The sequence below is a fragment of the Amphiprion ocellaris genome, chromosome 13 (assembly GCF_022539595.1).
Source record: "Amphiprion ocellaris isolate individual 3 ecotype Okinawa chromosome 13, ASM2253959v1, whole genome shotgun sequence".
Classification (NCBI taxonomy): Eukaryota; Metazoa; Chordata; class Actinopteri; family Pomacentridae; genus Amphiprion; species Amphiprion ocellaris.
Genome location: NC_072778.1, coordinates 6,459,139 through 6,531,227, shown reverse-complemented (window position 1 = coordinate 6,531,227; position 72,089 = coordinate 6,459,139). Strand labels below are relative to the sequence as shown.

At 40.4% G+C, this 72,089-nt stretch overlaps 1 protein-coding gene across 2 annotated transcripts; it reads right to left on the bottom strand.

Moving 5' to 3' along the window:
- Positions 1-26,118: 26,118 nt before the first annotated feature.
- On the bottom strand, positions 26,119-66,581 carry ankrd50 (ankyrin repeat domain 50). Of its 2 annotated transcripts, none has more exons than XM_023272594.3 (5): positions 66,322-66,581; positions 64,044-65,136; positions 47,717-47,949; positions 28,186-31,730; positions 26,119-27,879 (listed from the first exon to the last, which is right to left on the bottom strand). In XM_023272594.3, the coding sequence occupies exons 2-4, from the start codon at positions 64,547-64,549 to the stop codon at positions 28,189-28,191; spliced, it is 4,281 nt and encodes a 1,426-aa protein (XP_023128362.1). In that variant the 5' UTR covers positions 64,550-65,136; positions 66,322-66,581; the 3' UTR covers positions 26,119-27,879; positions 28,186-28,188. The 2 variants fall into 2 exon arrangements, with proteins under 2 accessions (XP_023128362.1, XP_035805138.1); XM_035949245.2 differs by lacking the exon at positions 66,322-66,581 and adding an exon at positions 65,272-66,305.
- Between the last annotated feature and the right edge of the window lie 5,508 nt (positions 66,582-72,089).

Genomic DNA, 72,089 nt, shown 5'->3' with positions numbered 1-72,089 from the left:
TGAAATGCAATCCAGTCTGTTTAACTACTACAGTGAAAGTTTCATGAATTGTGCAGATGCTTTAGTATGTCGAGACATTTCTGGGAAGCAACCAAAGCTACGTTGGAAACAGTTGAAATTTGTTTGAGAAATACATGCTTACAACACCGAGTGCAGCTGAAAATGGGTCGTCTTGCACAGAATATTTTCTGCTGTGTCTGTTGTTCACTTCAGTGAGTAAAGTCTCCCTTGTCTTCGTAAAAGCAGGCGGCTGGGTAGAAACAGACTACAAAGCATTACCATCCGGCTGCTGGCCAACAGCCTCCAGCACCCACTTCTCGCTCCCAACCCCCACCGCCATAATTGCAGGGCCCTTCCACCCTTCAACCAAAATGGCTTCCATCCCCGGTGATGCTGTTCGATTACATGCGAGGTTTCAGTTGTGTAATCATGGAAATAATCAAGAGGAAGAAAAAGCACAACAATCATCTCCTGTCAGACAGACTTGGATTGGAGTGCACGAAGTATCATAAATCTAAGAAAACATGCAGGAGGATGGGCGGATTAAAAACCCAGAAAAATGGACTGATATATGGATAGATCGATTATTCTAACATGTGCACACCCTCTGCAGACAGAGCACGTGCTGTCAGACAAAGATGAATGGGATCCAGGGGCTTCCCACTGCCCCCCTGCTGTGGCACCCCACCTTCATGTCCAGAACTAACTGGCGCAGGGTGCTCACAAGTCAAGCTTCCCTTTCATGTGGGCCTCGAGGGCGTGGGGCTGAGTGCTGCTGCATTTGGGGGGGCAGGCGTGTGGGTGGAGGGTGAGAGGTTCAGGCAGCCCGGCTCGCATCCGCTGGTTGTCATGAAATATGTATAGACACCGTGACTCAGCCGGGCCATAATTGATCAGAGGACGCCATTAACCACAGCGCATCCCGGTTTGGCTGCACCTGCGAACCCCACCCCCACTCTGTTCCCCATCCACACCCCCATCTTTACTGAGTTATGATCATCAGACAGACAGAGAGAGGAAGAGGGAGATGAATGGACGAGACACGCCCAGAAGCTCAGTCACAGCCAGAGTCATTATTTTCTGTCGGCGTTGGCATTCTGTCATTAGCATATTGTCGGGCTGCTTTCATGCAGTCAGGTTCCACTTTGGCAAATATTTGCAGGAGAGTAAATATTAAGTATACCGTCATGTCTGTGACAACACCATCAATATTGCAACAATTAAACTGTCGTATCTCTGTAGCCACGCTTTTCTCTCTGGATGGATTGCTGTTTAAGCACCTTTTTAGCAAACCTGTGATCAGTAATCATAGTCACTCAGTGAGGAAATCACACTGGAGAGGAGCCATGCGGAACATTTCCTTTGCTTGGACAGTACTCAACAGAAGTGAGTACAACACCTTAGTGTCAGATAATTCAATCACCTTAAAGTAACTGTAATATTTCTAAGCTGACAAGTAGAGCATTTCCTCCTATAAACAAGCAATCAAAAACAATTACTTTATTAAGACTATACTGAAAATACAGGCCCAAAGTAGAAACTCCACTCAACAAAGGTGAAGACACCTCTTATCACTGACACCAATTTAGTACAGTTGTGACTTCCAATTACTCTAACTGGATGAACATGGTTATAAAAAGAGCTGTGAACACCAAAGCTTTGCATTTTTAGACCTACGGGCTGTGTCTATCTGCATGTCTGCGTTATGACTTCACATACAAATATATTTCCAGAAGAACTGAAAAATCTGATTGTGACAGACAGAAAAGATGATTGGTGACCAACAAAAATCAGTCAACACAGTTTCTGCAGCAGTCAGCAGGTATAAAACAAGCCATAGTAAAACTAATAAGAGCCACATTGGATGGCTGCAGACCATTCACGACTTCCACTAAAGAATGTGAAGATGCTGAGCAAATATTATTGTAATCTCCACCTCAGGTCCACTGGATTGCAGATGTTTTCTGCCTCACACATTTATTAACACAAGATTAGAAAAAAGAAAACTCCTTTGTTGAAATTGATGTTTTTGAAGGAGAATATTCCTAAACTTGTATCATATTTTGTCCTTTAGCTTGAAGCACTGAATGACTTTAGGTGGCTGAACATGTTAGGCCTCTCGGTTTATATATAATTTTAGAAAAGCGTTGATTGGATGTTTTCAAGTTCAAAAGTATGTTATGCATTTTGTAGTAACCACACAAGTCATGGGAAAATGCCAATTTATCACGTGTAGTTTTCTTGACTTTTATAGATGGCACCATGAATGCTTGTGGATATACAAAATACAGGCTGACAATATGACTCCTGGTCTGCAGAAGCTTGGCAGAAGAGGAATATTCCAGCACGATAACGATGAAAGTGGCCACTGCCAAAATCACACAAGAGTTTCTAAAGAACAAAAAGTGAAAACTATGACTTGGCCCAGTGTGTCGCCTGTCTTGAATCCAATAGAACACATTCGGGGTGTTTTAATGAGGAAAGTAGAGCAACACCATCCCTCCAGCAAAGAGCAGTCGGGGAAAAAAAATGGCAGACCATCTCTCCAGAATAGCATGTAACACTGGTATCCTCCATGCCAAGCAGGACTGAGTCTGTCAATAAAAATAAAGCGTGCATACAGAGTTGGACAAACATTAAAAGACTTGAATAATGACTATAAAGACTCAAAAAAAGAGATTCAAACCAAGAGATTTGCAGAATTTAACTGAAATTAATAGGAAGACCAGGAACCTTTGCAGCAGCATACAAATATGCAATAGATAAAGTAATAAAACTGATAAAGACCAGTAAACTGCCTGGCATGCCTCTCACAGTGATTCATCTACATGTTTGGACATAATTGTATACAGTATTGACGCTTCAATTTTAAGGTATAGATTATTTCACTGCAGTTCTGCTAAACGATGGAGACAATCCCTCGGTACAAAAACATTAAAGTCCTTTACTTCTCAGGAAAGTCTCAGCAAAACAGAAATCAATGATCACTGGAGTGCACAGATCAGTTCCTCCTTTCAGAGTGCGTGCTCATCAAAGACAAGATGCAATACCCGTTATTGTCCTGGGGGAAATTCAATTTGTGAGGCCGGTAGAGAAAATGGAGCCCATCAAGCAGTTGACTACCGTGGACGGCAGACAAAACACCGTCTCGCCGGTGCCGTTCAAAATTCTACAGAATGACTTCTGTCCCTTTACTGTGGGAAAGCAAAGTGTGCAGTATCTTCATCAGCCTCAGTGATGCTGCACTAACCTGCCCTATGTGTGCTGCACTCATGTCACCATTTCGTTGTTATTATATAAAAGAAATCGTACTCTCAGATTTAGAGTTTATGCTTTCATTTTAAGGGTAGTTTTATTCATTGTAGGTGTTAAATTTTCAGTTTTCTGTGCCATTAATCCTCAAAGGCAGAATTGAAAGACTGTTTGGAACAAGAAGCGAGATTAGTTAGAAGCAAGTTTTCCCTCAGATATCTTTTAATGCAGTCATTTCTTTTGCTTAATTCTCAGCTGAAGTTGCTGGAGTCCCTCGTGAAAGAATTCTTAAATAAGGAGTTGAAGAAATGAACACAAACTCCAATCAGATTTAAGGTTTAAGATGGTCAACCAAGGAAATAAATATAATATGTTGATTCCGATCTAGTGATCCCTTGTGTCTCCCTGGTGAAGATCATCTGGTTATAGCCTGTCAGATCAGCTCATTACCTTGAGTTTGTGGATGTGTGCAGGAGTAGTGGAGGATGGGAAATAAGGAAACAGTGCAACACGTTTGGACAGCCGCTGAGAGGATATTGATTGGTTTGGAAATTATTAAACCCCCAGGAGTCAAAAGAGGTTGTTGTTGTGCTGTAGAACTCAATTTTAAAGCTGTATGCATTATTAATAAGCGACGTTCATAACAGCCGTCGTTGCAATGTTTTTGAACAGTTATGGAGAAAACAGGATTGGTGTCTGGCCTTTTCTTTCTTTCTTCCCACTAAGGGAAAAACCAAATCAGTGGAAGAGCAGTAATTTTATGCATCCAAGATAACTGAATAGCAGGCTGCCCTTCAGCAGAATAGATAATTATATTATGCATGACAGCCTGATGACTAGACTGAACTGTCCTTATGTTTGACTTCATTTATTCAGCTGGATATTGAGGGTACTTTAACCAAGTTCTTGTTTGGGTGGGAGGACTATTGAACCCTCACTAATCAGTATCCAGAGACATGTTTGTCCAGCTGGTATCTTTTTCAGTCAATGTGGAAGCTGTAGTAGTTGTAGTTTGTTTTGGCATTGGTCGCTCTTCCTGACACTACCCTCTGCTTTTATCCAGGCTTGGGACTGGCACACGGAGGACACTGGCTTGTGCACCCTTCAGGCTCCATTCTTTACTCATATTTAAATAGTAAATACTACTACTACTACTACTACTAATACTAATAATAATGATAATAATAATAATAACAATAATAATAATCAAAGTCCAGCTTCTGAAATGTTAGAAACTGCAGTAAACTTTGGACGTTGGCTTGTCAGAATAAAATTAAAATAACACATTGTTTTTGTTCTGCTGAACTGCTTTCCTTAATTTATTAATAAAGGGAATAAGTAATCAGTTGTTACAAATTACTAATTTGTGGATACAAGACATTAATTTGAGGGCACAAATTACTAATTTGTGTGCACAAGTTTTAATTGAAGGTCTTGTAAACACGACTTATTAGAAATGATACCCACTGGGCTTCATAATGTTTTCAGCTGATAAAGTCAGTTGTGGTTGTCGGAAGATTTCCGGGACTCTGCTGTATACAAAGCCCTTCACAGAGATGTATCTTTGACCAAGCCAAGGTCCTAATTAATCAATTACAGCACAAGTCAATATGCTAGTCCCCATTGTAAGTCCAAATCTGTATTGAACCGTCTGTTCTGTGACATTGGCAGCAGTTGGTCGTGTGATGAGCAAAGTGATGCTCTGATTTTCTGAGTGAGACTTTCAGATGTTGTTGCACACTTGATAGTCCCGTCTGATTGCAAACTGATTACAGGCTTCAGATTGCTCTCTTTTTGTTTATTAGTATTCTGGAGATTAGAGGCCATCACCAAGTGCATCCATTTCTCTCGTTTCAATTCCTCAGCCGTGAAATAAAACTTATTAAAAGTTTGATGGCTGCATACAAATCATGACTTTTTGAGGACAAATGTTGTGACGTTATTAGAGCTCAGTACACTTTGGCAGTTTCGTCCACACAGACAGGTTCCATTTTATTAAATTTATGTACCACAAAATAATACCACCAGTCATCTCAGGGCAAATTATACAGTAAGGTCAAGACCTTACGGTATTACATAGACAAACCCAACAATTCTCCTTAGCTGCACAACTCCAGGTAACAACAAAATATAATTATTTAAAAAACAAAACTATCACCTTGCCCTAAAACTGGAACACAACTTAAAATAATAAAGGGTATACTATAGAAAAGCACAATAGAGAACACGCAGACCATCAGCAACCTAGAATGCTGCATTTGGCTCACATCTATGAAACGCTTGAGTACCTTTTACAGATAATGTTCCAACAAGGGCATTTGACAGAGCAAACACTGACAAGTACTTCATCCATTCTTCAAAGTCTTGATCTGATAAGATGATGGATGTAAACATCAGTTAAACTGTGCCAGTAGAGGTTGCTATAGCGATACAACCTGAAACTGAAGCAACCTGCGGATGTCGTCTGATTTAAGCGGCGCAGATGTAAGGCAGCAAAAATGTTTCTTATATTACTGAACAGATGAGCACCCTTTAAGTGGTTTAGGGTCAAGTTGGAGTCTATTCTGAGTTCTTTGTTGCCACCTTGAACTTTTTATTCAGTAAGTTGTATCCTTTGATCAGCCACAACGATGCAATCTCTGCATTGGTCTTCTCGTTACAATGCGTTGTTCAGCTGAGAAACCTTGGGTCGTGCTACTCATGTGGATGTTGCTTTGATGCAAGCAATCTACCTTTACATTGTTGAAGAGTAAACACATCTCTACCAAGAAGGGCACTTAAACAAACTGAGGAACCCGATAAAGAACACAAGGTATGACGCAGCCTCCAAAGAGTCTCCATTGGAACAAGTACGGTCTGCAGGCGCCCTATCCTTCAACCCACAGCACCCAAAGGATCCACTGTGCAGAAGTCCTGTGCCCATGACAACAGGACAGAGCTGTTTTAGTGGAATAAGGAGGATGTACACAACATTAGGCAGGTGGTTTTAATGTAATTTATCAGTATAAATGGTTTTAAATGGTTAGAAATGCCAAAAAACGTGTAAGAAACAAATAGTGAGAAAATGTACCATAGCAATGAGTTAACAGAACAGTTAAGCATGTGAATACTCAATGCTGCTACCAGTTTATATTTGTTTTATGGCTTTCTGTAGCAAAAACCCATGAAAACATAAAAATATATGATATTGGCATCGGTGGCACTGTTTTTTACAGTGCCACCGATGCCACTATAGTATGCATAATACCTATATAAAGTCTACTAGAAAACAAAATGATGTGGAGGTTAAATTAAATATATAAAACATTGCCCAGCATTAACTTAAATCACCAGAAATGTAACTTTAGAAAGTTGATTAAATGTCATCTTGCTAACTGTTGGCACACTAATTCCAAAAACAGTTTATTTAGCATCCTATCTGGTAATGTTTAAAATGGCTGGGAGAATTTAAACTTGTCCTGCTTTACTTATTCACACATTCCTCCATGATTGGCTGTTAATCCTGCGACCGCTGTACTCCGGTTGTACTCAGACTGTACATTCAGTCACAAACCACAGAGTTGTTTGTTACCACCCTGAACTTTTAATTCAATAGATTGTCTCCCCAATCAGCCACAACATTAAAATCTCCGTATTGGTCATCTAGTTACAATGTGATGTTCAGTAGGGAAACCTTGGGTCCTGGCATTCAAAAAGTTGTTGTGGAAGTAACAAATAGCAATGACTTAACAGAACAGATTAGTGTGTGAATGCTCAACACTGCTACCAAATGGCTTTTGTTTTATACCTTTCTGTAACATGATGAAACATAAAAATATAATTTGTGTCAAAAACAATGCCACCAGTGGCACCATTTATATATAATATAATATAATATAATATAATATAATATAATATAATATAATATAATATAATATAATATAATATAATATAATATAATATAATATAATATAATATAATATAATATAATACAATACAATATAATATAATATAATACAATATAATATAATATAATACAATATAATATAATACAATAGTTTATTTAGAATCCTAAACTGCCTATGCTCTTAACAGCTGTCAGAATTTACATTTCTTTTGCTTTGTCATGCATTCCATCCTGACTGGTTGTTAATCCTGCAACTACTGATCGTACTCTGACTGCACTTTCAGTCCCACTGAACATGTGCACAAAACCACCAAATGGTTTCTTCCGAACCTCTGACTGCAGCATTGTCAGTGGACAGTTGCACACACAGAAGGGGGCCGATGTGTCCTGTAATGACTTTCCGTGGTTGGTACAAGGCCGGCTGAATGTCCTTGTTGTCTCGCAGGATGTAGTGTAACCTACTCATCTCTGTGTACACTGTGACCTATATTCTCCAGCACTGGCTGCTGCCAAGTTCCCTCATGCCAGGAGGACACACAGTGATCAAGGTGCAATGAATCAAACAAGGACACATTGTGTGGTAGACATGAAGCCCCTGCACAGGTCACTGAGTTGAAGAAATGAGGTGAATGAATGAGTGACGCTGGTCCGGTGGGTTTTCTGAGGGCAGCAGAATTATTTTAACAGACACTATAGGCTCCAATGCGCTATGACTGAATGAATATGTGAGGAAATAACTTTCTCTATCCGTAATGACAAACTAAACCAATTTTCAGAAAAATACTAAAGAAAAACAAATACAGCGGTGGACTGTGGAAGCAAATCTGGCATTTCTTATTTAAAAAAATGATTTTGCTGCCAAAAATATATCCAAGAGATGAGCAAAACAAAAGTCATGTAGGTTGGTTTTTTTCTTCTTAAGTTATAAAGATTGAAATTTCAAGTCACAGCCCTGTATTTTTCTCCTCTTCTTTGTCCAGTTTTGACATTTCATTGACCCATGTCTCATTAAGAATGCCCAGTCTTTCACCATTCTTTCGCCCTCCACGCAGACTGAGCAATAAATTGCTGCAGGGGCGTTGATGTGCAAGAAGAGCCGGCCGTCTTAATGGGGGACATGAGTGGGTGGTCTGCACTCTGAGGGCCTTCTGCAGCCCCTTACCTTTCTGTAATGACTCATTCAGCTTGGCTTAGTCATCCCGCTCTTTGCTGCTTTTCACATGGTATTGAGATGTTGTACAATTGCAAAAAAAAGGGGGGGGGGGGGGCTTTCAATCTTTTTTCTGTACCTTTTATCATGACCTGAAAAGGTGCTATTAACTGAGCCAAGATGGTTTTTGTCTGGAGATGCTGTAGTAGCTGTTTGGTAGTTGGTAGCTGATTGTTAAAGATGAAGGATGGTATTTTTTATTGTGGACACGGGTCTTGTAATAATAGAAGAGCTTTTCACCAGAGGGTACGCTGGAGGAAAACTTTCTTCCTCACCTACCATGTCCTGAGTGTCCTTTTTTATTTCTATTTCCAGTCTGTCCCTTGACGTGCTGTTGCCAGTCTGTCTAGATCAATGGGTGTCAAACATACGATCCGCGTTGCCAGACAGTCCAATCCGGCCTGTGGGATGACCTTGCAAAGGTAAAAAATTACAGAGAGACATTAACTGCAAATTGGAAATTTGTAAAGCTGTAAATTTTACATAATTCCTGAATTTTGACAAGTTGTTTAGATCATAAAGTAAAATACTATATTATTCAGTTCCAGATACCTGAGAATAAATGTTTTGTGCCTTTGTAGATACTCTGTGAGCTGTAAGTTTCAATGTGTAAATGATTAACTGAGCCGTAATATTACTGAAATTGAACTCATTTTTCTTAACAAACTTCTGGATGTTCATAATATTTTGTAAAAAGATAGTTCTTTAAATATGAACACTTTCAGAATGCCCTTTTTTGCACTAAAACAAAGGGAAACATTTGAAGTTGTCATTATTTATAGGTTATTATGCTCTGATTTTACTGGTCCAGCCCACTTGAGATCAAATTGGGCTGAACTAAAATGAGTTTGACACCCCTGGTCTACATCATGTAAGATAAGGTGTACCCCTGCCTCTTTTTCCTGAGTAATACAACCCACACTGAGTTTTACACACCTTGTAACCACAGAGCACATGCAGGTCTAACTACAACAAGGTTTGTGGTCAATGTCTTCCAAGGTGACCCATGTGACTGTTCCAAAATAAACAAACAAACAAACAAAAAAGGCAAGAAATGGCATTTTATGAGCACTAGTCTGCACATCTCTCATTACTTCCCCAAGTCCCTACCCTCTCTGTGGCAGGTTTGTACCTTCAGACCAGCAGTAAAAGTGTCTTCAAGCACTAACTGAAGTTCTAAATAAATCTCACTTTTACTCACAGTTTACTTTTGTCAATTCTATCAACTTGGAGGTACATTTTGTCTCTTTGAACTGGCATTTGAATTTCTACAAAAGGATGAAAATTATCTTTACTGCTCTTTGAGCATTCTGAATGCGACGCCTACGTTCCTTCACATATTTCTGCTGCAAGTAGGATTACAGTGAAAAGAGCAGTAAGCCTAATGACAAAATTCTGCTTTACGTTTAACGTTTGGGCAAAGCCAATACTGAAACTTCAAGAAAATTTCTTTAAAATTAAGCTGCAGCAATGCTCATTTGGGAGGAATTTAATTATTTAAGTAGCTCTAACTTTAACTGGTGGCATTGATAGTACCTTAATTTTGATAAATTTAATTCACTTGTGTGTTACTAATGGAATAAATTAAGTTAGACAACCAATTTTCTTGATTCAGCATGAATCTGTAAAATCTTGTGACGTATATGCTTAAATTGTTCTAAAGGGGCTAAAACAGGAGTAAATAGTGCGTTTGTTGGAGATTGTTGTCAGCGGTGAATTAAAATGTGCCAGCAGCAGAATGGTCCTCGTGGGATTGAGTTAAAATAAACCTCAGCCCACATTCATTGTAATAAAATAATCTATCACTTTTATGTGTTTTAAATAGAAATAAGGTGAATGGCACACAGCAATAATCAGGCCTCGTATTCACAGATAAAATGTGTTGCTAGGATTGATTCATCGCCGTTTTTGGTATCTTCATGGGATTTATGACCATGAAAACTCTAGTGAGGTACAGTGGTCGTGGTTAGAGTTAAAGAAACCTTTGTGGTCTGGAAAACCTCCAAGCTGACTGTTGATAGAGGACATGACAGAAAGTGTGCTCTTTGGTGTCGAAGCGACATGCTTTGTAAACCCATCCAGCCACTTCAGCCTCATCCCAGATGCAAAATATGCGACATTCTCTCTGCGTTTGGCAAACCCAGAGTACCGTCATTGTTCACATGACCACAAGAGTCTGCTTGTCAGGAAACATAAACATAGGTCATTCCACCAGTAAAAACCAGCGGCTGCACCACTGCTCACTTATCTGCTGACATTTCAGCTGACAGCTGTTCAGCTTCTTTCTGCACATAGCTGGCACTTTAACCATCTACAGGGCTTTTGAAAAGTATTTAAAATCTTTGACAGGATTCTCTGTGTGTCTTCCAGCAAAGTTCAGTAGAATCAGGTGCTTCTCAGACTTGCAGACACAAAGTTGACTGGAGTTTTTTGGGGGTTCTTTAGGTGAAACGTCCTCAAGAACCTAAGAGAGAAGTTCAGTTGTTTTTTTTACTGAAGCTCCTTGGATTACCACGGCATTGATGATTGTAAATTAAATTGATTCTCCACCTTTGACTGAGCAGACAGATTAACATTTTAATCATGGATGTAGATTTCATTGTGCGGGACACATTAAACAGGGAAAGTTTTCAGTATATGTGAGACACATTCCCTACATTCCGGTTAATATTTTCGCACCAATTTGTGCCTTTTCTGCGTTAATTTATGGATTTATGGTAGAAATATCTTTATTTATGTAACACGAATTTCAGGCACCAGGTGTCCATTTAATATATAATGAAAATACATGGATCTAATTACATTTCCCTCAAAATATAATTGATGCATGAGCACATCAATTATATTTTGAGAGTGAGAATAAGGACTCAGTGCTGAAAGAAAAAAGACCTGGCCCTGTCTGAGGCATCGCTTCATCTATTAGCAACATAATAAAACCAAAAAATAAAGCCACAAAAATCCACGCCTACGGTTTAAACACTACTGTGTCTTCATCAGTGTGCTGCAGTCCCCTTTTGTTCTCTGATGTTTCAAATGTGTCCAGTAATTATACATGACTACTTGGTGCTCTCACACATTTAGAGATGCTACGATCCTTTCAGTTCCATCTGGCATTTCAGTCTTTGATTTCATCCTATTTAGCTTCCACCTGCTCTTGATTTAGTTCATTTATTTGCTTTGTTTAAAAGCTAAATGTACAAATCAATGTTTTTATTTGACTAATTTTGCCTTTTAATGTTTCATCATCAGATTTATTTGTGTACCGATGTCTTTTATTCTTTTACTCAGCTACATAAATGAGGCCTTTATACTGCGGTGTACTTTGAATAAAGTATCATTATTCTTTTTACTATTAGAACATGTATGGCTGAATCACTCTAGTCATTACTGTGTAATGCTGATTGGTTTTGCAGCTTTTATTACAGAGGGGAAAAGCTGTAGCAAGTAGGAGAGGGATGGGTGGAGAAAGAGGTGGAGGCTTAATAGATCTGCACATTCTAGTAGAAGCAACAGTGTGTAGTTATGTCTGTGCCATTTTGAGGCATAAAGGGATTAATTTCTAGGGAAAAAAATGTCTCAATATGTCATTTTAATGCACCAGAGAGGGACTTTAAGACATTTTAACCAGCCCATAGTGCTTTCACCTGCAGTTTCCATCATAGACAGTCACACATTTTTATAGTTCCATAAAGTCTTTTGTTTGTCTTGTGTGTTTTTGAGGCCACGCTGTCCTTCAACCATGTCTGCTTATTGTATCACTGTAACTAATGCTGGTCTGTGTCTGCATCAACCAGGACAGACAGATGTGTATTTATTACATTTGGTGATCCTGATTGTGGATTACATTACAGTCAGTCAAATACCCCATATTTTACCCAACGCACAGCATTGTTGTTCCCTGTAGATCTGCTAAACACTGTTTACTCACACAAGTGTACTGATGAAAATAGCAACAGCTCATTCGGTCTAACGTGCAATTATACAGCGATTTGGTTGGCTATGCTCGTTGTTTACTGCTCTGCGTGTTTCAAGGCTACAACAAACAGGGTTTAGAAAAGCTTTGCAGAAAACCAGTTAAGGAGCCATGTTTGGTTGAGGTTGAAGTTTGTGAGTTTAAAAGCTGCTGTTGAGGCAAACTAATCATGTCTGATTTGACTGTAAAGTGTGTCCATCCTGCCATTTAATTCAGCAGGGCCTAAGGTTGTAAACTGTTTTTGTCAAATATGTTACATTAATCCTCTATTGCAGTAATTTCTCTTGGCCCAAAGAAAATCCATTTGTAAGGAAGACTGTTTTTTCCATAAAGACGAGATATAGATTTTAATATTTAATACCTGATTAAATAGCTTTGTAGAATGAAGACTTTCTGAAGTCAGTGCACATTTATCTCGAACACTTGCATACTATCTTGAATGCCAAAACTCAGTTTAATAAAGTGAACACTGCCAACAACCTGGGCTTGCAGAATTTATTGAGGAATGACTCCTCTAGCTGTTTGATAAAGCTATGCAGTCTATTAAGTCTAGGTTTGTATTTCTCCCATGAGAAGCTTAGAGGTATAAAAGCAACTAAATGCATTCTTCTTCTGGGGAAAAACAAGAAATAATGAACAAAAAACAAAATAATTTCTGTTACTTAAATGCAGTTTAAACTACTATACGAGCTAGTACTTTTGCCAATATTTTCCAGCTGTTCCCATGGAGCATTTTCATTTGAAGGACAATGTTCTCTACGATTAATGATACCGTAGGCTTGGATACACAGACCTACACTGCCAGTCAAAAGTTTGGACACAACTTCTCATTCAATGTTTTTTATTTATTTGTATTATTTTCTACATTGTAGATTAATACTGAAGGTTAACACTTTTTGTTTACAGCATAATTCAATTTGTATTTTTTTAGAGTTTTGATGTCTTCAGTATTAATCTACAGTGTACAAAATAATTAAATAAAAACCATTGAATGAGAAGGTGTGTCCAAACTTTTGACTGGTAGTGTATCTCCAGAGCGCTACATCAGCGCTGGAGATCAGTGTGCACCCATAATCATTCTACTATATAACACAGTCATTCTAGGTGACCCTGAGTGCTTGCTTTACTGAAACTTGCTTTGAAAATGAAACTTTTTCCCCAACCAGTGTACCAACATGCAAAAATGTCCCTGTGAGATGTCAGCATTCTATGTAGATATTTTACAACTATTCACTCTTCATTAAGGGCTTGGTCACTTTGATAGACAGTCCATAGCCCATCTCAGCTCCATTCCCACGCCACCTCTTTGCTCATTTTTGGATTAGCTGAGTTAGGAGCTATCAGGCACTGCCAAGATGATGACGGCACGAGCCATGACACTGAACTGAAAAACTGCCTTTCAGAAAACCTATTGGTGACACTACGGAGGGTTTGTCCATCTTTAAATACAGTCTGTGACTGATGCTCAACCTAAAAACTCATCAAACATGAGATTTTCATGGCATATAGAATAATTGTTTTCTATATTAAATGAGACTTCGGAAACAGTAACATACAGATGGCATATGGAGAGATGGATGTTGCCTGAAATATGCACCCAAAGGCAGGTTTTTACCCGCAGGCTACGCTCGGCCTAATGATACACAGGTTTGACGTCTATTCCAGGAGACACCTGGCTGTCTCAGGGTCTCTGGACTTCTCCAAGCCTCTGTTGCTGCACATCATTGGCATAAACAGATAGGAAATGAAGGGCAGGATCTTGCCTGTAGTTTCATTTATATGTTAATCTGTCTGTGGACCTTGGTTGGGATTTGAGTGATTCCAGCATAAGGTTTGGTAATGTATTCAGCTGGACATAGTCTGACAGCCATGGAAAGCCTATACATCCTTGTAGTGCAGAAGCAATCTATCATTTGCGAGGTTTTGGCAGCACGTCGGTCATCCAGATTCCGTAACTGTTCCATTTATTTAGACGACTACCAGGAAAATATCAGCTGAATATAGAGCAGCCAGGCAAGCTGAGGTTAACTTTCGTCATAAATCCCGAAGACAAAGTAGGAATTTGACTGTGCATGATTGGGCTGTGCTTTCTTTCCATTCATTATCTTGCAAACTGTGAGTGGCAAACGTTGGGCAGAGAGGGGGAAACCAGAGATTTTTCACAGGCTGCTAATGCAAACGTATGCCTGTTGAAAGCCATGGAAAGATTTGCCTGATGGATGGAAGCTCTGCTCTGACGGAATTGTGCTCTTTGAAAATGTGGTATATTTTAAAAGTTTCAGCGTTGAATAAGAACTCAGGCTTGTTGTCTGTCCATCCTTCTGTGGTATATATAATAATCTAGCACTTAGCACTAAAATGTCAATCGTGTATGTGTCATTATGTCAAACTATAGGGATAAGTCATTTTCAAAATTACATCTGACATTAGATTTCATTGGTCTTTATAACTTTTATTGCTTTGTGTATTATGTAGCAGCAAAGATTGATAAGTTGGATGTGGATCTTTCTCTTGATACTGTTCATATTCTATTTGTTGATCGAAGTCTGCATTCAAACAGTAGTTTTAAAATACAGATAAACCAAGAGTGAGAGCTTCCAGTTGTGTCAAAGACTCTTTTGAGGCTTCCGTCGGCCACAGCAGGGATTTGAGCTAAATGCTAACACCAGCATACTGACGTGCTCACAGTGATAACATTACCATACTGATGTCCAGCATGTCGACCGTGTTCACCATCGTAGTGAAGCACATCAGCCAGCTAACATTTGCTAATTAGCCCAAAACACAAAGCACATTTGATGGGACTGATTTGCTGGTATTTAGCTCCGATCAATCTGCTCGATGATGCAACAGAGAATCTCTCTCTGTAAGCTTGTAAGGCCAGTGTCACACTCCAGCGAGTGTGCTGGGGCCCGAATCCGAACCCCTTCTCTGAACCCCTCACGTGCAATTAATTTAGTCAAATGAATTTACATTTTATAGGATAATGTAGGGTCTTAACCTAAATATGTGAACTTGTTAGGTAACTTTGTAATGCGGATTTTATTTCTCTACTTGGAAATGCTCAGTTCAATAGCTACTGTTCAGAATTAGCTGTATAACAACGATGAATTGACTTGACCAAAGTTTTATTAATTTAGTTATTTTGCTTGTATATTTATTAATATTGGCATAATTAGCATTCTTGTATCTGTAATCTTTTAATTTTATCTTCATTGCTGTTATTTAACTTTCCTGCTTTTGCATTGTCTGTTAAAGCACTTTGTTTACTAAAAAAATATATATATATATACACATTATTAATAAATGGTACGAATAGAGCTGCAAATTGACTGCAAATGAGAATGTGTCAATTAAGCATAGTAGAAAGCCAAATTGATTTCAGATTGAACTAGAATGATTTCAGTTCATCATTGTTTAGATGTTTCACTGTAAACCACGACTGTATTTTTTTTTTTTTGTGGAAGGAGCAAAAGTGAGAGTCAGTATGGTACATCATCTGGCAACCACGAATGCTAAATGTTGTGCCGCTCCACGTTGACCATATAGTAGACACTGTGATGTTTCATAGCACAACAGGAATAGCTGATATGAAAAAACTAATGTATTAATATTGACTTGTCTAGCCCATACTTCTAAGGAAAAAAAATGTTTAAAAAATGTATAAAAGCCTTTTAGTGGTACCACAAAAAAGAGAAACTCTTAGATCTCTCCGTGCTGCTCTTCAGATCAATCCTCACTGCTCCCGCTGTGGTTCTTCTTGGTCATTCAGTGGCAGACTCTCCCTTGGCGGCTTGCCACGGCTCCTAATGAGGTCAGACTCCTGCCTGCTCGGCTGCCCTGATCAGCAATATGTGTGTCATTATGTGGGGGTGTATAGGAGAGAGGGGAATAAAGCAAACACAACACCAGTCTATGTGTGTGTGTGGCAGAGGAAGATGGGATGAAAACAGTGTGTAAAAGGCATATGTGCATGGGGGTGCCATAGGTAGTGACCTGGAATAGGGTTAGTGCTAATGAGGAGAGGGAGAGAGTGACAGAGAAAATGTGAGGGGAAGTTCAGGGTTGCCAGGTCAGGCCTAATTCACATTTAGGGGAGTCCTGATTCGAAATGTCATGCACTGGTTGTGCTGAATAGCAGCTCCTTTCAAGGTCTGGTGTCACACACAAAAGCTTGGCCGGTGTTTTGAATGGCAGTAAGTGAATGTCCGGGGGTGAGAACCCCAGCAGCAGCTATTACTAACACTGTCCCAACTGTAGCTACTTGGAGCCTGGGCTTTACAAATGTGTCTGTGAGGTAAATGCAACAGAACAAAAGACTAGAAGTTTTAGTGAAAGCTGTTTCTCATTACAGAGTAGAGATAGAAAAAAGAAAAATATAGAGCCTTTTTTGATATTTTTAGATTCTTTCCACAAGTGGTCTAAAAGATATTGTAAGTTTATACTGAGGATTGTTTAAGATGCTGTTGCTCAAATAACTCCTGCATGGTCTCCATTTAGAGCAACTGGTCTAAATGGTGTGTTGCTAAATGATGGCGTGTCGTTTTTATCAGGTGACCAGCCTGGCAGATCTGTCACAATCTGTCATGTCACAGCACTTAAAATATTATCGTTAATAATCTGGTTAAAAATGCTGCGATTATAAGAGTCATTAAGAAAATATTGTTCATACAGCTGAGGATAAAGAGAGTTAGTCGTTGAGGTGTTGTGAAGTTTAAATTTTCACCTCTTGCTGATGCTCGATGCAAAGTTGGGGAACTGCATCCAGTATCCTCTGGGGACTAAACCCTACTTTACCTTACCACATTTCATGCAAATATATTCAGTAAGTGTCTACATATTTCAACTAAAGCTTTGGAAAGATGATAAACTGGCCAGCATTACCAGCCCCAGAGAAATGCTGGTAGCAAAGCTAATCCTACTGGTCGAGTTCTAACATTCAGAGCCAAGGAACAACAGTCTTTCTGGCAACCTAACGCTGGCAGTTTCCCACTACACAGTGAATTCCTTTTATCTTACTGTATCATTGTCATGTTAGGTACACAGAATGGTTGTGCTTGTCCCAGAGTTGCCAGCGACAGCCTCATCCCCGAATTTTCACCCCTGTTTTGCAGTGTTCATTGTGAAAACCAATTATCCAGCAAAGTCTTGAGACTGCTGATTAACATCTGCTGCAAAAGTCAAATCAGGTCATATCTGTTGAGCGCTCTTGACAAAACAAATTTGAATGCTGGCAGAAGCAAGACGGAGCAAACAGATCGCAAAATTGAAGCCAAGAGGGCAGATCTGTGCCAGTTTTTTTTTTTTTCACGTGCAAAGCACAGTTGAACAGCATTCATTTGTGATATCATGTGGCATCTCAGCCGTAGCCCGGATTGTCATTTCAGTGTTTCTCCCTCAGCTCCGTGCCCCAGTGAAACTCACAGAATGTCTTTGTTTCATCTTCACTGTTCTCCATCTGTCCCCGGGCCCCGCTACACCCAAGACTTTGTTTCGCTTCGACAAACGGTGTGTGCAGCGGCAGACTGTTGTCCTGAGGTGAACTCTGCAGCAGCCGTGGTGAGGGCTGCTCGCTGCTGACGGAGGGAAGCAACAAACGGGGGGGAGAGCCAAAGGCATGGGAGGGCAAAAAAAACAGAAAAAAAAACAGCGACGGAGAAGGCGGACATGACAAGTAAGAGGGAGAAGAAAAGTCTAAAAGAGTCAGAGAGAGGGAACAGAAGAGAAAAACTCCACAATAATTAGTGACACGAAGAGAGAGATGGGAAAACAGCAGAGAGACAAAGAGAAAGACAGGAAAATGAGCAAAAAAAGGGGTCAAAGATGGACATGGGGACAGGAAAAGGCAAGAGAGGGGACAAGGCAAAACAAACAACAACTGAAGCATCTCAGAGGATGGGGGTATGGAAAAAGATTAAAGGGGAAGGAATGGCCGAGACCAGGAAGGAGCGATAAATCAACATGAAAGTATCGGAGGTGGGGGAGGAGAAGCATGATGGAGAGAGAGAAACAAAGACACTGATCAGGGAGAGAATGACAGGAAGAAACACGGAAACTGAAAGAAAGAAAGCGAGGCACGAAAAGGAAAAAAAAAGGAAAAATAAAGAAAACCGAGCCAAAGAGGGAGAGACAGAGCCAGGTAGTGAGAGGGAGAGAAACACTGTGCCAGCACTGAAATTTCCTCAACTCCTGGCGATAATAGCTCTGCATAATAAGCCGATTTAGCAGCTCAGTACCAATAAAACACCCAGGTGGTGCTCACTTTTCTCAGCTTGACGGACAAACGCTGTGTTTCAAGCAAATCTGCTTCTCATTGTTCTGTTTGTGCTGCATGCATGATGTCCAGCTACAGCAAAACCAGGGAGGAGGATAAATGGATAAAAATGAACTGTGCTGTGTTTATTGATCTGTCTCGCCGTGTGATCTGGGAAGACCTTAGATGCTGTTGAGATGCTTCACAGAAACAGGCTTGAAATGACCTTTAAAGAAATGTCAGTGCGAGTTTTGAGGAGGTTGTGCAACCGGAGCCTTTCAGAAACAGCAAAGTGGTTCCTCAAGGCTCAGTCTTAGGCCGTGTTCTTTTCAGAATATCTGCTATTCATTCTGATTGTGAATAATTGCTGGGTAAAGTTGTATGCAGATGCAGACAAAAACAGCAAATGAATGAAGCTACTCTGCAGCAAAGTTTCAAATGTTCGCTGATGACTGTAAAACTTCTATCAGGAATAAGCAAAGTTTGTACTGAAAAAATATCTGCCTTCAAGTAGAATTAGAAAACAAATTAATTACCAAGCTTATATCAAGTATATAATTTTAAAAAAAAGATTGAAAAACCATGCAGATTGCAATACTGTAGCAGTACAACAATTTTAATTTGCAATTGGGCTCAGTGCCAATGAAATTAGCTACAGTAAAGAAAACAGAGTGACTAAAACTTGGCAATACATGGGGAAATGTATGTGCACTATGTACAGGAGGATCAGGATCACACAGGCTCAGAAATAATAATAAAAAATGAACTTAAGCTTTGTATTGTAAACTGTCATGCCAAAGATTGACAACGAAGGAATGGAACCTGATTAAAAAAATGGATGAAAATAGATGAAATGAATAGTAATTCAGAGTAATTGTACAGTTCTACAATCCTATAATTTCATTCAGCAGACGCTTTTATCCAAAGCGACGTACATACAGAGTAGATGCAACACCAGCAAGGATCTAGTCAGGAGACAACAACCTGAATAAATGCCATAAAACAAGCTCCAGTATCAGCATCAACTCTGGTGATAACACAGCTGAAGTTTAGTGTTGTTGTTGCCTGTTGTTAGTAGTGACAGATTGACTTCTTTCAGTCAGAACCACGGCTGCTGTGTTGTTGGCCAGCGTTGTGCAGCTCCTCAGCGAGCTGCACTACCCAGAACATGGCAGCTTGTGGCCCACAGGTTGCAGCAGGCTGCTCAGCTGGTCCGGCCGTTCTTCCTGCCAGAATCTGATGAAGCAGGTTCGAACAGGTGCACGGCGGCATATAAAAAAGCTCTTGCTAGTGTCTCCGTGAGGCATGATTGACCTAAATACTAACGTCGGCATGCTAACAATGTCACACTAACAATGTCAATGTGTAGACGTTTAAAAAGGATATAGTGTGCTAACTTAGTTACCTTAGTGTGTTGGCATGTTAACATTTGAAAGTTAGCACGAGGGCCGAATAAATAAATCATTTTCATATCAAAATCATGTGAAAAATGCACTTGGCAAATCTCAAAAGATTAAATTTAGGATATATGTGGTGTTGCTATTAAATGAAGAAACCAAGTTATTTAGACCTGAATATGTTGTTCAGTTGACACACATTTCACAACACGTCTGACCCAAAGCTTAGACCTCCAGTGGTTTTAAAACTTCCTTCTGCAAGCTCACCGTCCTTTACCTTTACCTCCTGCTGGCCTCAGTACAAATGTTCAACATTCTTCCAAGGTTGTTGAGACGTTTAATTCTGGACCTCAGTATTTCACCCTAGTGGTGTCGCCAGATGAGTCAGAGCATCAGACTTTTGCATTAGGATACATCGACCAAAATTTGTTCCTGTTCGTGCCAATGCATCTAGTAAACGTGATTTCTTACCAGATGAATGAACATTTTGACCTGATGGTGGCAGCAGATAAGTTGGAAGAACACCAGGGCTTCGATACTTTCACTGAATCTCATGGCGTTACATGGAGCAGTTACAGAAGTAACATATTCCACTAACACCACTAGCAAAAAGCCAGTTTCATGGTGGTTCTTGAGAGAAAGTAAAAGTCCTCCATCCATCTAATACTTGTCAACATGTCACTCGGGACAAAAATGGTCTACCAACTGGCTGACATTGCTTTTCTCAGAGCCAGGAAACTAAAATATTTTTAAAAGGACATGTCTTTCCTGTAGGTGCAAACCCTTTTCATTTAAGACTTCCAAGAAAAGCCGGTTACTGTATCTTAACAGACTCCTTCAGTTCTAAAATTTACTGTTACTCCGCCAAACACAGCACAGTCTTCTTTTGGAAATTCTGAAGAAGTCGTGGAAAATCAGCTTTTACTTACTTTGTCGTTCAGAAATGAAAAAAAACAATCAGAAGACTATTGGACTTGGCACATTTGGTTTCTCACAATTTGAATAGACTATTGAAACACTGCCACAAGCTAAATGTGGCTGCGTTGATTCTCTGCTTCACTTATGAGCTTTTCATGTCATTGTTTACCTAATACTGTGAGCACTATTCAGTTAGTACTGTTGTTATTTATCTTCATCTTGTTCATTATTTTGAACAGCTTGTCAACAGGACTCTCCTGAAAAAGCGCGCCAGCTTCCAGTGAGTCTCCCTGTGTACAGCATATTTTAAGCTTTTATTTCCCAGCTGCTTCTTACAGATTCCACCCTCCCACATATCACTGCTGTCAGATGCAAACCCCATAACTCTAATAGGGAAGAATTGGAGGATTACATGCCTCATGGGGTGAGAAAGTTCTCTGACCCATCTGGGTTCATGAAACCTTCACAAAAGCATCGCATGTTCTCAAAACTGGGTTGCATTCATCCTCTAAACAGTCCAATTTTTCTTACTTCCTTAAAAGCCAACATTTTGGATGTTTGCATCTGAAAGTGACTGTGATGGAAAAAGAGCGAGGAACTTTGAAATACTGAGCTCTCCAGTTTAGAGGCAGCTGCTTTTGTCTCAGAGCAGAACTTGTCGGTCTGTGGAGCTACAAGCTTTTTATTGTGTAGAGCTTGAGTCCATTTGTTGTCCTTGGCTTCAGCCGTAATGATTAATGATGCTTGGTATGACGGCGCACTATAGCCAGCTCAGCCAAGCTCAAAAGACGAGTGTTCAGTGTTTTGTCTCCCCACAGCCAGACACTTTGACTTTAGATTTTACTGTCAGGTGAGTTCCTCATCCTGCTCAGTGAAAGTAGAACACCTGTATGCATGCTGGGCCACTGTGTTGAGTTTCAAAGAAGAAAAGAGGTTTTCCGCAGAGAGTTGATGAAAGCTTTTCATCCACACTCCTTGATGAGAGACTGTAGGGATTATGTAAACAGGCAACAAAGAGGAATACAGTATGTCAGTAATCTCTCAGTCTCCAGCTTTGTTGGCCATGAGTTGCTGCATTGTTGTTGAGCGGAGGCTGCTCTCAAAGCTGTCTGTTTTAAAGCACAGGCTTTTTTCCAAAATGTGAATTCAACTTTTCAGTTGCTGCTGCACTGCGACAGAAAGATGGGGCCAATTATTAAAAAGAAACTCTTTGAAATGCTTCCTTGTGTAAAGTGTGCATTCATAAAAGTGCATTCAGTTCTTTTGATAGATCTAAGAGCTGTATATTGTATGTGTGGGTCCTCTAAGCCATGTTTTAAGTGCTTCATTCCTGAAAGGCCCCTGAATGCTGCCCATCCCCACCTGCTGCACCACACTGACACAAATCCAAACTAGAATGGCCTTGTTCAACTCAGATGCTCTGCGTTTGAACTGTTGCCAGTGAAGAGCATAAACTCCAGCGGGTTGGCTGTCACAACAGCATCTGAAACCAACTTTGTGATTACTGCTTGTTGGCATTGTAAGAGTCCAAAACTTTATAGGAGCTATAACTAAGATTCATTCCGCCCTATAGCACAAAGCGATCATAATGTATCTGCAGGAGGATGATGGGGTTTCAGATCAATACAAATGGCTCAGTGACGACTTCAAGAGGTTTAGAGATATCAGACTTTCAAACAAACCTTGTTGTAACAAAAGTTCCAAATGTAACGGTGGTTCTGTGAATTTCTGATGATGTTGAGAGTTTAATTGTTTGTAGGAGAGAAAAGTGAGAAACTGGTCCACATGGCCTATCATGGATTAGAATCAAGTTTGAATTGAATATGAGGCTGCCAGTAGCCTAAAGGAAAGGTTCTGATGTTTACAAGGCTGTTGTAATACAATACTCAGATGCCACATATATTTTTATTGGTTGATATACTAATTTCTCCTCTCCAGGCTGGCTTTGACACACTATTATTAAAGAGCCCATATTGTGCTTTTTGAGTTTTCTCTTGCTTTTGGTGCATGTAAAAACCCACAGTCCACACCAACAAGAGTTATTCTTTCCCACACAAAAGTGCTCCTTACCTGCCTGAAACACTTCATTTTAAGCCTAGGCTTTTCTTCCATTATTTATCTATGTCACCTTGGAACCCAACTGCATGGTGCTACTTTAGCCACACCTTCAAATAAAGAATAGGTAGCTTACTTAGAGCCGTTTTTTTAGAGACACATCCCTACATGCATAGATCTTTTCTTCTGGTACATTAACCAACCTTGCCTTGCTTTCGTTGGGTCAGTTGAGCCATCAGAACAGTATGAGTTTCTTCAGGAGAGGAGCTTTAAAGAAAAAAGTATGTTTTTGAATACTGAAACATGTGAACGTATTCTTGTGGACCCCATAGTTTAATTATATAAATGTCCTATAGATGTGCATAACATTGCATATAATATGATCTTCAAAACAAGATTTTTGCCAATTTACCCAAATCATGAAGGTGCTTTTCAAAGTTATGGTCTACTTAATAGACAGAGGACGGTGTTTTCTTGCTGAGCCAATGATGGTAGTTGCATTTGAGTTGTTCCTAAATGTAACTAAATAGCAGCTACTGTACAAGTGGATTACTATAAATGCTCAAATGTAGTGTAATAGAAATCTAAGTAGAGTTCAACTCTTCATTGGTAAGTGAGTTAATGTGCTATATTTGCCTTTTTATGTTATGTAGTGTCACTTCAAAGGGAGATTCTTGGGACAAACAGGAGCTAAAACTAAGATTTATACCATGCTGAATTTGAAGCCAGGTTTTGCAGATCTTATATGGCCAACAACACTCATTCTGAGATGAATTAAGGTTACCATAACTTCTAAATCATGTAAGAACAAAATAACACCCAGTAAACGTGGCAGTGAATGTATTTTAAGTCTCTCTCCAACTACAACATCAATTTCCATTCAACATGCTTAAATTGCAGCCGTTTCCTCTTCTGGGTTGTCATGTAATTACAGTGAGTTTAGAGAAATCCACCTTTCAGTTCACAGTTTGAACAACGTTCATAGACGTGCAGCTCCAGTCAATCTAATTTGAAACCCAGTATGATGAAGGGCTCTGCATGGCCGCACTTGTGTCATTATAAAAATGGATGGACAGATTTAAATACCCCTTTGTAAAATTTCTCCATGAGTCTGCTGCTTGGCTGCCTTCTCACCAAATCAGTGCTGGCACCGATCCCCACAAGTTGACTGTTTACACTTGTACAGATGCCAGTTTCCCAGAACAGCAATTAACATTTGCAGAGTAGAAACGGTCTGACAAGATGTACTCTCAAACAGTCTCACTGCTGCACTTGATGAGTTGGACGGAGGGAGCTGGAGAGTAGGCCAGTTTTAACTTGTAGGCTCTGATGTAGGTTCAAACTTATAGAATCTGTCAAACAAAACTGCTAATCTAAGTTAATTGATTAGTATTTATGACATTAAATGGAGCGTGGTGGTATTTCCACTCTTCAATTCAGCAGATAATTAAAAATTCACAATGCGAAATTAGGCATGAAATCATTCCTGTCCTCACAGAAACAAGATTTATTGAGTAGATATTGTTTGGTATGATAGAGGATATTTTTGAAAATCCTTTTTTTTGGTGAGTTTTTTTCCACTAAGCTGGTATTTTCCACCACCAAAAGATTTTATCTGAAGAAAACTCTTCAAAGTGGACATTTTTGAAATTCCAGGTAACACAGTGAAGTTGTAGTGCACACTAACTTGTAAAAAAAAAAAAAAAAAAAAACAAAAAAACAAATGTATCACTGTCTTGGGTTAAAATCTATACTATGATCAGCTAAAGCACAGTATATGTGATCACAGAAGAAGTTGAAGTTGAGATGAGAGTCGCACAAACCTGCCAGATTGCAAAGAAATGTTTTCGGTGTTTGCATTCTTGTGAAGACAAGCTGGGAGAAAATGTTCCACTCAAGGACACGAGAATCAACAACATTTTTTTGTTTTTTGACTTGATGATTACCTTGAGCCAGCTCAGAGCCAAATATATGAAGGTTTTCTTGACCACAAAACATCAAATCATCTGGTCTCACACAGTAGTTCCCACTAGCTAAAGTGTTAATCAGAGAAATCTTATGCTCAAGGCTCTATCTGGAATAAAACCCAGAATGCACGTGGCTCTCGAAGACGCACAAAGGAAAGCCATTGGGTTTAAAAATGCTCCTGGAACAAGCTGGCCACAACTGTCGCCATGTTGTGTATATTGCGATGGAGCCTGTTAACACTGTATCCAAAACAAGGGCATGGGTGGAGACGGACCAGATGTGGCAATTGGCAGATGGTTCATGAGGAGATCCTCCAAGCTTGGACAGTGCAGACTACATGACATCAGTAGCAGATGGTTAACTCATTAACACCCACCCTCCCAAAACACACAGAAAAAGGATCTGCAGAAGGCCTAAATGTCTGAATGCCACTTTAACTCCTCTGCGGTGCAATACTTCATGAAATGCTGGCCATAAAGCCTAATTCCAAAAGCTAGAATGCTGCTCCTTGAGTTAAAAAAGTTTGTTACTTAAATGCTATGTGTCTATTTTTAATGTAAATATGAATATTTTATTGTGATGATGGAGAAAGCCAGTGAAAGTAGCTAATTTTTAATGTGTGTAATTCTGTAAGATTTGGTTAAAAAAAAAAAAAAAAGGGAATTAGAGCTAAAAAACAATCATTAAACCATCTGTTTGATCTCCCCCTGCAGCTCGCTTTCAACTGAGATGAACTGCATGAACTCGAAGAAGGGGGGCAGCAATAGCACTTGGCACACTCTATGTTGTGATGCCTGCAGTGTCCTGGTTTGGCCCTCCACATCAAATGACCAAACAGTGAAGTAAGCATTAACAGCACACGCTCTGGTTTTGCAGCCCCAATAGAAGGGAAAACAAGACACTTGAGGCCTCTGAATTCAAAGAAAACAAGAGGAAACTGCGATAGAAATGGAAATAAATAATTAGCCAGTGCAGATTTCGACTCTTCTGGAGCATTAGCACCAAAGCAGCTTTTTCTGTCACAAATATGTCAGTTTGTCAGCCTTGAATTTAAAATATCTGGTGAAAAATCACCTTCAGTTTACCTTCAGACACCAGGCATTAATTTAACTCACAAAACATTCATAATGAGAAGGCATTGCATTGCATTCTTCTGTTCTGCTTATGAATGGAGCTCTATTCATGAGTGAAGAATTTCGCAAACAATTTCCTTTTCAGCAGTAAAGCAAATATGTTTATTAAGCACTTTAATATACATCAGAAAATTCCACTTCATATAATACAGGAATTCTTTTTAAATGAAAGTTGAATGTACATGGGAAGCTATTTACAAACCAATCACTGACGGTCAAATCAAAGATGACAGACAAAACACAGTCAAGACAGACAAGATAACTGCTTAGTAAGACTATACAGTATGTTTTCCAACACTGTTTCTAGACCCGATCCTGCCTTGAATCCTTCTGTTGACCCTTCATGGCATACTTTTGAGCTACTGTAGTACTGAAGAGCTGAGAGCTTTCACTAGGGCTTATAAGTGTTTGTGCATGCGATAGGTTTCTACTGCCCCCAATCCCAGTTCTTGGCGAAAAATAGCTCACTGTTAACATTATGAAAAGCCTGCAAAAATATGAACACAGCCTGTAAACGCTAACGCAGCTCTGCGCAGTTCATGAGAAACAGATGTTTCAGTTCCCTCAGTGTCACAGCTGAGCACCTCCTTCCCTCCATCTCCCGCAGGGTTAAGTCCCGCTGAACTGATACTCAGCTTCTCACAGGGAGGAGGCGGGACAGAGTGTGGTGTTGCAACTTTGGATTTACAGCTCTGCAATATCAGCTAGCCGACAGCTAGGGGTTCTCTTAATGGATGAACCCTTTTTGAGCCTTCTTGTGTCACGCCCCTGAAAAATCCAGCAGGAATTACTGAAAATGAACCACATGACGATAAGAAAACAAAAGCTTGATTTAGTTTCTTGCACTGCAGTAGGTTATACACGTAACTCTGCGGACAAATGCATTAATTTTTAAATCACTGCTTTCACTTGAAATCGCTGCGTTTAGCACCAAACCTTTGCTGACGGTACACAATGGGTTATTTAAATATTCTTTATGCACACACAAAAACATAACACACAACACAACAACTGAAAAATCCCATAGGGACAAAATGGACTTGTTTTTTTTTTTTTTTTTTAACATTTTCAATGATCCTCCCTCGTTCTTACATATCCGTAGTAATACACAAACGCATGAAGCCAACAAAACTGGGAGTCCAAAATAACTGCAGGCAACTTCTGAACACAGCACCATGGTAATGTAACACAAAATGCAACAAAAGTGGCTTTTTTCCAAAAATAAATACGCTTGTATATACTTGTGAAGTAAATTGCCATAGCTATTAACATATTACACACAACATAGGTTTAGCACACTGATCAAAGTTAACACAGATTATTTGGGGTCTCTAGAAAGGCAGACTATCAATGCGCTTGAATTCATACCATGGTATCCGTTACTGTTATGTCCTCTGGTTTGTGACAATGTACCCAGCGGTACATCGCTGTCAGTGTGAAACAGTGAACAGAACAAACATTATATAAAATAATAAAAAAGCATTGGTATGTTTCTCTCAAACACTTACTTTGATAAAACATGGATGGGATACAAAATGAATAGAACAAATGCAGGTCTGTCATTTTACTCTTTTAAAAGTGCATACACTGTTTATTAAATAGCATTACATTAAATTAAAAATGATAGTTTGCATGAGTACGTGAAGAAGGCTGTAACAGATGTAGGCACATCAAAGTATCAGTTCACAAAAGCCTCAGGCAGCAATCAACAATCTTCCCTAGGTATTGTTTTGAGGTCTCCCACTGATGAAAAAAATTATTTTCTATGTAGATGAAAACAGTTGCTTTGGCACAATCCCTCCAACGTCCGCATGACGAATGGCATTCAAGACATCTGAAACAGTATAGGAATGATTTGGGTTATTGTTTGGGAGAAAAACGTCTGCTTATCCAGACTGAGGCATTCTTCATGCAGGTCTGATAAAATCCAACTAATGATGTTCTGTTGAGTGCAATCCAGTATTAACTAAGTGTCAGTTACTAGTCTCTGTATCATGTAGTCACTGTAAATGAACACACAGGTCAAATGCATATGTATGATTTGCTTTCAATCTGGCCATGATTTCAACTGCTAGACATATGCTTGATGTATTTCAACAAGAGCACATAGTGGAGGTTTATTTTGAGAGGCGTCTCTTACCAGCTATAATGGAGTCTCCTTTTTGTAGTTAAACCCAGGGTCCGATCCTTCAATCTGCAGTTTTAGGGCTTGTTTAAGGCTTAGCTCTGTTTCCCCAATGGGATAGTTCTCTAGAACATCCTGGTGGCCCCTGTTCTGCACAGTCCGAGGAACTGACACCCTACTCAAGAAAACCTGATTACCCTGTAGGTGATAGTTGGGGTTGGTCATGATTCCATTCCTCTTCTTCTCAGAGCAGCTCTGCTGCTGGATATAGAACTGATCTTGGCATTGCCCTCTTTCCTGCTGAATTGAGCCACCAATCATGATTTTACAATGGGGATCCTTTACTGCAATGTTAGCGACTGATTTGTTGAGGGCGATTCTCTTGTCAAACTGGGTCATTTCATACTCCAGAACCTGACCTTGGGTTGATCCGCTGTTCTTGGCTTTCTTTTTGTCTCCCAGTGCTCCTTTGCTGTTTGAGGTCCCATTTCCGGTCTTGGTTCCCTTTGTTGACTTCAGACTAGGTTTTAATTGAGACCAGTCAAAGTCATTGGATGGAGATGATGGCTGCTGACCAATGGACTTTGTTGTAGAAGAAGGGGACACAATCGACTGTCTGCTCCGACTGCGAGGCAGTGAGTGCTGCTGAATTTGTTCTGTAAATGTTAGTCCATGAAAACTGTCAATTGGCACAGTCTGTGCAGTTGCTGTAGAAGATGTGGTTCTCAAGGAGGAATTCTTTGAACTCTTGAGGGAATTATTTGACAGGGAGGATTTCTGTCGATCTACAGTGGAATCAGGAGACTCTGACGGTGAACTGAAAGCATGGACAGGCCCATTGGGTAGACCACGTCCAGACGACTGCATATCTCCTGCCCCAGTGCTGCCAGAACTACTAGATTTGATGGTGAGGGACTGCATTTTTCCTGTCACTGCCAAAGGCGTTTTTTCCTCCATGGTATGTACTGGGGAGGGGTTGCAGCCATTTAGAGTTGTGGCTCCATATTTTTCCAGAAGTTTTATGATCATTGAATGACCACCTTTTGCTGCCACTCTCATTGCCGTTCGTCCAAACTGATCAGCGTGGTTGGGGTCAGCGCCATTTTCAAGAAGTATTTGCACGACATCAATGTGACCCTCCTGGGCAGCGATGCCTAGTGCTGTTGCTCCCTGGTTGCATGTATGATCCACATGTGTGCCATTCTCTATCAAAAACTGCACAACTTTTGTATGGCCTTGCCACGCAGCAGACTGGAGGGCGGATCGCTTCTCATTGTCACAGGCGTTCACATCAGCATGATAGTTAATAAGCAGCCTCACCATTTCAACATGCCCTTGCCAGCAGGATACATGAAGGGCTGTTCTGCCCTCAGTGTCACAAGCTTCCACATTTGCACCATTTTCAAGGAAATACTCTGTCATGGCCAGCTGATTTTCAAGTGCCAATATGTAGAGGGTTGGGCGTCCATCTGCATCTTTGTAATCTATATCAGCACCGTGGCTCAGCAGCAGTTCAACAATGTCCCTGTGACCTTCTAGTGCAGCTACCCTGAGAGCATTCCTGCCATCATATCCCCTCTGATCAATACAAGACTTGTTTTCCAGAAGAATTTGCACACAGTCATAATGTCCCTCTTGTGCAGCTAATATCAGCGGTATTCTACCATCATTGTCTACCTCTGTGCAACGAGCACCCTGTTCAATAAGGGCATCGCACACTTGGCGATGGCCCTCAAATGAAGCCATGTGTAGCGGGGTCCAGCCTGCGTCATCCCTGTGATTCTCATCCAGACCTCTGTCCAGCAGAGTTCTGACCACCTCCACGTTACCCTGAGCAGATGCAATGCTCAGCACAGTCCTTCCCTCACTGTCAATGCTATCAACAGCTGCTCCCCAGAAAAGTAATGTGTTGACAACAGATGCATGGCCCATTGATGCAGCAGCCAGGAGAGGGGTGCGACCATTGTTGTCTGTATGATCCACATCGGCTCCACCTTCCAAAAGTAGATCAACAACATCCACATGTCCTTCATAGCCAGCCACCAGAAGAGGAGTCATGCAGTCTTTGTCACAGTGGTCAACCTCTGCTCCCCTGTCGATCAACAGGCTCACAACTGATGCATGGCCCTTACTAGCAGGGACACAGAGAGCAGCGACGGAAAGGGCAGTCCTCCCATCAACATCTTCATGATTGACTTCAGCTCCATGGTCCAGTAGGTGCTCAACAATCTCTCTGTGTCCCATGTATGCTGCAGCAATGAGAGCGGTTCTTCCTTCATTATCTGCTTTGTTGACCTCAGCCCCATGTTGAAGAAGGTTCAACACGATGTCTTCATGACCTCCCCAAGCAGCAGCTCTCAAAGCAGTTCTACCATCAGCATCAGCACAGTCCACTTTGGCACCAGCATAAAGAAGAGCAGACACAACTTCTGAATGTCCACCCCAAGCCGCTGAGCGCAGGGCAGTCCATCCATCATGATCTGTGTGGTTTATGTTGGCCTCACAGCCAATTAGGCAGTTGACCACTTTGGTATGGCCCTGCCTCGCAGCAAGAGTAAGTGCCGTTTGTCCATGGTTGTCTTCTAGCTCCATGTTTGCCCCTCTTGATATGAGCAGGTTAACTACATCAAGGTTTCCACTGTATGCAGCATTGCCCAACAGAGTTCTTCCGCTGGAGTCACACTGGTTCACAGATGCTCCATTGTCCAGTAATGTCCGTATTGAGTCCTCTCTTTCTAGGGCCTGTTGTACAATACATGAAGCATGATCATCCTCGTTGTTAACATGAGCCCCTGCTTTGACCAGAAGCTGCAGAACCTCCTGTTCTCTTGGTATGGAGGTGCTCAGAGAGTCTTTAGCAGGGGTTCCATTCCAAACCATCCAAAGAGCCAGATTAAATGGCTCAATCTGAAGATTGGAATTGACTAGGTGCAGTGCAAATTCCTGCACTTCGAGTGGTTTCAGCTGCTTTGCCCGGCATGTGTAACTCATCGCCAACATTCGATGTCCTTCTGCTGCATTACACAAGTACTTCTGGGTGCAGTGCTTAACATCCAGTAGCCACTCTGCGAAACTGTAGTGAAAAAGGATTTTAGTACTCCCAAGGCCATCGACCAACAACTTGGAGAGAATGTCCATCTTTTTCTGAAACTCTTCCATAGTCAGTGTCATGTTTTTGGTCCAGACTGCATGGTACAGTTCCTTGACCGTGAGTGGCCTGCAAGTTGCCAGGATTACATTAAGAATTGGTTGGACTTTGGCAAACTGTTTCCTGACAAATAGTCTCTGGCAGAGCCACAGGTAGAGGCCATTGAGAGTGCCGGGGATGTCACGGATCTCACGAAGCATGATGAAATTCTCCACCACACCATCCAGCACACGCTCCAGGTACAGGAAACAACCACTGCTTTTAATGTGGAGTTGGTTGAGCATCTCAGCCGTCTCCTTGGTCAGGTGCTGCCTCAGGGCCTCCTCTTGATCCAGCCGGTGAAGGATGTATTGTTGCACATCCTTGACGATATAGGCCTTGCGCAGATCATCAAGGCTGATTTTGCGGAATCCTGAAATAAAAAAGAAAGGACATTAGAGAAGTCTGACAAATGGATAACATGCAGAGAGATAACTTGGTCAATATTTGAAAGATGCAAAAAATGGTTGAAGAAATCATCAATAATGATGATAAGTATTACTTTGCCACGTGTTTGACCTTGAAATCATACTTAGTATTTATTCACTCATCAAGTACATTTGGGTAGTTAAATTTTCTAACACATAATTAACAGGAAAGCCATGTTGTAAAAAAAAACAAAACAAAACCGCCACAATTAGTGTACTATACAGTGCTTGACATCAAAGCAATTTCAACACTGTTACAAAAAAACTACAACTTCAGTGCAAATATGACTGAAACAAGGCAGAAAGCCTTCATGAAATAACATCTACATATAGATATATCTAACTATGTCTCAAAAATCTGATACCCTGGGAGAATATCTTGTTTATTTAGACACTGAAACCCGCTCAATTGGTCATTCTGTGCACTGCCTGACTGTAGAGGCTAATAATCAGCTATAGCAAATCTGCAATAGGCACTGAAGAATCAAAATGAGAGAGAGCAAAGTATGTAACACATCAATGGCCTGTAAAACATTCGTCTAACGCCTCACTGATTGTGCGACAAGCTATCCACACAGACCTCCAGAAATCCTACAGAAAAAAATCAGTTATCACAGTTGGTCTCAATGAATGATGTTTAATGGGAATCTCTGTCTGAGACGTGGAACAATGGCTCCATAATGGCCTTAGCTAATGGGCATCAAGTGAACTTTCCTCCATATTATAACAATCTGTGCGTGGTCTGTGTAGCCTGCAGCCCTGAGGGCACGGAGAGCATTTCTGCATACTTTTATTTACAGTTCCCATGGTTCTCAGGGTTACTGGGACAGGAAAGAAATGTCACCGGAGGCTCTTTTAAAGTTGTTGACATACTGATTTTTTCCACTTGCGAGCAAGCTCTGTACTATGGGAAAAGCATTTGCATTCTTCTCTGTAACAGGGTGCACTTAAATGCTAGGCAGCAATATTTATATTAGGATATTAAAGTTTTAGTTTTAGAGCGTCTCATTATTGACTGGGCATGTTATGCAAGTAAAAGGAAGATTTTGTTTAAAAAAATCTCCAATATTCAGCACCAGAACCTTTAAAATGTGATTGCTTTTATTATGCAATAAACTTTCCCCTGTGCATAATATGAATGAGACCCTGTCGCCAAATCTGACGTAGTGCTCTGCTCATCTGACTACCATTGTGTGGGTAGAAAAGGCTGTGAAATCTTATTCTTCAAAGGCCCACTGGTAACCGCACACCTGGAAGCCAGATAACAAACCTGATGAATTTAACAAGAGTTCCCAAGCAGATACTGACAGTCTGGACAACAGATCCTGGTAAACAGAAGGACCAATGTGCTTCTTTATCACCTGCTTCTGAGTTTGTTTAAGATAAGCACACTCCCACCAAGAGAACCACACAATAATCGCCTTTTACTTTGTCCTTTAGGCATACGTTACATATCAAACTATGATAACACAGATGAAATTGGTTCCCAGAGGAAATTCAAGCATTCACACGTCATATAATGATTATATTTAATTGTCCCCTTCAATACTTGACATTCTTTGGTTAGACTTTGTTATAGTCACCAGTTATTTACTGTATGAGAGTTTCTAACCCCAAAGAAGTAGGGAGCAGTTATTGGAATTAATGAGTTGGTTCTAATAGGGATAATATGAACTGTCCCTCCACAAGATTTCACCCACTGACATAAAATCAATTTGCATTGTACTTTATGTTCCCCACTGCAGCATTGTTTACATCTTTTGATTTTTTTTTTATTTATTTAAGGAGGAGACTGCTCAGAGTATTCCTTTAACTTTCCTAATTTTGTCTACATTCAACAAATTCCACCAGCAGCAGAAACATGTGGGGGAAAACACAAGCAACCTTGTAGATGCCACATGGTATCATTGTCCTTGGTTTACATCCAGCTTGGTTCTACAATTTAGACTAGAACGAAACCCGAGATAAAAGTTAAAACAATAACCTTGCAGTTACAAATATTTCAGCTACAGATGTAAGTTAATGTACGACAAAAGGAACAGCTGTGCATAGCGGTTTTAAATTAATAAAGCTGTAAAGTATCGCTCCAAGCATTACACCGTATAACAGCCTGATAATTACAGCAACTCGATGACCCTAACCTACTTTCGGTCTGTCATTGTTTTCGGCACACTGTGTGCAGTTTTCACACTCCCTTTACTCTCTTTTCTCCAGCTCCCTGACCTCCTGTACCAGCTCCCACTCCAGTGCTCCCAACATTACAAGAGCCAGATTCATGGGAAGCATGCAAAGTAGCCAGAAGTAAGTAAAAAGCACTGAAGTTCTTCTGTCTGTGAGTACTAAAAACCATTAACGTTTTTGTGTGCGTTTCAAACCTCTGCTTCAAAAACCTGACTGATTAGTGATTTTGACAGCATCCCGGGGAGAGCTGTAATGGGTTATTATGACTCTGGGGTTACCTTAAGGTTTATATCAAAAGACACAGCAACGATTGATGGTACCACACAGCCCTAATGTGCATTCCTGCTCTCTGTGTACTCATTATGGTTCAAACTTCAAACAATATGGATCAAATTTCAGCCCATCATGCTATCATCAGAAGATTCCTCACTCTGCCTCTCTTTGTTTTCTCCAGCTTTTTGTTTCATGTCAGTTTCTTCATGTTCTCTTGTTGTGCTTGAAGGCTAAACTATCTGGTGTGCACGCTTACTTTCCCTTTTACTGGATGTCTGATTTTTCAGGTCAGCGCACAATCACAAGTGCCTCAGTTGACACAAGCACACAGCAACAAGCTTGCATTTACAGTTTATGTTTATGACATCTGATGCTTGCTCTGTCTATGAGTGTGGCTTTCTGATGCTCTGACGTCAATGACTGGTCCTCCTACTTCTTCTGGTCCTAATCCTTCTTTGGATATTCTGGGTTAGCTCCAGCTGGGAGAGGAAACCCACTAGCGGAGATGGGGGGAAGAGGCCATTAAAGGGAAAACTGAGGACAAAATTTTTTTTAAAAAGGACTTCGGGGGTTCAGGGGACCAAAAGAAACTGTTTTCCACCCAGCCAGTGACTTCAGCAAAGTGTGACATCTAATATTATGTCTAGATGTTGATTTGTTCTGTTCACAGTGGGACTAAGAAAAACATTGGGTATGCATTACAGCCCAATTCTGGAGATGCTACTCTATCATGAATATTTTCTCTGGGGAACAGAAGAAAAATGCTTCAGTGCTGTAGTTTATGATAAACAGTTTCTCCTACATTCCACAGTCGCTGACACACCAATTATGAAGACACAGTGAATAGGAAAGCTGGAGGAGGGAGGAGGAGATAGAAATTTGACTGCAGCCACCATGAAATAAAGCACTTGCCTAGATTTTTAAAAAAGGCTTTTTAAAAATCAACTTCTATAAGCGAAAAATAAAAGTACAGACCAAGCAAGAGCCTTCAGTTAAAACAGACTAAAAATACTTTTGTCTCAGTTACTAGGAGGATGGCCTACAGTTTCCATTTAAATCATCAGCAGACATCACTTCGCTGGATGTCAACTGTGAAGTCATGGCATTATTATTGCCCAACTCCTGCCGATAAAGCACTAAAAGCAACCACAGGGGGAAAGTCATCCAACCTGCATATGATGACTGTGGTGTAACAGTAACTACTATTAAGTACTATACAAGAATGCATGAACTCTCATTGGCTACGAATGTTCCGGCGCTTTCCAAGAAGCATTTTCTTTCTTTCCAAAACCTCATGAAGGCCTCGATTCTGCACCATTATAAGTAGGCTACACAAACTCTAGCTGACTATTGTGCGTGTTCAAGTTATTTACGTGTGTGTGCGATAGGACGGTTCAGACCCTGAACAAAAGCGACTGCTAAACAAGCAACAAATGACACATTCATCAGGGTGAGGGATGCAGCTCCCGAGTACAGGCCTCTGAGCCAGCTGCTGCTCGTTACAGAGCTGGATACCAGCCACAAGAGACAGAGCCTCGCGTACAAAAGACGGACTGTTTGCTTTCTAGATTAATTTTTCAGATGACAAATGAGATGGCGTGCGTGTGCGCGTGTGTTGAGAAACTAGAGGTCCGAGCTCATCAGCCGGGATTTCGGCGTGGCAGCTTCTCGGCTTCGGCACGTTCTTTTGCGAGACACCATCTTAAGTCACTGGATCCATAAAGAAAACAGAAACCTAAGCCTCGCTGCCCTCTCCTCAGGCTCTCCAGTAAACCCGCGCTCAACAAACGTCTGTTCGACAGCTGCAGCGTTCCCAGCTCCAAAAAACATCAGAGCGCCAACCTCCTAAACACAAGTATGTGGATAAGAGTCAGCTCCAACGGTCTGCAAACAACAGTCCTTTCAAAAGTGTGCTGCCATTTAATCTTTGAAAAAATACTGTCGAGTTCCTTGTTTGATTATATATACACTCTAATTTCAGTCAAATGGAGGCACCACTTTCTACTTTATCTTGGACAAATGTGGCTTATTCACAAGTGAGAGAAAAGGCACAGCCAAGAACTGAGAAGCTTTGACTCTATTTGGAGCCTAATTTAACTGCAAAGATAACTGTGGCAGGGGAAAATCATTTCAGATAAGCAGCTACATTTTATGTGCCCTTTATATTTTCTGCCATGCTAAATGACCACCAGGCGAGACACTGAAATGATTACACTTAAACAATTAATTTATGCTGGCTTGGGGCGCAGCACATGAAAACACTCCTGCCCAAACACGCCTCTTGCTCAGTTTCAGACAGGATGTAAAAGGGTTTCCAGTTAAACCTGTTGTAGGCCAACTGAATAGAGTTGATGTGCTGGTGGGGGGGTGGGGTTAACAGGAATACATTGAACGCATGTAAAACATGACTCAGCCGTGACGCTGCATTCTGATAAAACTATCAAACCACCTGTGCAAAGAATATCACATCAATCACATAACCGTGTAAGCACAATCTGGTGCAAATGAAAGGTATTTTTCTAACCACCAAAGAGCTTCATTCCTAATTTTGAATGACAGAAGCTCATTAAGATGGTGACAAGAGACTGAGTGAAAAGGTAGCGCACCTGGTCACACGTGCATGCCTTCACTCACTGTATCCCATAATGGATATCTACTCTAAGACAGTTGTCACTATATATCTCAGAGCTTCTTGCAGCTGCACAAATGCCTGGAACTTTCATCCAAGTGAAAAGAAATTCCAGTGGAGGACAGAGTGTGAAGCCAGGGACACACACATCAAACAGGAGCAAAAGCACATAAATAATATATGACCTTCTTTCAAACTAGGAATTTACCAGTTTGTGTAGTTACAAAAAAGTCAGATTTGTACAGCAAACAATCTGTTTTATTATGCCAAATGTTATGTGCTAAAAAGGCTTCATAATTCAAAGTATCATAAAACTCCAAACCATCAACAACAAAGCTGTCAAAATAGCCGTATTCTTTCTGAAGATACAAGTTTCCAAGCTTCACAGTGGCAGTTGTAGTTCTGAGACTTCCCTGCCCCACAAAGGATCAAATTTCCTCAATTTCTGCCCGTGTTTTTGTTCATCTTTACACTGGCTGACCTCGCCGTGACCTCATTTAGCCCAGCTGCCACATTTCCATTCACCTGCATTAGAAACTACTCAGTCTGGTTTGTCAGTCATGCTTTCTTAGCCATCAAGCCCAACAAGCCATTATCTGCTATCAACATGCAGTGCCAGGAAGGTCTGGAAACATTTTGGAAACATTTCACATGGAAATGTCCAGATTACAGATTCAGCGTGAGGAAAGCTGTGACAGCTTGCTGTGGAATCAGGTACTTGCAAAGACATCCTTGGCATGCAGGTCAAGAGGCAGTGTGGTACAAAAAAAACCCCTGGCTTTACTTCAGAGGACTTTCTGCCTGCAGCAAAACCTGCCAAAAAATGTCCCAGGAATTCTGCTGTAGCTAAAGTCAAATTCAGACTTAATTAAAACACCCTTCAATTAAATCAAAAACTGACATGTCTTGCTCTGCACTGCAGTCTTGAAGAAGAAGAAAAAGAGAATCATAATGTGGCAGAGGCATGCCACATACCAAAGGGCATCACAGGAGGGATGAGGCCAGCCGGTTTGTTCGCCATGTTCAGAGTCATGTTACTGCAGTGCAGCACCCAAGGTGTTACAGATACAGACATGGTAGACCTGTAATTTGCCTGGCTGTCAGACTGCATGGTGGTAAATTACAGTATTCAGCAGGGATTATGGTCTTCATCTCATCCAAAGTGAAGCTCAACATGCAGCCTCACAGACAACAACTCATACATGAATATGGACATAAATCAGCTTGTCTCTGTAAGCCAATTTCTAGAAAATGGGTGGTAAGCTAATTAAATATGTCATCCTTGCTCTTGTTACCCTGGATTCGCAGCACAGAGACAATCAATACTGAAAACTAAGAAGAGAGGACAGAAGGGGCTTTTACTGTGTTTTAGTAGCAGGGGCTGTTTGTGAAATAGTGGTCTGAGGCTTACTTCTGTGCAATTTAGTGTTGTCTGGTAAAACCACAGCATGGCCAGAAGGTGCTGGAGTTGGTTTAGCTGCTAATAAAGGTAGCTCCAGCTGTACTTATCCAATAGAGTTGTCAGATTTAGTAAATATCACTTTGTTGTCCATACTGTGTGAGTGCTGGGGAAAAAATCTGGGGTCTGTACAGAGCCTGTGTACAAACAGCAGATCTTTTTAAAAATAAAAGTGTCTCTGACTGAGTCATACAACAATATTGAGCATTTGAGTCTGTGAGCGATCTGGGTATTAAAACAGGGACATGCTAATGATTTAAATATCAACAATATTTCTCCAGAATTACAGATTCCACCTTTAAATACATTTTTTTAAAATTCTCTGGTTAAAATTCATATTCATTTGTTGCATTTGTACAGCAAATCATCCAACTGTCCAAATTAGGAATGATACTGATTAATTTGTTGATCAATCCATTGCTGTTAATAATTTGTTTGATTAGTAATACATTAACCAATAAGGCAGAAACGAGGGGCATGAATGTCAGAGAATGTTGTAGATTTGCTGTAGTACTTGCTTAAACCTCTGAGTGTTTAAAGAAGCTGGAGTTACAGATGTGTTTGCTGACCGCCTGCTAACTGTGGCAGTCGTGTTGCTAAACTCTTCAGCATTAATTTGTAAAACTATTTATCTGAAGGCTGTCTGGTGTAGCTAGCTACCTGGGGTTCATACTAAACCAAATACACTCATGTTCAAAAGTGTGGGGTCGCTTTGAAATGTCCTTATGTTTGAAAGAAAAGCATTTTTTTTAGTGAAGATAACATTAAATAAATCAGAAATACAGTCTAGACATTGCTAATGTGGTAAATGACTATTCTAGCTGGAAACGGCTGATATTTAATAGAATAGAATAGAATAGAATAGAATAGAATGGTTTCATTGTCATCAGACATGGCATGATGAAAATAGGGGTACAGAGGAACATTTCCAGCAACCATCACTCCTGTGTTCTAATGCTACATTGTGTGATTAGAAAACCCTTGTGCAATTATGTTAGCACATGAATAAAAGTGTGAGTTTTCATGGAAAACATGAAATTGCCTGGCAGACCCCAAACTTTTAAATGATAGTGTACATAACTAAACTAGGCTTTCAGAATACTAACTCAGGCCAGGAGCTCAGCGTCTGCTAACACTGCTAAATTTGAGGAACAGCAGGCTTCTGATTACATGTTTCCAACAACCTTTCAAACTCAAGTGATGAAGTGTCTCTGTCACTCTCTGCTCTGAGTACATTTTTGGGGCAGCAATAAAAACTGCCAAAAATCCTGGACTGATAAAGTTTCTGCGACAGTATTTGTTGACATCTGTTCCAGCTGAGCAGCTGTTTCAAGCAGCTGGACTAAGTAAAAAGTCACTCCATCATGTAGCTCAGCTATGAGGATTATTTCCATATCAAACCACTGTGAAGAGATTAATAACTAAATTTAATGCGGATGAGTAGAACTCATTTGTTGCGATTTGTACTTTGGATTTTAAACAACGTCATTACTTTTTGCTATTTTATTCACAATTTATGTAACCTGGTGTTTACTTAATCTGTTCTCCAAATTCCTGAGGTAACCGAGCTGATTATGTGGTGAACATTAAGTGTTGCTGGTTAAAAATGGTTTTATAATTTTGAATTATTGTTAATTGTTAATGTGGCCAACTACTGGTGAAAGAAATTTGCATCCCACATCCAAATCGTGCCGCAAAATGTCATTTACTGGGTAGTCAAGTCAGCAGAGCCATCTTTGTCCATCTGCAGAGAGCATTCCACAGCCCAGAAGAAATAAACGTCCTCGCTGTTTTACGACTATGTTTGTGTTGTCAGTTGGCCAGAAGATCTCGCGGTCCCTCTAGAGAGGTCTCACATTTGACCAAAAGGAAAGCTTACCAAAAAAAAAATAACATATCCAGGGAGATGTTAAGAGTTTTGTTGACCTTTTTTCGGAGGAACCGCCTCACCCTGTGTCAGATTCGCCCACAGGCCTCTGGACAAAGGGCTGCTCTGAGAGGTGGAGGAGGCTGTGCACTTTATAACAGGGCTGCTCTTTTCATTTGTGATCGCTGGTGGTAAATCAGTTCTGTCTCTTGGCGGGCTGGGTAAAGAAAGCTCCATTCACGGTGGGCAGAGCGGAGGTGGAAGATGTGGTTCAGGTCTTTGCTAGGGTGGGCTCCCGTCTCTCCCAAAGAGACACAAATACAGGAAACAAAAACACAGACCCACCCCAGAGGCACACGATTTCCTGAAAGTGTAGCTGTTATTAAACAATAGCTATGACATTTGTAAGGACTTATCTATATACCGTTAGGTAGGAAGTAGTGATAACTTTTGGGTAGAAAAAACCCAAGAGCATGAGCAAATGTGTCACGGTAAAAAGGAAATGAGTAAACCACCCATCAAAATGCCTCACGGGATGAGTGTCTTCTTAAAGCAGCCACGCGCTCCTGTAACATTCCTCAGACCGAGCCAGGGATATAACAGTCTTAATTAAAGCTGTGATTCATAACCAAGAGGGGCTTTTATGTGTGGCTTTGTGTGTGGCTATTTTTCAAGTTTTTGGCTGGTAGACCTCCTTCACCCTGGCTGAGCAGGACCTAGCTGTCACCCACTAGAGGAACTAACAATAAAACTGGAGAAAGTATTAAAACAATGATGATTTTATGACAGTGGAAATCGATGTAATTGAAGTTGCTGTAATGCTAAACAACAGGAATGCGGCTGGTGGCAGACCTATTATCTTTCACAGCTCCTGTAGGAGTCTGATTCTATATTATTACAACTACTGGCACTGCAGTTGACAAATTCACACCTTCTCCGTCCTTCCTCATCCCTCGCTCATGTTGGCTTTTCTAACAAAGTCCTAAGTACAGCTTGCACAACGGTTTGTTTTGTGTCATGGTTAAACTGGGTTGTATCATTGTCATCTGCCTCCCTCTGTATTCGAGGATTAGTCATGAGATGCTTTCACGCAGGAGGAGAGATTTGAGTAGCAGTAGTGCTCACTCTGATCATCTCAGATGCTAACACGTGGCTTTTTCCTCTCTGTAGGGTGGTTTCTGAGAGCTGGTAGTATTTGGAGACAGTTCAAGTTGGTAAGAGATGCAAAATAGTATCAATAGTTTCCTTTTGCATTCACGGAATATAATGTAAATTAAAGTTTGAGGATTAGTTCTTAACTATTACCTACAATGTTTGACATTGAGTAACAGCAGCCTCATTATTTAAACCAGAGGTGTCAAACTCATTCTAGTTTAGGGGCCACATTCAGCCCAATTTGATCTGAAGTGGGCCGGACCAGTAAAATCAGAGCACGATAACCTACAAATGACCACAACTCCAAAATTTCCCCTTTGTTTCAGTGCAAAAAAGTACACTTTGAAAAAGTTCACATGTAATTAACTACATTTTTCAAAATATCATGAACAACCTGAAATTTCTTAAGAAAAATAAGTTAAATTTCAACAATATATTACCACAGTTTATCATTTATACATTACAACTTACAGATCACAGAGGCACAAAACATTAGCCACAGATGTCTGTAACTGAACAATATAGTATTTTACTTTATGATGAAAACAACTTGTCTAGATTTAGAAATTATTTTTAAACTTGCTGTTTTGCAAATTTACAATTTGCAGTTAATGTCTTCTCTGTAATTTTTACACTTTGCAAAGTCATCCTGCGGGCCGGATTGGACCTTCTGGTGGGCCGGTGTTGGCCCACTGGCCGTATGTTTGACATTCCTGGTTTAAACACTCAGCTAAAAGAAAATTAGTCATTTTAGTGACGATTTGATTATCTATCTCCAGGTGCCACCGCAGTGGCCTGACATGACTTACTGGCTGGATTTCACAAATTCAAACTAGGAAAGCAGGTCAATTCTACCCCTGTATCAATTTAAAGCTTCTAGTCACATGCATCATTTAAAGGACGAAAATATCAAGATGAAAGTTGAAGGCATAAACAAGCAAACACAGTATGCTTGTGCTGAAAATAAATCAACATATTATAACATTAGAGGTGATTTGTGACCCAAGTGTTTCAGCCCAACAGTCAACATCATCCCTCCCTCATCAAAACTAGAACTATTAACACGTTCTGATCACATACTCTGTGCAGTACTCCCTCGTACCCCTAGGAGAGTACCCACACATACTTACTACTTGAGAAACAGCAACTTTGACAAGCATGAATCATAAACAATATCAGGCAGATGGTAGCCATTACAGTTCAGTGATGCCTCCACACCATAAAAAAGAACACACACTAGGCTGGATCAAACACTTTGCAGGGATTATGATTAAAATTAGTCTGTAATTATTTCAGTGAGACCACAGGCAAAGATTTTTTTCTTGAAAAATGATGCAAAAAACAATACAACCTTAAAAAAAATGAAATATCTGCTTAAGTAATTTGGAATTTGAGACGATACAGGAGGAAGATCTATACAAATAAGAAAACGATGACAGATTGAGTTATGAGCTGTTGAAAAAATACATGTCTGAGTGGCTGTTTCTATTTAAACGCCCAACCCCCCCATATCCCACCTTCACCCCGCCCTCTCTTTCCCTTTTCCCTTGCTCTCCCTTCTGCTGGAGGCCTTGTTAAATTGGCACAGATTCTACCCGGCTCCCAACCAAAATCGCTGCCTAAGTGTTTCCACTCTGCTACCCATATCGTGCTCTTACAGTAGCACAGCTCACAGAGGGGGTAAACACAGGAAAAGCAAGATTTTCTCCATAGGTCTGCTGTCACAAAGGACACAAAGAAGCTCCACTGCTACAGATCAGCTTCAGCTTCTCTCTTGTAAAACTTTAGTAAAAATAATAGAGAAAGCCTAATTGAACCTGAGTGATCATATCATGTGAGGCAGCTGAAGGGATACTGTGCAAAATTCTTGTACTCCTCCTCACAAACAGACCAGTCTTTGTTTGTGAGGCATTAGCCGAGCGGATGCGAGTGAGGCGTTCTGCAGCAGAAGTCAGTATGCCTCTTTCTTCCTGCTTGGTCTCAGAGGTGTTGAAAACTTCCCAAAGCACATTCCACTCTGAGACAGACACAAGGAATAACAGTTGAGCAAGGGACCAAGAATTCAGAGTTTTGCTCCTGGGGAAAAAGTCATCTCTTTAAGAGAAAAAAAAAAAAAACATTCCAGCCGATGCCGTTAGTGTGTGTCAGACCTGAGTGAATTAAGCACAAATCAAAGATAATAGAAGCTCTTCAGCTTCTCTCTTCAAAGCATCTTAAATTCTTTCAGATGTCTGAAAAGTACTGGACCAGAATTCTGCCCGAGCAGCTTTCCTCCAGAATGACCTTGTGGTTGAAGGTCATTCCTCAAACTTTATCGACACTATATTCACAAAACCACAAAGTTCCCATCACCACAGACCAGGGTATACTGGGAAACCCACACAACCTCCACCCCAGACGAAATAGGCCACTCATATAAAATAGCAGTTGGCTTTGCACAGAGCATGAAAGTGGAGTCTTTTGGCAGGTCACTGCCATCTCTGACTTGTAAGCAATATGGAGGGTATTTTTAGGGGACACTTGGCCTGAATTTGATACTCTGAAGGCCTTTGGTCTATTTTAGTTCAGTGCTGCAAGAATAAGGAGTATTCACACTGTCATATTCATAATAAGGGACAAAAGCCAGTGGAAGACATGGTGGGTGAGTGGGTGAGTGTGTTTCTGTGTAAGCCTACATCCGTCTATATGTGAGGAAAAAAAGCAAGTCTTGCAGAAGAATTTTCAATGTTAAACTAAAAGCAGAAGACTGGACTCAGACAAAACAAAGATGCTGCTAAAAGCATCAGTAAAAAGAAAAGGTCAAAGCTTATTGTAGTTCAGTAGGGGCATATGAGCACACAAAATCAAAGAATGCATCGCATCTAGAACAGCACCAAGGCAGGTCTAAAAGAGAAGCAAAGGGGAAAAAAATCACATATCTTCCTCATTCCTTTCAAAAAGGGGCATCACATCTGATGTGTGAGTGTGGCTCTGTTCGTCTTTTCTAAAGAAACTCTTCTTTTTTTGCAACCGATTGCTGGGCAACTGAAATAAGAGCTTGAAAAAAGCTTGGCTATCATCAAAGAGGCACTAAAAAGGGAACGAGCCAGTCCAAAAAACAATAAAAGGAAAAGAAAAGAAAGAAGATAACTGCTATTTATCAGATTGTTCCAAGATGAAATTTTCTTCAAACCATATCAAAAACAAAAAGAACAGACAGCTCATCAGCTCCAAACATAAGAGGAGCAAAAGCAAACATTCAGTCACACAACTTGCTACGATACTCTGAGATAGTTAGATAAAAATTTCCCATTAGCATTTATATGTAGCGCATACGCTTATATATTCCCCTGCTGACTTCACTGTCAACTTTATGTGCAAGCCGAATAAAATGTGACGACTCAAATCTACGGTTTGGCTTTGACACAGCAGTCACACACACACACACACAAACACACACACACACACACACACACACACACACACACACACACACACACACACACACACACACACACAGAGACACGTACACCAACAGGAGGAACCAGAAAATAAGATTTAATGCAAATTGCTGCTGAAAGGAAATCAAATATAAAACTTCTTCCATCTGTTTTGTCTACGGGATCAAAGTTTTGGAAAATGCTGTGAAGATGCTTCATACTACACTCTGATACCGATCCAGAATCTAATCTACCACGGGCACCTACGTAGCACCTTTGATGTTAGAGGAAAGCGTGGGTGGGCATGTCTTTGTGATTATGAAGTGGGCAGCTTGCATCACAGTTGGTTTGTTGAATTAGACGCTTGACGCCCACAACTGGACTCAAAGTGAGTTTCTGGAGTCCTCGGATCCAACTTCCCCTCCCTCACCGCCGCTGTCACCGCCGATCAGCTCTACGCTCGTCTAAGCCACACTTACCCCAGTCTGACACCCACACTTAAGATTTCACTTAATCCCCCGACACTGAACCCCGTCATTTACGACCTCCTTCCAAATTATATTGTAGAGTTCAAGTTTAAACCCATGACAATCTTCCTAATAACTGACAGGTGCTCTGATAGCGGTGAAATTACCTCCAATTTAGTTATTTTTCATTTGTATGTGCGTCACATGTGCAGCTAATGGCCGATACTTCATAAATGACTGCAGTGATCAGCAAAGTGACTGGTTAATTTCTGGCAGCACATTTATTGATTATTCAACTAGTTGTTTCAGCTCTTACCTATAAGCAGAGCCCCACAGACAGCCCATAGACAGACACTTTAACTGTAAATGTCAGAAATAACTGTCAGCTCTGCTGCATTCAGGGTGAACCTATTCTGAGTAGGAACAGGAGCATTATCTGTATTGTTTTCCATTAAAATGCCACATGCCTACACACCTTGCCTTTTGACTTCTAAGCATACCAGCAAAATACTACTGCAGTCCTGTGAACAAGAGCCAGAATGTGAATAAAACGCCTACTAAGAGCCAAATGCTGGTCAAATCTATCAAAGCTGCCTACAATCAGGTCCAGTAACTTTTCCACATTATTTGTACTCCTGATTTGTGTGAATTGTATCTGTACTTCTCTGGGTACAAACACTCCCTAACAGAAGCATTTCAAAGCACAATCATACCAGTAACACTTAATTTCCACATGATGATAAACAGCACAGAGGAGAATGAAAACAAAGACCAGTATAGCAGCAGTCTCCAACCTTTTTTGGACCTAAAACCGGTTCAAAGCAAGACAATTTTCTAGCGGTCATCACACATATAACAAATAATAATAGTTTTCTATTTCTAAACAAATAAAATACATTTTATTGCTGAAAATGAATTCACTTCTGACTTAATTCTGTCTCAGTCTTGTCCTATTTTCAAAGGAGCTCTCCAGAGACATTTGTTTTTTATTAATTTTGGCAGTTAGCTTCATTTAATGGCCGTTCGTGACAACTGACAAGCGTTAAGTGCAGGAAACAAGCACAGATGGAAGTGGCAGGAAGACGATGTAATCATTTTTCAAAATAAAACATCCTGTAGACTCCGCAGGAACTAAATTAAACTGTTTTTACTCTTTCTTTGCGGCCCGGTACCAAATGACCCACGGTGGTTGGGGACTGCTGCAGAAAAGGACTTAAACACTGCCGCTGCCTCGAGGATAAATTTTTACGGTATCTAATTCATAACTTGAATCATTGTAACACTGAGAATGACAGACCACAGGTATAAGTATTATATGAAGATTAACAGTAATGCTGCTATTATTTTGGGAGATTGTACCACAAAATATGGGCACTAGGGCTGAACGACCTGGGGAAAATAACGGTGATTTTTCTGATAGATACTGCAATTTGATTTGTGATAAAACTGGTAGAAGTCAAGCTGTAGTTCAATATCAACTGTATAATGGGTTTAAGTCATGTAATGGAGCATTACTACATGAGACACCATCAAAAGTATGACTGTCACATAAGCAGGAGGGCATGAATGTGTACAGCTGCTGACAAGACAGCGTTAAATGCTATAAAATGTACGAGGGGTGGCTAATAAATAATGAGACATGCCCAAAGCATGTAACATACATTGATTAATCCATGTTTCAATCTGTTCAAATTAAGTAAAACTCAATTACAGTGATGTAATTTGCTAACTGCTCTGTTTCAATTTTGTTATTTTGATTTGAAATCGATTCACTGTAAAAACCTGCAGCTTGTTGAGCCTTGAACATGACATTGTGCATCTCCAGAGCAGGAAATAGTGTGAACTGCTGAGACTGCTGGGATGTTATGTAACAGTAAAGAGGTGATGCGAGGGCACGAGAAGCTCCTACATTCAGCGGTTGTGAAAAGGTAGAGGGGGTACACACAGCAGTGCGAGGCTGTGGAGGAGACATCCTCCCACACAGGCAGGTTCTTGATTAATGCTACGCCAGCTCATCACCACGGAGTAGGCTGCCGGCCTGACAAGGAGATAATAGCAGCCGGTTTGGTACAGTGTCACAGGACAAGGAAGCACTGCGACTCTTACAGAGGTCTGCGGCGGTGACCCTAATCTCTTCAGGCATGTCGTGATGTTCGAAAGCCTTTTACAGCTGTACAATTCTAAAAGCCGTGAACGAAAAGGAACCGTGACGCAGGCTTTGTTTGTACTGCATTTCTGGGTAAAATGTATCGTATTGGGGCAGAAAAACTGCTGCCATTGAGAAAAAACAAGCCTGAAGCAGGACGGACAAGTGCAAATACAAACTCATAAATCAAACTGTCTTGGCTCAGTTTAGGTGTGATGAAAGATTCTTACAATGATGTATTGATTATAAAAAGTAAGACATATAAGAGCTTAAAGCTGGTTGAAAATGGCCTCTTAGAGAGCAGCGACCTTCACTGGCACAGCCGGACTATTTACCTGTGAAGAGTTTGGTGATGGCCTTGTTCTGTCGACGTGCAGAGCAGATGAGCAGCAGCCAGGGGGGCAGGAACTCGTGATGGCTGGCCAGAAGCTCAGCGATGGTTCTGGGGGAGCCAGGGGACGACCTCTGCTCCCCCTCGCCCAGCTGACAGCCCTCATCGATGGAGTCCACGAGCAGGAAGAGAGCCTGCTGAGGAGGCTTCACACTCTGGAGAGGCAACAGGATGCATCTGAGGAAGGAAGGATGAGACGAGAAAAGAAGAAGAGGGAAACATGTTACCATGATTGCAGCTTTTTGTGTCTGATTAAGAAGATCAAGACTGAGAAAACATGATCTCACTGCCCTGAAATAGAAGAAGAGGGAAATAACAATGTCACAGAGCCCACTCACATCTTTATATTTCCTGTTTGGTCCCACTAACAATCTAAACCCTCCAAAATATTAAATTTACAGATGGAAAACTGAAAAAACAACAACTTTATACTAGCATTTCCTTCAGTACTGCTTGTTTTATCAGACTGGATACTAGCTTGCCAGTTAGCCTGTTTGGCTAATTAACTAAAGATTGTAACACGCAGCAAGCAATATGCTAGCATGGCTAATTTGATTTCAGAAAATCATTGAAGCCAAACTATTTCTTATATATGATTAAAATTTTCAATATACTTCTTGCGCTTAATCAATTTTTTTTTTTAGACAAATCAGCAGGTTAACCGATGGCATATTAGCAAACTAGCTTCCCTGATTAGAATAGGCTAGCACAGATAATTTGAAATTGAAAGGCAATTTCACCAAATGAGCTGAGCCAGCAACCCAACTACTGTGGCATGACTATACTTTTTCACTTACTGGCATTGTGGTTTTATAATATAGATTTTTCTTTTCCCAATACTAGGCCCGAGAAACCTTTTTATGCATAACTTTTCATTGCAATTTATTCCTGCATCTCTATGGAAACAGCAAAATTGCAGCTCGAAGTAGAAAGATATAGCAAAGTTACAGTGTCATTAATCGCTAAAGGTTACGTTTCTTTGATTACTGGTTGTACAAAAAATGAAAAATCCTGGAATCAACATGTGCGGCAACGTTACTTAAGATGTTTTGATATTTGTAATTAGTTTTCATATTTGCCTCCTATCTGCCCTGCAGTTCAGTCCAACTCAGCCAAATATTTCCAGAATTTTTGATAAATTAGATAAGGTAAATTTGTTAAATGGACCTGCCCATCCCACACAATTTGTTCAATAAACATTGTAAAGTTGAAAATCCGACAATTCTTTGTGCTTATACAGTTTCTGGCCAGTAAACTAAGGAATTTTGGCTTTTTTTCAAAAGATAACATGCCTTTCAAAACCTGCTGGTGGGTTTCGGGGTTCAAGGCCTTAAATTACTGACAAAGTAAAATCACCAATGTGTTTAAAACAGAATAAAATATTCAAACAAACTATTGTTATCCTCCTCTGCATAGCACAAGCTTTACTTCAGGAGGAATCTGTTCCAGGCTGGTTCACTGGTATGATACAGCAGTGGCACTAGAGCAACCCACAGTCACGACGGACAAGAAAATGATTTTCTTGAGGCACCCCAATTCTTAGTTCATCAGTCTCAATTGGGAGAGAGTGTAGGCGTTTAAATATGTTTCCATCCAACCCAAATTGGATCCATTAACAGGCCCACTGCCGATGATCTGAGCTCAAAGAAACACCCAGAGCAGATACAATCATTATAATTCACTACAATTTTTTGCTCAACAAAAAAAAAAACTTTGCCCGAGAGCCAAATGTTCAGCCTTGAGATGATATCAAAGATGCGGAAAGTAATGCATTCAGCAACTTTCCCGACAACTAAACACGCAGGATATTTATCTCAACAAATCCCCTTGCAATTATTACACATGCCTGAATATGAATATCCATTAAGCCCTGTGGCGTGCGGTGATAAAGCAAACATGATGTATAGCATTCTGTATCGAGCATCACATCAATACTCAGCTGACTGCAACATTTTAAACGCCACATTAAGCCCAAAACTGCAAGCCAGACATGGAATCAACTTGCTCCATTGCTAATATGCTACTCCGCTTATAAAAGCTCACTGAAGCGAGATAGCCAACAAATGCATTTCTGTTCCGTGAAGCCATGTTTGTGCTGGCAAGACGTCTTTTCCACTGTGACTGCCACCAACAGTTTGAGGCCAGCCATAAGACGCCCGTTTGGGAAAATGTCATTTCCCAAGACTCATAAAATTACTTCCAGCTCAACTGGCTGCGATAAAGGATCTGAGGATTTCATATTAGTGACATTTTAATCTGGGTCTAGGTTAATTAAACATTTAAAAGGGGTTGAACAAATCAATTAATCAACGTAAAAACTTGATTCCGGAGTAGACACGGCTGCGGGGCATTTGAGGATCTTCACGGGTTGCTGTCGTGCAGATAAAATCAGTCACCTTCCGCATGATGGGACAGTCTCTCTAACTACCACTCTGCCTTAATGGAACTGATGTTGCTTGTAAGCTTTGTCGTAAAACACTAAAATACTGTTTTAACGAGACTTCCTTTGAATGCTCAACAGCCTGTCACTAACCCTGTGGCGCAAAAGTCATTTCCTTTTTTAAGCATCTACCATTTAAGACTTCAATTTCACCCCAAGTTCATTATCCTTAAGCACGTGGAGGCACAAACGGCCGGGGTGAAGGTCCCTATGATTTCAGTCGAAAATACTGAAGGGACCTTTTTTACAGTTACCTCCCTTGGCTACAAAAGAGAAGTTCAGTTATCCTCATATCCTCTGTCTGACTACGTTTTGCAGTTCATTCAGGTAATATCAGGCAACTCTCATAACATTTAATACTATGTATTAAATGGAATGCACAATATGTTGGCAAACGTATTGCAAAAATCCTGCAGGGAAGCTACACTGGTTTGGAAATGTGGTACAAGTGTGGTACCAAGGTTTTTCCTGGCTCCAAATGGGCCATTGGTGGTTGTCTGCTCATGGCAGTAAGCACGAGTCTGCATTACCTTAACCCTTTGATGCACAGTGTGGGTCAGGAGAGACCCATTTTCCATTGGATTTGGGTCACTTTTGATCCATGTTGTGCATCAAAGGGTTAACTGACAGACATTTATGCAATTCTGTGTTATTTCTGACCATTTCAAAACAACAGTGTCTAGTATGCTTGAGTAAATTAAACCCCAATCAACAAAACTGGTTAAAAATGGTACTGCTATTATTATTCTTTTTTTTAATTATCATTTTGGCGCTGGTTAAAAACTCCATGTGGGGTGACAAACTTTCATTCCATGCATTTTGCAAGCCTGATTTGCAAGTATACAAGTCAGTTATCCGACAAATCCTCAAAGATTTTCTACTGATGAAACTGTAATTTTTTTAATGTTACTTGAGTCTTTTTGTAGAGAAAGTCAAAGAATAGAAAAAAAAAGTTTTAGAATTTAATAGCTTAAAGCAATGCCTTCAAAATGCTTGTTTTGACAGACAAACAGCCCAAAACTCTGAAAAAATACTCACCTTGTAATGGAAATACCAGCAATCGCAGTTAAAAAGCCAAAAAAGTTACTGAATGTTGTTGCCAATCAACTTCTCTATTAGCCAATAATTCCAGCACAAGATAAAATCCTGCAAAATGGACTCTAATAGGTAAACCTGTTTTTGCAAAGCTTTGACAAACTTCAGCTTGTATGGAACACTTTCTCTAAGCAGCTTGAACTCTCAGCAGGAAAGAAAAGCAGTGTTCAGGACTTATAACCTTCGCACTCCACCAAGATGTTGCTCAGCCCTCCAGAAACACAGTCAATCACTCCTCCTTATGACTGCAGCCCACAGAGAACCTGCAGCACCATCTGGGAGCCCTGCCAAAAGGAATGTCCATCCACAGGGGTGACTGTGTGTGAGAGTGTGTGAATAGTTGTGTCTGAGGCCATGTTGCCTACTGAGACAATCAAATCCACAGTGACAGCAAGTGGGCAAAACAAAGAGCTATTCTTCTCTCACAATTCACCTACTTTCGGGCTGTCAAAGAGTCAAAAGACAAGGACTGCAGGCAAAGAAAACTCAGCGGGATATGGGAGATGGAGAGATAATAAGTTCAGGAAAAGCTGATTTGGTTTGCCACATGGACATGCAGCATACCTGGGCCAGAAAGCTAAAAGCAATTCAGCCACACATGGTGGTCTTGGACTTTTGTACTAACTATTTTGGTTCCCGCTCAAGTCCTCAACATATGCCAGAGTTGATGCCAATTGCTATTTAAGACCTGAAAAAAAAAGGGGGGGGGGGGGGGGGATCTGAAATGCATCTAATGCACTCACCATCTGTCATGTTGTGTTTGTGAATGCGGCAGCCGTCACTCCCACTACAATGTGCAAAGTGAAGCTTTCAGTGTGCCGCTCAGTGAAGATGTCTGGGCCGACGGGGCAGCACTGGGCATCGAGCCAGCGCCTTGCAAATTTACACAGCTCATTTTATAGAGCGGGTGGAGAGCCTGAAATCCACGCCCCATACCCTAACAGCACCACACACAAGAACGCTGGCCACGATACAGAAAAGCTCATGAACAAACAGTGACGTGCAGTGCTCAGCAAAAATGAGTGGAGGTGAGGAGTGTGAAGAAAAATGCATGGTGCCTACAGTGAAACATGGTGGTGGCAGTGTCCTTATGTGGGGCTGCTGGTGTCGGTGAGCTACCTTTCATTGATGGCTTCATGAATTCAAAGATGTACTGCTGTATATTGAAAGAGAAGATGCTTGGTTGTCATGCATTTCTCAAACATGACAACGATCCAAAACACAAGTCTGATCTGAACCCAATCAAACACCTATGAGGAATTCTGAAGAGACACGTTGAGCATCACTCTCCATCCGGCCAGCATCTAGGCTCTAAAAGAGGTCGTTCTTGAAGAATGGACAAAGACAGATGTTGCAATAAGTCACCAACTTGTTCATTATGTGCCTCGAGGACTTGGTGCTGTCTTTAAAATTCATGGAGGTCGTACAAAATACTAGTAGGGCTGGTCCGAATAGCAATTTCTGGGCTCCGGATATTCGGTCCCAGTTCATGATGAATATCTGAATATTCGGCTCGTCTGCCTGAGGGGGAGCTTTGATCGAGAACTTTGATCTTGTTTCTGACGATGTTCATCGTCAGAGTCCGACAGCATTAGCATAGCATTAGCATGGATATCCCCGTCTTTGGCTTTTGTATTGTTTTTACTAACACGGGCGAAGTGAAACAATCGGAGTATTCGGATCTCAAAATTAATGTTTGGATACCACCACAACGACCAAATATTTGGGTCCAGTCCTAAATACTAGATGTAGTAGTTTTTGTTGAGGGGTGTACTCCTTTTTGCATTGACTAATTTGAGTAAAACTGAAGATTTTGTAACCTAAGTTCTATTATTAACCTTACTTTCATGTCATGAGTTAAACAAATGTTCTATAAAGCTCAGTTGTGTCAAAATTTTGGAAGTTGTTCTCATGTTCATTGAGGTATTGATTAAAATCTTACTTGTCAAAGGGGGTGTGCTTATTTATGCTGAGCACCGTACAAGATCCATGTCTGGCCTTGACACGGCTCTATTAGTAGAAAAATGGTAGGCAGGTGAGTCGAGCCTCCAGCTGCAGATAGGTCGCAACACGGAGCGATACTGACATAGCTTTCTTTCATAATCAGTGAAAAAAACAGTGAGGTCTTTTCATTAGAAGAGCCCCCATCTCTTCATTTAGCCTCGAGTCAATTTGGAGGAAGCCTGCTCAGCGTCTTTGTAAAGTCAGGAGAGCTTAGTGCCACAGAGCAGAACGACAACAGCTGACTCATGCCCGGCTCATCCAAAGTGAAAGAGACAACCATCTTGCAGATTGTTTCCTCCCACTTTTTGGTGCGATTCTTACATTATGCATAACATTACTGCAATCAACCCGTTCAAAGTAATCACGCTGATGAGAACAACAAGAGTGACTGGTGCTGAGAGCAAATGTTCTGAACAGCCAGGCTCAGACGCTATATCCTTCCCGTTCCGTCAACCATATGCTGCCGTTTCCTCCTCAACCTGTTATCATCTCACTGGACATGTACTCCAGTTCTGAGGCTTCATTACAGTTTTAGTAAAATGTGCATGCACTGAATGAGCCTTGCGTTTGAAAGCTTTTTACAAATCAAGGGTATGATGCAGAATGCTTCCACGGGAGCACAAATGCAGTTACGAAAGCTGCGGGCAGACATATTTACATTCATTTGTGCTGAGAGGCTTTCATTAGACAGATAATCCTCTGAGGATGCCAACCTTGCAGCAGTAAATTAGTTACTTTTCAAAAATGTCCATTAAAATCATTTGTTTAAAATGGCAGAGTGCAGAATTGGACAACTCCTTATTAAGCTTGAACAAATGCATCGTGTCTAAACACAAACGAGCTTAAAAACATGTCGGCATTTTTCTTATTAAGCGCTCAGATGTCAGTGTTGGTCTCTCTGTGTGCCACTCTACCACTGTGCTCCAGAGTAGGGCTGAACCATTAATCAATTTCAAATCAGAATCACAATTCAAAGCATTTCAATTAGCAAATCGATTTAGAATATACATTATGCAGCATATCTGACCTGTTGTGCCAGTGGTTGTGCTCCATGTGTGAGTCACACATTTTATGACACCTAATGCGGTAATGCTTGACTATGTTTTTAAAACTGCTGCACTGTGAATATTGCTGCGCTTGAGTTTTGACCTGAGCACCACTGTGTGCTAACAGTATAGCTAAATAATGGTCTGTATAATAGCTATAGACCTGGTGCTGTTTAGTTTGCAGCGCATGATATTCAGTGATGACTGTTTGTGTTGAAATTTGTGCTCTGCTGGAATTTGACACAATCATTTTTTACTACAAATGTACACTACTAATGAAAAGTTGGGGTCACCCAGACATTTTCATGTTTTCCATGAAAATACACTTTTATTCATGCGCTAACATAACTGCACAAGGGTTTTCTAATCATCAATCAGCCTTTCAACACCATTAGCTAACACAATGTAGCATTAGAACACAGGAGTGATGGTTGCTGGAAATGTTCCTCTGTACCTCTATGGAGATATTCCATTAAAAATCATCTGTTTCCAGCTACAATAGTTATTTAACACATTAACAATGTCTAGACTGTATTTCTGATTCAATGTTATCTTCATTGAAAAAAAAAGCTTTTCTTTCAAAAATAATGACATTTCTAAGTGATCCCAAACTTTTGAATGGTAGTTTATATGTTTCTTTAATTTTGGTTTTATGCTTCGATGATTACATTGTCATCAGTTTCAATCCTGGGAAAAACCCTATCAGTCGACCACTAGGCATGATACTTGACTAAAACAGCAAACATGTTGTCAACTTGGAAAAGCCTGAGTTTAAAGTTTTATTTCTGAAGCTAATCAGAAGTTGTGTATTTCAAAACTATTGATAATATGCTATCAAACTATACACACAGGGCACTGCTTTTTATTAAGGCTCAGGAGGGTTTGCTCAACAAAAACCTAAAAAAGTTCGCTGTAACATACCACAAATTGGCTCTTTTATGGACTATCCCTCTTCTATGAAAACACAGTTCCTATTTTAACCAATGACTCATTTCAGACAGTATTATTTAGTAGATTCTAGTCTATCTGCTTGTGCAAATGAAAGATTAATTACATTCATATCCCTTAAAGTAAGACATGAACAAACCCCCATTTTTGCAAAAATTCGTGCATCAGCTTCCAAACGTCAGATTTTATTAGACATATCACCTCACACAGTGGTGCAAAGAATCAGCAAAAACCCTCGATCACTTTGGAATGATCCTGTAAGTATTTAAAAAGTGCTTGTTTCTGCCATTCTTTAAACATGCTGCACAATGCAAGAATCTGATCTCAGCTTAATGGATTTGCACAATCAATTCTGTGCTGCATCCCTAAGCAGACAAATGCCTCCAGCCGTCTGAGAAACAATGTTCTGGAGGCTGCTGGGTCAGGGGGAGGCGAGGAGCGCATGAGCCTGAGATCTGGGCACTTTAGACACAAAAACAACCGCTTCTTTTACTAACGAGCCCCTTGTAACCAACCCTTGCTAATGCCTTAAAGTGACAAATGCACTGTAATATCTGATGACCTTATGAGTCTTATGATGTCTGTGATTCTAAAGACCATCATGAGACTGCTGGATACAATGGTCACCTTGTTTTTGAGAGAATCAGAGTGTAGACCATCTGAAACCCCAACTACAATGAAATGCTTGTTTGGGTGACTTGTGTTATATCAATAATATTATTGAGCTTTGATTATTATTAACTGTAAAACAAACATTTGGCTCTTAGAAACAGTTTTAATCTGCTGGATGCAGGAAAATAACAGAAACAGACAGAAGCAAATTTATTTATAAATATTCATCTAACAGTGTTTAAATACAACAGCTGCTCTGCTAAGCTAGGCTAGTTAGCATTCTGCTAGTGTTGGTGTTCTAATCTGTTCTGATGTCAGATTTAGCTTCTGTCTTATTTATGTAAATAAACTCTTCAGGACAAAGCAGTTAAATTTGCTGTAGCTAACCTAACAGCTAGCTTGAACTAGCCCAGGTGCTACGTAGCACTGTTTACTGCTGTTGAGACATTTTCCTGCAGTTTATTTGAAGGTTTTTTTCTGTTTCCAGATGATGTTCCTCAGTTTTCCTTAGTATTTAGTGTTATATTCCAACTCGATTCATCCAAAATGGGCCAAATTGGTATTAAAAACAACTAAATCACGTATATTCACTCAATGTCATCCATTTTACTTCCATAATGCTGCCAATTAATGACTTGCCAAAACGTAAACACACTGGAGGCCTCTTTTCTGGCCGGCACACATACATCTTCATACCATAACTATTCTGAATCCCCCAAGCTCTTCCAAACCCAGACGACGTGTGCATTCCTGGCCAGCTATCCAATACTGTCAAAGGAATCTGAAATTTCATCCTGTTCAACCCCCTCCCTGTCGTCCCCATCCAGCACTCTGCTCTGCTACTGCTATCCTCACACACGGCTGTCGGTCCATGTGTGCATTGGGCCTCAACACACAAATAACAAACTCTGGAAAGAATTTCAGCATGGACAGGTATCCTTCGAGCTGTCCAGTGCTGGCAAGGCCTGGATTTTATATCCAGCGTTACCTCAGTTTAACAGATTTCTGGTAACAAAGGGCTGCAGTGTGTGATCTCTGGCGCTGTAGAGCTGAGCGTACCGCTGCTGAAGCTTTTAGCCAATTATCTGAAAACAATCTTGATATTTGACTGAAGGTGCTGAAAACACAGAAAGACATCCATGAATTTCTGCTTTGGTCCTTGGTTTTGTCACTGGTTTGAGGCGGGTGGGAATTGGCAGAAAAAGAAAGGTGATGTCACAGATTTGTGTCCACCAATCACGGTTTAGCAGCATTTGAATCCAAATGTGATGACAGTTGTGGGGTTGTTTGCTCGTGTTGCCAGACCACCATCGATCTTATGAGATCAAAACACCCCCACACAGTCCACATGAAGTAGCCGGTTTTTCACTCTTCATTTAGAGCAGATGCCTTTTCCAAAACTTGTGTGTGATTGCAGTTATTTAATCAATAGTTGGATGTGAGTTTTCAGGGGTTTTAACTGGTTAACCCTCCGAATCTCAAAAACCAATGGCAAGTTTGAAAAAAAAAACCCAATTGGTCAAAACACACCATTTATCAGAATCAGAAAATGTAAAAAACAAAACTTAAATATTTAAACTTTGTAACAGTCCTTGAACTAGTGTGGCTCTCAGATTTGTCTGAAAATTGATCCGACCTAAACTTAAAATCTGAATATTTCATCAAAATCGCTTTATTGTACCTATCTCATTTAAAAAACTGTCAAAAAATAAACCGTTTGCAATGACCAGGTTCTATAAAACCGATAAATCCTGTGCTCCTCAATGCAACCAAGGAGCTATGACTGTATCAGCTGTGACCTAAAGTTGTGTGACAAAATTTCAAAGGATTTTTTGGCTGAACTGCAGGCAGTGTATTTGCTAAATGGAAGTTAAAATTAAGAATCTAAGTATTAAAATATATGTGCTGTGTGAAGGCACCACTTTCTGAGATTTTTTTTCAATATTTGTAAAGTCTATTATCAAGGAAATCCAAATTTCATTGTTTTCTTTATTAAGAATTTATACTATAGTAACTTTGTTACATTGCACAAGACACATTTCCTAGTTCTCTTTGTTTCTGACTTTCACTGTGCTGTTTTCATAGAGATGCAGGACTTTATAGTATAATGAAAAAGACAAAATAAGATAAGATAACCCTTTATTAATCCCACAGTGGGGAAATTTGCAATGATTGTGCAAACATTAATGTAGAATAAATACAGACCAAAATAAACAAGTACTAATTCAAAAAAATAACATTATTGCACATATCAGTGGTTCTGCACATATTTTTTGATAAACAGAAGAATACTGATTGGAGTACTATTATTGCACAGATTGTATACAAGTAGAAAGACTGAGGAAATAGCATGTATTCTTGTGTATGTAGTAAAATAGCTATTGCAAAAGAAAAAAAAAAAACATGTGACAGAAGCAAAAAATGCCCAGAAACTGTTGGAGATTCATGTGATTAAACTTTTCATTAATAACAGATGCATTTTCAAAACATAAACTTTGATTGTTGAAATTCATATTTTTAAACATTACCTAAAGCAAAAATGACAACATTCCTTTGTTCTACCTTTGCAGAAAAAGTTCCTGCTTTCCTCTGTGCTCAATCTGAACTGAATACATTTGGAGTTGGGCTGTGTGTTGTATCATGTAAAGGAGGCTACAAACATATGTTAGACATTTTTCACAATATTCTGTAGACAAAATAAACATTCGGAAAGTTTGAAAATCCTGTTACAGCCTGCCTTCGCCTTCATGAATGAGTGTAAACTTGCAGCAACTCTTACTATGAGTTTATTTATTGAGTGGGATCACAATTACATGAATGAGTTATATATGCCCACACAAGCATGTAGGCAGACACTTCCCCATACACACAAATAAACCCTCACACCGCCGCTGGTGTGGAGACTCAGATAGCTGAGTCATCGTTGCAGCCGCACCAGTGCTGCGGTTTCTCCTCATCTGCTCAACTCAAGTTGATGCATCACACCGGGAGCCTTTTTTTTTTTGGGGCTGTTTTTTTTAAATGTGGCCCTGATGTGCAGTGAGTTTTCCACAGCCGTGCACCACATGAAAGCTGAGGAGATGCTTTCATTTAACGTCCCTTAACCCCAATGAGCAGGGCCGCCCAACGTCCAACAGTCAAAAAGTCAACACTAAGAGAAAAAAAAAGCTCAAAGCTCCCGCACCAGCTTCATAAAAAAAATGTCTTGGTTGCTTTTATTTGAGACTTGTGATTAAATCAGACAAAGAAAGCCAACCAGCACACCGGCGAAGTTATAGTTTCCACTTATATTTTATTTCTCATTTAGATCGCAGGATGTCGAGTCATCTTTGCAAACATCTCCACATTTATTTATATCTCTGGCTTTGCATTTTACAATTTCCTACATTGCCAAGAGCCAATTTTCAAATCCAAATGTTCTAAAAGAAAGTCAGCTGTAAGCCGGTAATGCCATGCTGTCTTGTAAAATGACTGGTTGAAAAAGCCAAACAATATTCATTGTTCACTGGCATCCGGACTGGATCTGGTCATGCTGCTGCTGTGATTAATGCCACTAGTTATCTGAATTATCGACAGTCTTTTAGAATAAAGCATTAGGCGAAGCTTTACAAAGAAATGTTTGATGTAGCTGCCGGAAAATCAACATTTTTAACCGTCTTTTCGAGAAATCTCCAAACTGCATCATCCATTTCTTCCGCAGACATGCAAAGGGAATAAAACATCGCCAAGAAAGTTCAAATCTTCTTCATAAATTTGAGCCGCAGTCATTTGTCATTTCTGAAGCCTGTGCCCTTTACAAAGAAAGAGACACTCGTCCAGCTGGAATTTAAACTTTACTTCTACTGAGAGGAGAGCAGCCTGACAACAGACCCACATAAAGTCACACCTACACTAAAAGGCAGCTTTGTCCCATCAGCAAAAAAAAACCTGTTGGCTGTAGTTTGACCCACACAACTGGGTTAATTCCACCTATTCGAAGCCAGCTCTTTTGTCCTGAAGGGAGAAAGTGAGGCATGCTGGATGACAGGCGGCTGACTGGTTGCTTAAAACTCACAAACTGATTCCAACCGGAGGATTCCAGTCAAAACATAGCAGCCGCTTTTGATAGCGCCAAGACACAGAGTAATGCAGGTGTGATAAAGACAGAGGAATGTGCTTTCGGCCTTGTCTAGAAGGAAAATCCTTGATGATGAACCACAACCAAAGAGTCAGAGCCTTTAGACGGCTCTCATGGCAATGAATCTGACCCGTCCAGGCGGTGAATGCACCAAAAGTATCACGTTTATTGTCTGAACAAGACATCAGCTAGTAGTGGTGGAGTTCAAGCAGAAGAAAGGCAAACTGAAAGGTGAAACTGCCTTTTATCTGCAGAACTGTGGCTCATGACCTTTGCTGGCAGGCATCTGTCCTGCAAATGCATCACATTACTTTTTGTGAGACATGCATAAAAAAGGCTTTATATGTCAGAAGGCTGTCCAATATGTCTGAAATCACAATGTTATGAAGGACATTTCTATTGAAGGCTGCTGATTTCCTCATCTGTTCATCTAGAGATTATTTTCTCATGTAATCCATTATTAATTCAGTCTATAAAATGTCGACAAATAGCAAAATCAAATAGCCAATCACTGGAATTTTTTAGGGACTTGTTTTGTACGACAAAGAAAATGTACTGATTTAAAAACCTTGAACCACTGAATTGTCTTTACAAAGTTAGTATAGTCATTTGACCAGTCCTTTTAGACCTAATCAAAATATACAAGTCACAAAATGCCAAATACTGCAAATCCTAATTACTGTTGAAAACAAATAAATGTGTTCTATTAATATCACAAGACTGTATTACAAACTCTTTATATGAGTGGCACAAACACTCTGATAGACTAATGCTGTTAGCCTGTTAGTTATATATATATAATATGGCTGTATCATTACTTTAGTAAACATTACTTAATAAGCTTGTCAAGTTGTTTTTGTTTCAAATACTGAATGACTATCAACAGGCCAATTTAATTTTTGCTGCTTCTGCTACTATTACGACTACAAAGGAGAGAGAGCAAATCACTTTAACTCTCAGATCCTTGCACTGGCTTCTGGTTAAATATAGAATTGAATTTAAGGCCCAACTTATTCTCTGTAAGTCTCTCAATGGTCCGAGCCCAAAAATATATCAGAGAGATGTTTGCTGAGCCTAGTAGGCTTCTCAGGTCTGCAGGGACGGCTCAGCTAGTGGAGCCTAGAGTTCAAACCCAACATGGTGGAATGACTTTTAGCCATTATGATGCCCACTGGAACTTAGATTTGCCACAATTGTGGACATTTTTTTAAAACTCAGCTGAAAACTGATCTTTTTTTTTCCACTGTTGTTGTGGACTGACTGATGTTTATGGACTCCAAATTCTGATTTAAACATATCTGTTTGGCAATCTTATTGGTATCTTTGCTTTTACATTAAATTAGTATGTTTTTACACAGTTTTCTGTCTGTTGAAACATGATAATCCAATATGTAAAGCATTGAATTGCCTTTATGGATGAAACATGCTATACAGATATGCTGGTCTTGCCTTATCCACTTCAGTATTACCATTTTATTTTTATTTAATCGTCAACTCCTGCAGATTTCAGAGGGAAGTATTGTACTTTCTATCAAACTTCTACAGTTATTCATCACTTTGCAGATTCTAATTTTAAATAAAAAATATGATCAGTGTACAATTCAATCATTTAAATTGCAACAGACTTCACTACCAAACAGTATAAAGTCATTAAAAATAGCTCCACTTTGAAGATATCATTAATTTTAATGAGCACCGTTTCTTCTTACAACTAAAGTCAGTTATACATCTCGTGGTTCAGCTGTTTTCATTTACATATTTGAACTGCAATAAAACACAAAACTGAAGCAAAAACAACACAATAAAAGTGGAAAAATATGTGTAAGTGCATTAAAATACGACAGGCTTTATTGATTGCACGTTGCAAAGCTCAACTTTTGAAACGTCTGTCTGGCTGCGGATGCAGATGTCTGGGAAAAGATCGGATCGAGTTGCACAGAGTGGACGTAAACCCATGTCTAAACCACTTTCAATGTATTAACACATGACTGGTGATTACTACCAACAAACAGACTTGTTTGTCTTTAACTGGGCTAAAGAATTCAGCAGGGCCTCTTGCACTCACTCACCAGCTAACGTTTAAAATCACAGCTGGAAGCAGGTCGAAGGGGGTCAAAAGCTCCCCGAAAATCTGTTGAACAACCAAATGAATCTCGTAGAACTTTTACTGCCTGAAGCCTGCATCGGTTAAATCCACGCCAACGTGTGCACACCTCTGTGAATTTTTATCCCTGATGTAAATTAGTAGTCATAATGCTGGAATAACAGTAAAGTTTTTAGCTTTTTTTTTTAAATGTCCCTGCCAGACACAGCCGACAAGCTCGGCTTCCTGAAACCAGATAGCATCTCCAACAGCAGGGGAGCCGTTGGGATTATTTGTGTACAACAGTGCCTGGGATGCTTTTACACCTGAGCTGGTGATAAGGCATTCACTGAAGTGCTTATTTGGCCGACAAACAAAGCGGCCGGCGATAATAAGCCTCGCCTCTTTGTCGTCTGCAGATTTAGGGCCCGAGGTCTTGAGCGGTGCAGAGTGTTTTGCTCCACGAGGCGGGGTTCGGCAAGTGTGACAGTCTGCACAAAAAAGGCCCTCGACATGCAGCGTGACACAGAGCAGAGCTGAAGCGAGAAGTCTGTCCCCGCTGGGTTCACTCTCTGTTTATGTCCCCACGATAACCTGCCTTTTATCTCAGAGGGTCAAACTGAAGTCACAGTCATTGGTAGAGGCTGCGTGATTACGAGCAGATGACAACGAGAGCGCTCATTTCCTCGGGAAGGTTATAAAAGAAAAAAAAAGAAGAAGAGCGTGGGTCGAGCTGTTGACTCTGGTAAGCATTTAAAAAATGATTTACCTAGCTGAACGTTTCACCTACTTTTTCCGCCCCGTGTGTGATGCTGCAATAAGTGTCACCAGATGGCCAGACGAGAAGCACGAGTGTGTGTTCAGTGCTGCATTCCAGCCTGACCTATACTGTGTAGACAAGTCGTGCCAGTAACCCACATATGCTCACACGCAGCTCCTTTTAAAGCCCCTGCCTACAACCACAGTCCATCTTGATCATGTTACATGCCCGGGCAGGGTGCTGGAAGTCCACAGGTCTACTGTACTTGGGCTTTTACATGCGCACTTCATCTTTCTGCAGCGCAGCCAGTCGGGTCAGTGAGTCGGTCCAATTCAAAGCTCCATCCTCACGAGTCTCCGGCCACCTGAGCTCAGCCGCCACTTAAAAATATCTGACCTTTCTCGAATCGGGGAAGCAAAGCGGGGACAGTCCCACCCAGCATGCCACACCAGGAGGTGGGGGGGAAAACCAACAAAACCGTGACATCAAATAAGCAGAGAGGAGGCTGCTGAGGCGGAGCTATGTGATGAGTGTGAGCAGCACCAGCAAAAAAAAAAAAATAAAAAAAAGAAAAATGGGGGAAGGGTGCATCAGGGTCAGGAGGTGGGGAGGGGAGGCAGGGGGGAGGGGAGGGGCCGGCTTTGCATTTTACATTTCTAGGCAAACCAAATTCCTAGATTTCCACGATTACCTGGAAGCGCCAGAGAGCTGTCAGAGAATGTTGTTTTGTTTATCTTTTACTAAACATGCAACAAATAGTCCTCTTAAACTGGCAGAATACGCAGGTTTATACTCTTAATAAATAAAACACCAGCTGCTTTACTCTATAACATGGTACTAAACACTGAAAAAGACATCAAGGTGAAATCATGAGGTAGCTTGTTTTGTCTGACAATTAGTCCAATACTCAGTTATAGTTAATAAATAATGGTCTAAAAACTGACAAGAGCTTTTAATCCTCACATTGTGGGAGCTGGAACCAGGAAATATTTGCTTTTATGGCTTGATAATTGGTTATACAACAGAATGACGTCCTGTCAACATGCATTAGGTATCCGTCTCTGTCTAAAGGTGTGCCAGTCACCGAAATCCTCCTGTTGTAGTCGCATTTAGAGCAGGCAAGCGAGGAAGATGTGATATTTGTATGAATGAGGATGTGTCCTTACCTCTTGAAAGCCTCTGTGGGGTTCCTCTCACACTCTCCAGGCTGCAGAGCGCTCTGCACAGCTGGGTCACGCACCTTCTCCTCGTATCCCGCCACCAACCCGCTGCGGCAAATCTGAGCCACCAGACCTCGGATGAAGCCGCCGACACACAGCGTGTCCGAGTCGTCCGCCCGGCAGAAGTGGAAAGCCAGGCTCTGCTGGTGCAGACCGCGGTGGGTGCCTTGGGCAGACGTTGGCCACAACAGCTCCGTGCACAGCGCAGTTTTCCCGCTTCCTGGTCCTCCCACCAGCAACACGCCCCAGGAGCTACCCGACTTAACGGATCCTGCTGTGAGGATGCCGGGGTTGGAGGCCCCCCCGCCGGGCGTCAGCGGGGGCTGCTTGCTGGGAGTGCTGGCCACTCCGCTGAGGTTGTTGGTTTTCTCCTGGAGGCAGTGCTGGATCTTATGGAAGACCCACTCCCGGCAGTAAAAGCGCTTCCCCTGCAGCAAACTGGTTTGGGCCATTTTGATCTCGTGCTGCTGTTCCACCTATTTCTCCGCTTCATAGGGCTCCCCTCATTCTGCCCCTCACATTTTCAACTCCGACCAAGGCTGGCTGCAAAGTCGAACATCCATTTCATCAGCTGGCAAATGTACCTCTCAGAAAGCAGTTCAGCCGTCCTTGGCGCTGGTGTCAAGAAGAAGCCGGAGTGAAAGTAAGAGGAAAAAAGCAGAGTTGCTGCAGATGGCAGCTGAGCTATGGTGCGCTACAGAATATCTAGGTCAAAATAAAAAAAAAGGCTCAAACCATAGATTTTCCACCAACTTTTTCCACAGCTTTCCCACTGGTTGAACTGAGCGCTCCTTGTTATTATGAGTGTGTTGCCTTAGCATGGCGCTGGGCATGGCAGGGCACCCGGCTCTTGAGTGCATCCACTGGCAAACTCACGCCACCACCACTTGATACAATTAGCCATGGGAGTTACTGATATATTTCCGCTGATGCATTTCAGACGCTACAGCCCAAAAGCGCGTTTCCATTACATTAACATGGAGGAGGCTGCCAGTGCACAGTCACTTTCTCCAATAACATATTAAGCCTGGCTCCTTTCCTGGAAAGCAGAGACAGAAATAAGAAGCAAATTAGGACAAAAATCAAACACTTTAAAGCTGAAACTTTATGATCTAGGCGAATGCACAGCTAAACATCTTAAAAATGCATTTCCAACAGAAATCAGCGCATTTACCGGCTTTAGAAACACATGCAAAGCTGCAGGAGTTTGTTATCGTGCACATCGCTGTTGGGAGATAGTTTCCAGCCTACAAAGAAGAGCGAACTCGATTCCTGCAGCTACAAGAGGTGGGCAAGCTGGTTTCTCGCTGCTTTCATCCTCCACAACCCACATCACTGCCTGCCTGCCTGCCCTGCAACTAAATTCTTGGCAGGGGTTCGTCCAGTTTCTCTAGTCTATCCACTGATCCCCCCCTTCCTTCCTATGTGGCTTTAAATCCCAAACAGTTCACATCCGTCCCCTCAACTGTGGCGGTGGTGGTGGAGGGGGAAGAGTCCAGATGAGAGGACCCCCTCTTTCCTGCACTCACAGGGGTCGTTGGAAGATAGTGGAAGAAAAGCTCCACCTAAAAAAAAAAAAAGGGCCAAAAAAATCCAGCAAGGAAACGCTGTTAAGTGCAGCGTTGATGGATGGTTAAAAGGGGAAAGGGCGTTAAATTAAAGCTCCCATTATTAGATTTTTATTTTTTTTTTTTGCTGCTAACTGCACTTTAAGCACCTTTTTATTTAGCTCTTCATCACTGCTTCTCTGCAAATGCAAATATTCCCCAGCCAAGGAAACACGCACACAGCCTTACTTTGTATCGCTGCCAAATACCCAGGTTTTACATGGGCTGCGATACATTTCCACCTCTGTTTCTCAGACGCTCCCTGCCTCGACACAAAGCTCTCCGGACTCCAAAAAATCTCTGCGAGCAAAAATAAAAAAACGACACGAATTCTCCTCCGCTTAACTGAGGAGGCAGCTCAAGTCTTTTGTATGGCCACACAAACCTCACCCATTTCAGATGGGATACAATTTACACCTATAGGGGCTTTTAAAAACACACACACACACAAAAACCCCGACGATCCGAGCAGCCAACAACTGAGCAGAAACCAAACGCAGCCTGCCTCCTGCTGCAGCCCAACAACTGTTCCTTCAACTTCAAATGTGACCAATTGTGGAGCGTTTCACTGTTTTCGCTACAGTTTCTCTCCCAGCCCCAAAACGATTTCCTCTCACCTCTTGCCGATTCCTTTTGCTGTTATTTTCTGTGTCGGTGTATTTTTTTTTTTTTTTTTTTTTTAAATGCCGTCTCCGTCCGCGTCCACGGCTCCGCAGGAACCTTTTATAGCAGCTTCTCTCGGCGCAACTCAAAGCGCAATTTTGTGTATTTGAGCGACGTTCATGTCTTTCTTTGAATCGCTCTTTTCTGTCGGCGTCGGCTCCTCCTGCTGCCCGACTCCGCTCCACAGCGAGCCGACCGACTCTCCGCCTCCGAACACTCCAGCGCTCTCCCACTGCATGCAGAGCACACGCAAGTGGGCGCCGCAAGGCCTTCTGGGACCTGGAGTTCTCTCTCTGCGTCGCCATTAGTCCGCTATGAACAGGTGGTCCAGGTTAGAAAACACAAACGATTCAGTGTCAAGTCTGTGTGTGGAAATACTTTACTTGATTAGACACTAAATGGGAATTCAGTTGAATGTGCAATCTTTTATTTTTCAATGAATTTTCATGTATTTTTTTTGCATAATATATATACACTACCATTCAAAAGTTTGGGGTCACTTATAAATGTCATTATTTTTGAAAGAAAAGCTTTTTTTTTCCCAATGAAGAAACACTAAATTAATCAGAAATACAGTCTACGCATTGTTAATGTGTTAAATGACTATTCTAGCTGGAAACAGCTGATTTTTAATGGAATATCTCCATAGGGGTACAGAGGAACATTTCCAGCAACCATCACTCCTGTGTTTTAATGCTACATTGTGTTAGCTAATGGTGTTGAAAGGCTCATTGATGATTAGAAAACCCTTCATGTTAGCACATGAATAAAAGTGAGTTTTCATGTAAAACATGAAATTGTCTGGGTGATCCCAAACTTTTGAACGGTAGTGCACCCTTCTCTGCTCACTTTACAACATCCATGACGATCCATCTACACAGTTTACATCGCAATTTGCACTATACTTGTACATTTTATATACCGTATTATATTCTATGCATCGTCACACTTTTTAGATTTCGCTTTCTCAACTGTAGGTGTTGCATTCAGTGAATTTACCCCCTTGAGGGATGAATAAAGGTGTATCTTATCTTTGGTAAAATATTTGAATTTCATGTATGTTTTATTGTCTGGGTGCAATATTTAAACTTCAAGTGCAATATTTCAACTTCATGACTAATATTTAGTTATCATGCACCACGTTTCTTGAGGAGACACAATATTGATTCAGTTTAATGTACAATATCTTATTTTCAGGTAAAATGTTGTATTTTATGTGTAATATGCCAAATTAATTTGCAATATTTCATTATCAAGGTACAATATTTCGTTATCATGTGTAATATTTCGTTATGTGTAAAATTTGTCAATCTTTATTGGTCATTGCACACTTTCATATACAACGAAATTTCATTTGAGCTTCCCTGCCAATGACAGCTCCGGCTGCTGCACAGTGCTGCGCACCTTTATTTACTACTTCAGAATCATTATTAGTTTTCTATTGTAGTTTATTATTATATTTTTGAATTTTCAATTTCTTACTTCTTTTCCATTAGGCACTGCATTTATTCTTATGTAATTTAGTTTCAGAGCAATTTCCTGCACAAGGCTTTCCTCCAGGATTAATAACATTCTATCTTATAAACTCTTATCTTTATCATAAGATAATGTTAAGTTATTGAGGGATTCTTTAGTATTTGCTATACATCACTACTTTGGATGTACAACAAAAGCTAAAGTTAATGAATGAGTTTGCGCTGGTTTGGAGTTGATCAGGAGCAAGAGGTCAGTATGATCAGTTCACAGATATTCATATCATTACCTAATGATGCATTAATAAAGGATCACCCAGTCTGTTCTCTAGTAATTCATCATTATCTACTGTGCAGTTCTCCATTAGGAAACTTAATGAAATACTTATGAACGATTCATCAATTATCAAGTTGTTCCAATTCTCTCTCATTTCTTAATTTGCTAATTATTAGCTACTCTATAAACTCTGATTAGAAGGTACACCAGCATTTAATTGCTCAGTCATTCCTCATTTGTTCCTTAGTGACTACACAATATTTTTTGTCAACTATTATTATTATTATTATTATTGTTATCAGTAGTAATAGTAGTAGTAGTCGTAGTATTTTGTAATGAAGCAATAATTCACCCCCCAGTCTGTCATATAATGATGAAAAAGAACATTGAACTAAGAATTTAACACTGAAAGGTCTCAATATCAAATTAACTCATGTATATTCAGTATTATATGTAATATAACAGGGTCTTAACCTTAATATTTAGATTTGTTAGATGCATTTTTTACATTGTGTATTATTTTACAGACCTAACCTTAATGTCTAAATTTGTTGAATAAATCTGTCATATTAAAGGGTCGTAACTTAATACCATTAGTCAGATATATTATTATTACACACAGACTGATGTGACAGGGTCTTAACCTTAATATTTAAATTAGTTGGGTAATTTTATATAATAAATACTATTGTGGGGTCTTGAACTTGATACTTAAATTACTCTGGTATTTTTTCTATAATATATATTCCTGGATAGTCTTTACCTATATAGTATGTTTGAATTAATCAGGTAAATTTGTATAATTAAAAATATTGCAGAGTTTTGACTTTAATATTTAATTCAGTTGGTTAGACCTTTACTTTATATGATAATGTAGAATCTTAACCTCAACACAAACTTTTTGGGTAAATTCTTAAGTCTTATTTCTCCATTGGAAAGCACATTGGCTCAGTGTATTAATATTCTGTATTAATAATTGTGGCTTGATTTGAGTGGGACTGTAGAAATTCCAGTTTGTCGACGGTAAAAGGTAATTAAAATCCTTGTCATGTATGCTGGGGAAAGTGTAAACATGTACCCACCACTTTTTAACAGCAAAACTAACAAATGAGAACGCTATAAGACTGGTTTATTGGCACAATGTTGTAAATATAGAGGAAATAAATGTACATTGTCCCAAAAAACAAGTACCAACAGTTGAAGACGCGACGTCCCTTCTAGCCCACTAACTGCAAAATGATCCCAAACTGTGCAATGTGGCAATCAGTAACTTGCAGCTGAAACAGGCCACAGCTGATTCTGGTGTGAAAGTGTAGCGACATCCTGGTTCAGGATCTATTATTTACAGTACACTCTAAACTAAGGCTAAGTAACAGACAGTTTGTTCATTAGATAATAGGAACACATACAGATAGTAACTTACACTGCAGTGCTGCTTGCTAATGTAATTATCACAGACATTTAAAAATTGATCAACAAAATAATGAAAAACTTATTAAAATATGCTTTATTTGTGTGTATGTATGAATGAAACACAAATGAATGATGTATGGTCACAGCCAGTTCGAGTAGATCTTGTAATATTTTAGCCATTGTCTAGTTCTCATGTTTGGAAAACTTGTATAACTTTCTGTTTGTTGATGCAAAAGTTTGAGGCTTCAAAGCAAGAAAGAAAAATGTTCCCTGTTGTCATTCTGCCCAAGGCTTTTAATTTGATGCCAATGGCCAAGTTTATTGATGAAAGCGTTCTGATGTTGGGCAGGAGATTGATAACACAACAACCAAGAGAGAACGTACAGTTAATCAATGATATCTTGTCATCAGTAGACTTATGACTTTGTATGAGAAACGTCTTTATTTTAGATTCGTCCCTCAGTGCCTTTACAATTATAGTAGATGATTTATTTTAAGTTATGTGTACATGTTTATGGATCTACTGAAAGATAATCAACAAAGTGGAATTAAGTTGTATTGATACTGATTTATTTGGAGGAGCTCTGTCATGTCGTACTCCTTTTTTTTCTTTTTCAGTGTTGTTCGTTTCCAAAAAACCTACAGAAAAAAGTTACATAAGCCACTTTCAAAATAAAATATTGCGAGTGAGCGAATTGCAGCAGAAATGTGCCTCCCAAAGTTTTTTTCTTCCCTTCAGCGGGGATGCACACGGGGCTTTCAGGTTGATGTGTTTTGATCTAACTGGAGGCTGCAGATCTTACAACTTATTTGTCACTCCCTGAAGAATTACTGCTGGGACTTTTACTTTGAGGTGCAGCTGCAGTAGGTTGTAATAACTGACAGCGTGTTACTGGCGGATGCTGTCTGTGCTCGCATGAAGATAATTCAGTCTCATGCTGAAGTCAGGCTCCACTTCAGGTCTGGTTTGCTACAGTCACATAATTGACTGCAGATCACAGTCAGGCATTGCAGATATGATTGCTTCAGTTGGGCTGAAGAAAAAACAGGTGTTCAGGCTTGGCCAGGTTAACTTAAATGGGAAAACTGCTTAATACAAATACAGACACAACACTAATAAAGGACTACAGCACTGTGAAATGGTGTGAAAACAACCTGATTAAAGCATTTTGGAGGCATAACCCCTTAGTTATCTTCCCTTAAGAAAGCAACAGTTGGCGAAGTGTGATGACACTTATTAATGAAGTGGATCAAGTACAAACTCAGTCAAAGGTTTGTCTGTAACACGTCTTACAAAAACCACATCAGGTTGGGTTTGCAATTGGGAATGTTGTGGAAGGCTCCAAATGGAGGCAACTACAAGTCCAAAAATACCAATTTCACTGCTTGTCAATCACAAAATTTGTACATAAGTGTGTTTAACAATTTGCAACCAGAAAGTTTGTTATTACCCTTTCACCCTCTATTGTAGACAATTTGAATTATGTTAGTTTATTATTGTGTTCTCATGGTGCACATTCCTAAATAAGGAGGCGCTGCTTTGCTCTTGAGGCCAATGACAGATTTATCTGACCATGGAACACAGTACTCAAGTATATACAAGCATAGAGCATTGACTGTTGTCATCAGAGAGCACAGTGGAGGATAGTTAGCACTTTGGCCTCACAGCTCTGGGTTTGAACATGCTGGTCAGCTGGTCTCTCTGTGTGGGACGTTCTTCCTGTGCTTGCGTGGGTTTTCTCCAGATGCTCCATACATGGTAGGTTAACTGGGGATTCTAAATTGGCAGGATGTGTAAGTGTAAGCATGCATGGAGGTCTGTCTGTTTGGCCCAGTCCCAACCTGCACTCTGTAGTGTGAGTTCATGAGATCTCCAACTGGCACCAGAAGGAGGAATGAGACCCACTCTTGTGACAATACAAATTGCTTGGAAACAACACATCTCTATTTAATGAAAAAAAAAGAGGATTTGGTGCTCTGTTGATCACTTACAGATAAACATTGTAGCTGATTTCTTCTGTACACCACCATGCTTGGTTTGGGAACATTTTGTTGGGACCAGAACATCCATCCACCTGTGTTCTATTAATACGCTACTCTTCAAAAGTTTGGGTTCACTTAGAAATGTCCTTATTTTTGAAAGAAAAGCTGTTTTTTTTAATGAAGAAAACATTAAATTAATCAGAAATCCGGTCTAGACATTGTTAATGTGGTAAATGACTATTCTAGCTAGAAATGGCTGGTTTTTAATGGAATATCTCCATAGGGGTACAGAGGAACATTTCCAGCAACCATCACTCCTGTGTTCTAATGCTACATTGTGTTAGCTAATCATGTTGAAAGACTAACTGAAAGGCTTAGAAATCCCTTGTGCAATTATGTTAGAACATGAATAAAAGTGTGAGTTTTCATGGAAAACATGAAATTGTCTGGGTGACCCCAAACTTTTGACCAGTCATGTAAAAAGGGTGAAAGGCAGGGTCGGCCCATCATAGTGCTAACAGACAACCACACTCACACCTATGTCCAATTTAGAACTTCAGTCAACCCAAGAGCCACG

Bases quoted from the DNA above. Each gene is read 5' to 3' on its own strand.
- ankrd50 (XM_023272594.3), bottom strand. From the start codon at position 64,549: ATGGCCCAAACCAGTTTGCTGCAGGGGAAGCGCTTTTACTGCCGGGAG. The intron at 47,950-64,043 runs GTAAGGACACAT...TTCCTTCCTCAG, and splicing joins CCCACAGAGGCTTTCAAGAG to ATGCATCCTGTTGCCTCTCC. The intron at 31,731-47,716 runs GTAAATAGTCCG...TTTTTATTTCAG, and splicing joins CATCACCAAACTCTTCACAG to GATTCCGCAAAATCAGCCTT.